Here is a 72089-nt window from a genome sequence, read left to right as displayed (position 1 = left end):
TAACAGTCTGGAATGTGTGAGGACTAGGACCTGAAGCTAACAGTCTGGTATGTGAGGACTAGGACCTGAAGCTAACAGTCTGTAATGTGAGGACTAGGACCTGTAGCTAACAGTCTGTTATGTGAGGACTAGGACCTGAAGCTAACAGTCTAGTATGTGTGAGGACTAGGACCTGTAGCTAACAGTCTGTTATGTGAGGACTAGGACCTGAAGCTAACAGTCTGGTATGTGTGAGGACTAGGACCTGTAGCTAACAGTCTGTTATGTGAGGACTAGGACCTGAAGCTAACAGTCTGGTATGTGTGAGGACTAGGACCTGTAGCTAACAGTCTGTTATGTGAGGACTAGGACCTGAAGCTAACAGTCTGTTATGTGAGGACTAGGACCTGAAGCTAACAGTCTGTTATGTGAGGATTAGGACCTGTAGCTAACAGTCTGTTATGTGAGGACTAGGACCTGAAGCTAGCAGTCTGGTGTGTGTGAGGACTAGGACCTGAAGCTAACAGTCTGGTATGTGAGGACTAGGACCTGAAGCTAACAGTCTGGTATGTGTGAGGACTAGGACCTGAAGCTAACAGTCTGGTATGTGTGAGGACTAGGACCTGTAGCTAACAGTCTGTTATGTGAGGACTAGGACCTGAAGCTAACAGTCTGGTATGTGAGGACTAGGACCTGAAGCTAACAGTCTGTTATGTGAGGACTAAGACCTGTAGCTAACAGTCTGTTATGTGAGGACTAGGACCTGAAGCTAACAGTCTGGTATGTGTGAGGACTAGGACCTGAAGCTAACAGTCTGGTATGTGAGGACTAGGACCTGAAGCTAACAGTCTGTTATGTGAGGACTAGGACCTGAAGCTAACAGTCTGGAATGTGTGAGGACTAGGACCTGTAGCTAACAGTCTGTTATGTGAGGACTAGGACCTGAAGCTAACAGTCTGGTATGTGTGAGGACTAGGACCTGTAGATAACAGTCTGTTATGTGTGAGGACTAGGACCTGAAGCTAACAGTCTGGTATGTGTGAGGACTAAGACCTGAAGCTAACAGTCTGTTATGTGAGGACTAGGACCTGTAGCTAACAGTCTGTTATGTGAGGACTAAGACCTGAAGCTAACGGTCTGGTATGTGAGGACTAGGACCTGAAGCTAACAGTCTGTTATGTGAGGACTAGGACCTGTAGCTAACAGTCTGGTATGTGAGGACTAGGACCTGAAGCTAACAGTCTGTTATGTGAGGACTAGGACCTGAAACTAACAGTCTGGTATGTGAGGACTAAGACCTGAAGCTAACAGTCTGTTATGTGTGAGGACTAGGACCTGAAGCTAACAGTCTGTTATGTGAGGACTAGGACCTGTAGCTAACAGTCTGTTATGTGAGGACTAAGACCTGAAGCTAACAGTCTGTTATGTGAGGACTAGGACCTGAAGCTAACAGTCTGGTATGTGTGAGGACTAGGACCTGAAGCTAACAGTCTGGTATGTGTGAGGAATAGGACCTGTAGCTAACAGTCTGTTATGTGAGGACTAAGACCTGAAGCTAACAGTCTGGTATGTGTGAGGAATAGGACCTGTAGCTAACAGTCTGGTATGTGTGAGGACTAAGACCTGAAGCTAACAGTCTGGTATGTGAGGACTAAGACCTGAAGCTAACAGTCTGTTATGTGAGGACTAGGACCTGAAGCTAACAGTCTGGTATGTGTGAGGACTAGGACCTGTAGCTAACAGTCTGGTATGTGAGGACTAGGACCTGAAGCTAACAGTCTGTTATGTGAGGACTAGGACCTGAAGCTAACAGTCTGGTATGTGTGAGGACTAGGACCTGAAGCTAACAGTCTGGTATGTGAGGACTAGGACCTGAAGCTAACAGTCTGGTATGTGAGGACTAGGACCTGAAGCTAACAGTCTGGTATGTGAGGACTAGGACCTGAAGCTAACAGTCTGGTATGTGAGGACTAGGACCTGAAGCTAACAGTCTGGTATGTGAGGACTAGGACCTGAAGCTAACAGTCTGGTATGTGTGAGGACTAGGACCTGAAGCTAACAGTCTGGTATGTGAGGACTAGGACCTGAAGCTAACAGTCTGGTATGTGAGGACTAGGACCTGAAGCTAACAGTCTGGTATGTGAGGACTAGGACCTGAAGCTAACAGTCTGGTATGTGAGGACTAGGACCTGAAGCTAACAGTCTGTTATGTGAGGACTAGGACCTGAAGCTAACAGTCTGGTATGTGAGGACTAGGACCTGAAGCTAACAGTCTGTTATGTGAGGACTAGGACCTGAAGCTAACAGTCTGGTATGTGTGAGGACTAGGACCTGAAGCTAACAGTCTGGTATGTGTGAGGACTAGGACCTGAAGCTAACAGTCTGGTATGTGTGAGGACTAGGACCTGAAGCTAACAGTCTGTTATGTGAGGACTAGGACCTGTAGCTAACAGTCTGGTATGTGTGAGGACTAGGACCTGAAGCTAACAGTCTGGTATGTGTGAGGACTAGGACCTGTAGCTAACAGTCTGGTATGTGAGGACTAGGACCTGAAGCTAACAGTCTGTTATGTGAGGACTAAGACCTGTAGCTAACAGTCTGGTATGTGTGAGGACTAGGACCTGAAGCTAACAGTCTGGTATGTGAGGACTAGGACCTGAAGCTAACAGTCTGGTATGTGTGAGGACTAGGACCTGAAGCTAACAGTCTGTTATGTGAGGACTAAGACCTGAAGCTAACAGTCTGGTATGTGAGGACTAGGACCTGAAGCTAACAGTCTGGTATGTGTGAGGACTAGGACCTGAAGCTAACAGTCTGGTATGTGAGGACTAGGACCTGAAGCTAACAGTCTGGTATGTGTGAGGACTAGGACCTGAAGCTAACAGTCTGGTATGTGAGGAGTAGGACCTGTAGCTAACAGTCTGTTATGTGAGGACTAGGACCTGAAGCTAACAGTCTGGTATGTGAGGACTAGGACCTGAAGCTAACAGTCTGTTATGTGAGGACTAAGACCTGTAGCTAACAGTCTGTTATGTGAGGACTAGGACCTGAAGCTAACAGTCTGGTATGTGTGAGGACTAGGACCTGTAGCTAACAGTCTGGTATGTGAGGACTAGGACCTGAAGCTAACAGTCTGTTATGTGAGGACTAGGACCTGAAGCTAACAGTCTGGTATGTGTGAGGACTAGGACCTGAAGCTAACAGTCTGGTATGTGTGAGGACTAGGACCTGAAGCTAACAGTCTGGTATGTGTGAGGACTAGGACCTGAAGCTAACAGTCTGTTATGTGAGGACTAGGACCTGTAGCTAACAGTCTGGTATGTGTGAGGACTAGGACCTGAAGCTAACAGTCTGGTATGTGTGAGGACTAGGACCTGTAGCTAACAGTCTGGTATGTGAGGACTAGGACCTGAAGCTAACAGTCTGTTATGTGAGGACTAGGACCTGAAGCTAACAATCTGTTATGTGAGGACTAAGACCTGAAGCTAACAGTCTGTTATGTGAGGACTAGGACCTGAAGCTAACAGTCTGTTATGTGAGGACTAGGACCTGAAGCTAACAGTCTGGTATGTGAGGACTAGGACCTGAAGCTAACAGTCTGTTATGTGAGGACTAAGACCTGTAGCTAACAGTCTGGTATGTGTGAGGACTAGGACCTGAAGCTAACAGTCTGGTATGTGAGGACTAGGACCTGAAGCTAACAGTCTGGTATGTGTGAGGACTAGGACCTGAAGCTAACAGTCTGTTATGTGAGGACTAAGACCTGAAGCTAACAGTCTGGTATGTGAGGACTAGGACCTGAAGCTAACAGTCTGGTATGTGTGAGGACTAGGACCTGAAGCTAACAGTCTGGTATGTGAGGACTAGGACCTGAAGCTAACAGTCTGGTATGTGTGAGGACTAGGACCTGAAGCTAACAGTCTGGTATGTGTGAGGACTAGGACCTGTAGCTAACAGTCTGTTATGTGAGGACTAGGACCTGAAGCTAACAGTCTGGTATGTGAGGACTAGGACCTGAAGCTAACAGTCTGTTATGTGAGGACTAAGACCTGTAGCTAACAGTCTGTTATGTGAGGACTAGGACCTGAAGCTAACAGTCTGGTATGTGTGAGGACTAGGACCTGAAGCTAACAGTCTGGTATGTGAGGACTAGGACCTGAAGCTAACAGTCTGGTATGTGTGAGGACTAGGACCTGAAGCTAACAGTCTGGTATGTGAGGACTAGGACCTGAAGCTAACAGTCTGTTATGTGAGGACTAGGACCTGAAGCTAACAGTCTGGAATGTGTGAGGACTAGGACCTGAAGCTAACAGTCTGGTATGTGAGGACTAGGACCTGAAGCTAACAGTCTGTAATGTGAGGACTAGGACCTGTAGCTAACAGTCTGTTATGTGAGGACTAGGACCTGAAGCTAACAGTCTAGTATGTGTGAGGACTAGGACCTGTAGCTAACAGTCTGTTATGTGAGGACTAGGACCTGAAGCTAACAGTCTGGTATGTGTGAGGACTAGGACCTGTAGCTAACAGTCTGTTATGTGAGGACTAGGACCTGAAGCTAACAGTCTGGTATGTGTGAGGACTAGGACCTGTAGCTAACAGTCTGTTATGTGAGGACTAGGACCTGAAGCTAACAGTCTGTTATGTGAGGACTAGGACCTGAAGCTAACAGTCTGTTATGTGAGGATTAGGACCTGTAGCTAACAGTCTGTTATGTGAGGACTAGGACCTGAAGCTAGCAGTCTGGTGTGTGTGAGGACTAGGACCTGAAGCTAACAGTCTGGTATGTGAGGACTAGGACCTGAAGCTAACAGTCTGGTATGTGTGAGGACTAGGACCTGAAGCTAACAGTCTGGTATGTGTGAGGACTAGGACCTGTAGCTAACAGTCTGTTATGTGAGGACTAGGACCTGAAGCTAACAGTCTGGTATGTGAGGACTAGGACCTGAAGCTAACAGTCTGTTATGTGAGGACTAAGACCTGTAGCTAACAGTCTGTTATGTGAGGACTAGGACCTGAAGCTAACAGTCTGGTATGTGTGAGGACTAGGACCTGAAGCTAACAGTCTGGTATGTGAGGACTAGGACCTGAAGCTAACAGTCTGTTATGTGAGGACTAGGACCTGAAGCTAACAGTCTGGAATGTGTGAGGACTAGGACCTGAAGCTAACAGTCTGGTATGTGAGGACTAGGACCTGAAGCTAACAGTCTGTAATGTGAGGACTAGGACCTGTAGCTAACAGTCTGTTATGTGAGGACTAGGACCTGAAGCTAACAGTCTAGTATGTGTGAGGACTAGGACCTGTAGCTAACAGTCTGTTATGTGAGGACTAGGACCTGAAGCTAACAGTCTGGTATGTGTGAGGACTAGGACCTGTAGCTAACAGTCTGTTATGTGAGGACTAGGACCTGAAGCTAACAGTCTGGTATGTGTGAGGACTAGGACCTGTAGCTAACAGTCTGTTATGTGAGGACTAGGACCTGAAGCTAACAGTCTGTTATGTGAGGACTAGGACCTGAAGCTAACAGTCTGTTATGTGAGGATTAGGACCTGTAGCTAACAGTCTGTTATGTGAGGACTAGGACCTGAAGCTAGCAGTCTGGTGTGTGTGAGGACTAGGACCTGAAGCTAACAGTCTGGTATGTGTGAGGACTAGTACCTGAAGCTAACAGTCTGTTATGTGAGGACTAGGACCTGTAGCTAACAGTCTGTTATGTGAGGACTAGGACCTGAAGCTAACAGTCTGTTATGTGAGGACTAGGACCTGAAGCTAACAGTCTGTTATGTGAGGATTAGGACCTGTAGCTAACAGTCTGTTATGTGAGGACTAGGACCTGAAGCTAGCAGTCTGGTGTGTGTGAGGACTAGGACCTGAAGCTAACAGTCTGGTATGTGTGAGGACTAGGACCTGTAGCTAACAGTCTGTTATGTGTGAGGACTAGGACCTGAAGCTAACAGTCTAGTATGTGTGAGGACTAGGACCTGAAGCTAAAAGTCTGGTATGTGTGAGGACTAGGACCTGAAGCTAACAGTCTGGTATGTGTGAGGACTAGGACCTGTAGCTAACAGTCTGTTATGTGAGGACTAGGACCTGTAGCTAACAGTCTGGTATGTGTGAGGACTAGGACCTGAAGCTAACAGTCTGGTATGTGTGAGGACTAGGACCTGAAGCTAACAGTCTGGTATGTGTGAGGACTAGGACCTGAAGCTAACAGTCTGGTATGTGTGAGGACTAGGACCTGTAGCTAACAGTCTGGTATGTGAGGACTAGGACCTGAAGCTAACAGTCTGTTATGTGAGGACTAGGACCTGAAGCTAACAGTCTGGTGTGTGTGAGGAATAGGACCTGAAGCTAACAGTCTGTTATGTGAGGACTAGGACCTGAAGCTAACAGTCTGGTATGTGAGGACTAGGACCTGAAGCTAACAGTCTGGTATGTGTGAGGACTAAGACCTGAAGCTAACAGTCTGGTATGTGAGGACTAGGACCTGAAGCTAACAGTCTGGTATGTGTGAGGACTAAGACCTGAAGCTAACAGTCTGTTATGTGAGGACTAGGACCTGAAGCTAACAGTCTGGTATGTGAGGACTAGGACCTGAAGCTAACAGTCTGGTATGTGTGAGGACTAGGACCTGAAGCTAACAGTCTGGTATGTGTGAGGACTAAGACCTGAAGCTAACAGTCTGGTATGTGAGGACTAGGACCTGAAGCTAACAGTCTGTTATGTGAGGACTAAGACCTGAAGCTAACAGTCTGTTATGTGTGAGGACTAGGACCTGAAGCTAACAGTCTGTTATGTGAGGACTAGGACCTGAAGCTAACAGTCTGGTATGTGAGGACTAGGACCTGAAGCTAACAGTCTGGTATGTGTGAGGACTAGGACCTGAAGCTAACAGTCTGGTATGTGTGAGGACTAGGACCTGTAGCTAACAGTCTGTTATGTGAGGACTAGGACCTGAAGCTAACAGTCTGGTATGTGTGAGGACTAGGACCAGAAGCTAACAGTCTGTTATGTGAGGACTAGGACCTGAAGCTAACAGTCTGGTATGTGTGAGGACTAGGACCTGAAGCTAACAGTCTGTTATGTGAGGACTAGGACCAGAAGCTAACAGTCTGTTATGTGAGGACTAGGACCTGAAGCTAACAATCTGTAATGTGAGGACTAGGACCTGAAGCTAACAGTCTGTTATGTGAGGACTAGGACCTGAAGCTAACAGTCTGGTATGTGAGGACTAGGACCTGAAGCTAACAGTCTGTTATGTGAGGACTAGGACCTGAAGCTAACAGTCTGTTATGTGAGGACTAGGACCTGAAGCTAACAGTCTGGTATGTGTGAGGACTAGGACCTGTAGCTAACAGTCTGTTATGTGAGGACTAGGACCTGAAGCTAACAGTCTGGTATGTGTGAGGACTAGGACCTGTAGCTAACAGTCTGGTATGTGTGAGGACTAGGACCTGTAGCTAACAGTCTGGTATGTGAGGACTAGGACCTGAAGCTAACAGTCTGTTATGTGAGGACTAGGACCTGAAGCTAACAATCTGTTATGTGAGGACTAAGACCTGAAGCTAACAGTCTGTTATGTGAGGACTAGGACCTGAAGCTAACAGTCTGTTATGTGAGGACTAGGACCTGAAGCTAACAGTCTGGTATGTGAGGACTAGGACCTGAAGCTAACAGTCTGTTATGTGAGGACTAAGACCTGTAGCTAACAGTCTGGTATGTGTGAGGACTAGGACCTGAAGCTAACAGTCTGGTATGTGAGGACTAGGACCTGAAGCTAACAGTCTGGTATGTGTGAGGACTAGGACCTGAAGCTAACAGTCTGTTATGTGAGGACTAAGACCTGAAGCTAACAGTCTGGTATGTGAGGACTAGGACCTGAAGCTAACAGTCTGGTATGTGTGAGGACTAGGACCTGAAGCTAACAGTCTGGTATGTGAGGACTAGGACCTGAAGCTAACAGTCTGGTATGTGTGAGGACTAGGACCTGAAGCTAACAGTCTGGTATGTGAGGAGTAGGACCTGTAGCTAACAGTCTGTTATGTGAGGACTAGGACCTGAAGCTAACAGTCTGGTATGTGAGGACTAGGACCTGAAGCTAACAGTCTGTTATGTGAGGACTAAGACCTGTAGCTAACAGTCTGTTATGTGAGGACTAGGACCTGAAGCTAACAGTCTGGTATGTGTGAGGACTAGGACCTGAAGCTAACAGTCTGGTATGTGAGGACTAGGACCTGAAGCTAACAGTCTGTTATGTGAGGACTAGGACCTGAAGCTAACAGTCTGGAATGTGTGAGGACTAGGACCTGAAGCTAACAGTCTGGTATGTGAGGACTAGGACCTGAAGCTAACAGTCTGTTATGTGAGGACTAGGACCTGTAGCTAACAGTCTGTTATGTGAGGACTAGGACCTGAAGCTAACAGTCTAGTATGTGTGAGGACTAGGACCTGTAGCTAACAGTCTGTTATGTGAGGACTAGGACCTGAAGCTAACAGTCTGGTATGTGTGAGGACTAGGACCTGTAGCTAACAGTCTGTTATGTGAGGACTAGGACCTGAAGCTAACAGTCTGGTATGTGTGAGGACTAGGACCTGTAGCTAACAGTCTGTTATGTGAGGACTAGGACCTGAAGCTAACAGTCTGGTATGTGTGAGGACTAGGACCTGAAGCTAACAGTCTGTTATGTGAGGACTAGGACCTGTAGCTAACAGTCTGTTATGTGAGGACTAGGACCTGAAGCTAACAGTCTGTTATGTGAGGACTAGGACCTGAAGCTAACAGTCTGTTATGTGAGGATTAGGACCTGTAGCTAACAGTCTGTTATGTGAGGACTAGGACCTGAAGCTAGCAGTCTGGTGTGTGTGAGGACTAGGACCTGAAGCTAACAGTCTGGTATGTGTGAGGACTAGGACCTGTAGCTAACAGTCTGTTATGTGTGAGGACTAGGACCTGAAGCTAACAGTCTGGTATGTGTGAGGACTAGGACCTGAAGCTAACAGTCTGGTATGTGTGAGGACTAGGACCTGAAGCTAACAGTCTGGTATGTGTGAGGACTAGGACCTGTAGCTAACAGTCTGTTATGTGAGGACTAGGACCTGTAGCTAACAGTCTGGTATGTGTGAGGACTAGGACCTGAAGCTAACAGTCTGGTATGTGTGAGGACTAGGACCTGAAGCTAACAGTCTGGTATGTGTGAGGACTAGGACCTGAAGCTAACAGTCTGGTATGTGTGAGGACTAGGACCTGTAGCTAACAGTCTGTTATGTGAGGACTAGGACCTGTAGCTAACAGTCTGGTGTGTGTGAGGAATAGGACCTGAAGCTAACAGTCTGTTATGTGAGGACTAGGACCTGAAGCTAACAGTCTGGTATGTGAGGACTAGGACCTGAAGCTAACAGTCTGGTATGTGTGAGGACTAAGACCTGAAGCTAACAGTCTGGTATGTGAGGACTAGGACCTGAAGCTAACAGTCTGGTATGTGTGAGGACTAAGACCTGAAGCTAACAGTCTGTTATGTGAGGACTAGGACCTGAAGCTAACAGTCTGGTATGTGAGGACTAGGACCTGAAGCTAACAGTCTGGTATGTGTGAGGACTAGGACCTGAAGCTAACAGTCTGGTATGTGTGAGGACTAAGACCTGAAGCTAACAGTCTGGTATGTGAGGACTAGGACCTGAAGCTAACAGTCTGTTATGTGAGGACTAAGACCTGAAGCTAACAGTCTGTTATGTGTGAGGACTAGGACCTGAAGCTAACAGTCTGTTATGTGAGGACTAAGACCTGAAGCTAACAGTCTGTTATGTGAGGACTAGGACCTGAAGCTAACAGTCTGGTATGTGAGGACTAGGACCTGAAGCTAACAGTCTGGTATGTGTGAGGACTAGGACCTGAAGCTAACAGTCTGGTATGTGTGAGGACTAGGACCTGTAGCTAACAGTCTGTTATGTGAGGACTAGGACCTGAAGCTAACAGTCTGGTATGTGTGAGGACTAGGACCAGAAGCTAACAGTCTGTTATGTGAGGACTAGGACCTGAAGCTAACAGTCTGGTATGTGTGAGGACTAGGACCTGAAGCTAACAGTCTGTTATGTGAGGACTAGGACCAGAAGCTAACAGTCTGTTATGTGAGGACTAGGACCTGAAGCTAACAATCTGTAATGTGAGGACTAGGACCTGAAGCTAACAGTCTGTTATGTGAGGACTAGGACCTGAAGCTAACAGTCTGGTATGTGTGAGGACTAGGACCTGTAGCTAACAGTCTGTTATGTGAGGACTAGGACCTGTAGCTAACAGTCTGTTATGTGAGGACTAGGACCTGAAGCTAACAGTCTGGTATGTGTGAGGACTAGGACCTGTAGCTAACAGTCTGTTATGTGAGGACTAGGACCTGAAGCTAACAGTCTGGTATGTGTGAGGACTGGGACCTGAAGCTAACAGTCTGTTATGTGAGGACTAGGACCTGAAGCTAACAGTCTGTTATGTGAGGACTAGGACCTGAAGCTAACAGTCTGTTATGTGAGGACTAGGACCTGAAGCTAGCAGTCTGGTATGTGTGAGGACTAAGACCTGAAGCTAACAGTCTGGTATGTGAGGACTAGGACCTGTAGCTAACAGTCTGGTATGTGAGGACTAGGACCTGAAGCTAACAGTCTGTTATGTGAGGACTAGGACCTGAAGCTAACAGTCTGTTATGTGAGGACTAGGACCTGAAGCTAACAGTCTGGTATGTGTGAGGACTAGGACCTGTAGCTAACAGTCTGTTATGTGAGGACTAGGACCTGAAGCTAACAGTCTGGTATGTGTGAGGACTAGGACCTGAAGCTAACAGTCTGTTATGTGAGGACTAGGACCTGAAGCTAACAGTCTGGTATGTGTGAGGACTAGGACCTGAAGCTAGCAGTCTGTTATGTGAGGACTAGGACCTGATGCTAACAGTCTGGTATGTGAGGACTAGGACCTGTAGCTAACAGTCTGGTATGTGTGAGGACTAGGACCTGAAGCTAACAGTCTGTTATGTGAGGACTAAGACCTGAAGCTAACAGTCTGGTATGTGTGAGGACTAGGACCTGAAGCTAACAGTCTGTTATGTGAGGACTAGGACCTGAAGCTAACAGTCTGGTATGTGAGGACTAGGACCTGAAGCTAACAGTCTGGTATGTGTGAGGACTAGGACCTGTAGCTAACAGTCTGGTATGTGTGAGGACTAGGACCTGAAGCTAACAGTCTGTTATGTGAGGACTAGGACCTGAAGCTAGCAGTCTGTTATGTGAGGACTAGGACCTGAAGCTAACAGTCTGGTATGTGAGGACTAGGACCTGAAGCTAACAATCTGGTATGTGTGAGGACTAGGACCTGAAGCTAACAGTCTGGTATGTGAGGACTAGGACCTGTAGCTAACAGTCTGGTGTGTGTGAGGACTAGGACCTGAAGCTAATAGTCTGGTATGTGTGAGGACTAGGACCTGAAGCTAACAGTCTGGTATGTGAGGACTAGGACCTGGAAGCTAACAGTCTGTTATGTGAGGACTAGGACCTGAAGCTAACAGTCTGTTATGTGTGAGGACTAGGACCTGGAAGCTAACAGTCTGTTATGTGAGGACTAGGACCTGAAGCTAACAGTCTGTTATGTGAGGACTAGGACCTGTAGCTAACAGTCTGGTATGTGTGAGGACTAGGACCTGAAGCTAACAGTCTGGTATGTGTGAGGACTAGGACCTGGAAGCTAACAGTCTGGTATGTGTGAGGACTAGGACCTGAAGCTAACAGTCTGTTATGTGAGGACTAGGACCTGAAGCTAACAGTCTGGTGTGTGTGAGGACTAGGACCTGTAGCTTACAGTCTGGTATGTGAGGACTAGGACCTGAAGCTAACAGTCTGGTATATGTGAGGACTAGGACCTGAAGCTAACAGTCTGGTATGTGTGAGGACTAGGACCTGAAGCTAACAGTCTGGTATGTGAGGACTAGGACCTGTAGATAACAGTCTGGTATGTGTGAGGACTAGGACATGAAGCTAACAGACTGTTATGTGAGGACTAAGACCTGAAGCTAACAGTCTGTTATTTGAGGACTAGGACCTGAAGCTAACAATCTGGTATGTGTGAGGACTAGGACCTGAAGCTAACAGTCTGGTATGTGAGGACCAGGACCTGTAGCTAACAGTCTGGTATGTGTGAGGACTAGGACCTGAAGCTAACAGTCTGGTATGTGTGAGGACTAAGACCTGAAGCTAACAGTCTGTTATGTGAGGACTAGGACCTGAAGCTAACAGTCTGTTATGTGTGAGGACTAGGACCTGTAGCTAACAGTCTGTTATGTGAGGACTAAGACCTGAAGCTAACAGTCTGTTATGTGAGGACTAGGACCTGAAGCTAACAGTCTGTTATGTGAGGACTAGGACCAGAAGCTAACAGTCTGTTATGTGAGGACTAGGACCTGAAGCTAACAGTCTGTTATGTGAGGACTAGGACCTGTAGCTAACAGTCTGGTATGTGTGAGGACTAGGACCTGTAGCTAACAGTCTGTTATGTGAGGACTAGGACCTGAAGCTAACAGTCTGGTATGTGAGGACTAAGACCTGAAGCTAACAGTCTGTTATGTGTGAGGACTAGGACCTGAAGCTAACAGTCTGGTATGTGAGGACTAGGACCTGAAGCTAACAGTCTGGTATGTGAGGACTAGGACCTGAAGCTAACAGTCTGGTATGTGTGAGGACTAGGACCTGTAGCTAACAGTCTGGTATGTGTGAGGACTAGGACCTGAAGCTAACAGTCTGGTATGTGTGAGGACTAGGACCTGTAGCTAACAGTCTGGTATGTGTGAGGACTAGGACCTGTAGCTAACAGTCTGTTATGTGTGAGGACTAGGACCTGAAGCTAACAGTCTGGTATGTGAGGACTAAGACCTGAAGCTAACAGTCTGGTATGTGTGAGGACTAGGACCTGTAGCTAACAGTCTGTTATGTGTGAGGACTAGGACCTGAAGCTAACAGTCTGGTATGTGAGGACTAAGACCTGAAGCTAACAGTCTGGTATGTGTGAGGAATAGGACCTGAAGCTAACAGTCTGGTATGTGTGAGGACTAAGACCTGAAGCTAACAGTCTGGTATGTGTGAGGACTAAGACCTGAAGCTAACAGTCTGTTATGTGAGGTCTAGGACCTGAAGCTAACAGTCTGGTATGTGTGAGGACTAGGACCTGAAGCTAACAGTCTGGTATGTGAGGACTAGGACCTGTAGCTAACAGTCTGTTATGTGAGGACTAGGACCTGTAGCTAACAGTCTGGTATGTGTGAGGACTAGGACCTGTAGCTAACAGTCTGGTATGTGTGAGGAATAGGACCTGTAGCTAACAGTCTGGTATGTGAGGACTAGGACCTGAAGCTAACAGTCTGGTATGTGAGGACTAGGACCTGAAGCTAACAGTCTGGTATGTGAGGACTAGGACCTGAAGCTAACAGTCTGGTATGTGAGGACTAGGACCTGAAGCTAACAGTCTGGTATGTGTGAGGACTAAGACCTGAAGCTAACAGTCTGGTATGTGAGGACTAGGACCTGAAGCTAACAGTCTGGTATGTGAGGACTAGGACCTGAAGCTAACAGTCTGGTATGTGTGAGGACTAAGACCTGAAGCTAACAGTCTGGTATGTGAGGACTAGGACCTGAAGCTAACAGTCTGGTATGTGAGGACTAGGACCTGAAGCTAACAGTCTGGTATGTGTGAGGACTAGGACCTGAAGCTAGCAGTCTGTTATGTGAGGACTAGGACCTGAAGCTAACAGTCTGGTATGTGAGGACTAGGACCTGAAGCTAACAGTCTGGTATGTGAGGACTAGGACCTGAAGCTAACAGTCTGGTACGTGTGAGGACTAGGACCTGAAGCTAACAGTCTGTTATGTGAGGACTAGGACCTGAAGCTAACAGTCTGGTATGTGTGAGGACTAGGACCTGTAGCTAACAGTCTGGTATGTGTGAGGACTAGGACCTGTAGCTAACTGTTAATCTCTCTCTTCCTCGATCTCTCTCTCTTCCTTACTCTCTCTCTCTCTACTTCGATCTCTCTCTCTCTCTCTTCCTCAATCTCTCTCTCTTCCTCGATCTCTCTCTCTTCCGCACTCTCTCTCTCTCTACTTCGATCTCTCTCTCTCTCTCTTCCTCAATCTCTCTCTCTCTTCCTCGATCTCTCTCTCTTCCTCGATCTCTCTCTCTTCCTCAATCTCTCTCTCTCTATCCCTCGATCTCTCTCCCTTCCTCGATCTCTCTCTCTTCCTCGATCTCTCTCTTCCTCGATCTCTCTCTCTCCCTCATTCTCTCTCTATCCCTCTCTCTCTCTCTCTGTCTTCCCCGAACTCTCTCTCTTCCTCGCTCTCTCTATCCCTCACTCTCTCTCCATCCCTCGATCTCTCTCTCTTCCTTGATCTCTTTCTCTTCCTCGCTCTCTCTCTCTTCCTCGCTCTCTCTCTATCCCTCGCTCTCTCTCTTCCTCGCTCTCTCTCATCCTCGCTCTCTCTCTCTTCCTCGATCTCTCTCTGTTCCTCGCTCTCTCTCTCTTCCTCGCTCTCTCTATCCCTCGCTCTCTCCTCTTCCTCCTCTCTCTCTAGCCTTCTCTTAATTCCTATTTTCTCTCTTTGTATCCCTGACACATCTCTATCCTTCTGTCTCTCTGTCCCCCTCTCTATCACTCTCTCAAGCTGTCTCTATCCTTCTGTCTCTCTCTGTCTCCCTCTCTATCACTCATTCTCCCTCCCTTCTTCCCTCTCTCCCTCGATCTGTCTCTCAATCTCTGTCTCTCTTCCTGTCCACCGCTCTCTCTCCCACGATCTGTAACTCTCTCTCTTTCTATCCCTCTCTCTCCCTCAATCTGTAACTCTCTCTCTCTCTGTCTCTGTCTCTTTCTATCCCTCTGTCTCTCTCTCTCTCCCTCCGTCTCATTTCAGAGAGCTTTATCGGCATGGGAAACATATGTTTACATTGCCAAAGCAGGTGAAATACATAATAAACAAAAGTGAAATAAACAATAAAAATGAACAGTGAACATTACACTTACAAGTTTGAAAGGAATAGTGTTTGTTCTTCACTGGTTGTGGCAACAGGTCACAAATCTTGCTGCTGTGATGGCACACTGTGGTATTGTATTTGTGGTTCTGGCAACTGGACCTTTTTTGGAACATTATTTTGGTCTTACTGAGATTTACTGTCCGGGCCCAGGTCTGACAGAATCTGTGCAGAATATCTAGGTGTTGCTGTAGGCCCTCCTTGGTTGGGGACAGAAGCACCAGATCAGCAAACAGTAGACATTTGACTTCAGATTCTAGTAGGGTGAGGCCGGGTGCTGCAGACTTTTCTAGTGTCGTTCATTGATATATACCGTGGGGCAAAAAGTATTTAGTCAGCCACCAATTGTGCAATTTCTCCCACTTAAAAAGATGAGAGAGGCCTGTACTTTTCATCATAGGTTCACTTCAACTATGACAGAACAAATGATGAAAAAAAATCCAGAAAATCACATTGTAGGATTTTTAAGGAATTTATTTGCAAATTATGGTGGAAAATAAGTATTTGGTCACCTACAAACAAGCAAGATTTCTGGCTCTCACAGACCTGTAACTTCGTCTTTAAGAGGGTCCTCTGTCCTCCACTCGTTACCTGTATTAATGGCACCTGTTTGAACTTGTTATCAGTATAAAAGACACCTGTCCACAACCTCAAACAGTCACACTCCAAACTCCACTATGGCCAAGACCAAATAGCTGTCAAAGGACACCAGAAACAAAATTGTAGACCTGCACCAGGCTGGGAAGACTGAATCTGCAATAGGTAAGCAGCTTGGTTTGAAGAAATCAACTGTGGGGCAATTATTAGGAAATGGAAGACATACAAGACCACTGATAATCTCCCTCGATCTGGGGCTCCACGCAAGATCTCACCCTGTGGGGTCAAAATGATCACAAGAACGGTGAGCAAAAATCCCAGAACCACACGGGGGGACCTAGTGATTGACCTGCAGAGAGCTGGGACCAAAGTAACAAAGCCTACCATCAGCAAGGGCATTGAAGATGAAACGTGGCTGGGTCTTTCAGCATGACAATGATCCCAAACACACTGCCCGGGCAACCAAGGAGTGGCTTCGTAAGAAGCATTTCAAGGTCCTGGAGTGGCCGAGCCAGTCTCCAGATCTCAACCCCATAGAAAATCTTTGGAGGGAGTTGAAAGTCCGTGTTGCCCAGCAACAGCCCCAAAACATCACTGCTCTAGAGGAGATCTGCATGGAGGAATGGGCCAATATACCAGCAACAGTGTGTGAAAACCTTGTGAAGACTTACAGAAAACGTTTGACCTCTGTCATTACCAACAAAGGGTATATAACAAAGTATTGAGATGAACTTTTGTTATTGATCAAATACTTATTTTCCACTATAATTTGCAAATAAATTCATTAAAAATCCTACAATGTGATTTTCTAGATGTTTTTTTTCTCATTTTGTCTGCCATAGTTGAAGTGCACCTATGATGAAAATTACAGGACTCTCTCGTCTTTTTAAGTGGGAGAACTTGCACAATTGGGGGCTGACTAAATACTTTTTTGCCCCACTGTATGTTGAAGAGGTTGGGCCTTAAGCTGCATTCCTGTCTCACCCCACGGCCCTGTGGAAAGAATTGTGTGTTTTTTTTTTGACAATTTCAACAGCACACTTGTTGTTTGTGTACATGGATTTTATAATCTGTTTTTCCCCCAGCATCACTTTCCATCAGTTTGTATAGCAGACCCTCGAGCCAAATTGAGTCAAAGCTTTTTGGAAATCAACAAAGCATGAGAAGACTTTGCCTTTGCTTTGGTTTGTTTGTTTGTCAATTAGGGTGTGCAGGGTGAATACATGGTCTGTCGTACTGTACTTTGGTAAAAAGCCAATTTGACATTTGCTCAGCACATTGTTTTCACTGAGAATGCACTAGTCTGTTAATGATAATGAAGAGTATTTTCACAAGGTTGCAGTTGACGCATATCAAATTTGTCTCCACTTTGGGGTGATCATTCATTGGTTCCAAATAAGAAGCTAAGGACGATGTTAAAGAGTTTAAGTATAGCCAGTTGGAATTTGTGGTCTGTATATTTGATCATTTCATTGAGGATACCATCAACACCACAGGCCTTTTTGGGTTGGAGGGTTTGTATTTTGTCCTGTAGTTCATTCAAGGTAATTGGAGAATCCAATGGGTTCTGGTAGTCTTCAATTGTTGATTCTAAGATTTGTATTTGATGATGTATATGTTTTTGCTTTTTCTTCTTTGTTATAGAGCCAAAAAGATTGGAGAAGTGGTTTACCCATATATCTCTGTTTTAGATAACGCTTCATGTTGATGTTTGTTTAGTGTTTTCCAATTTTCCCAGAAGTGGTTAGAGTCTATGGATTCTCTCTCTGTCTCTATCCCTCACTCTGTCTCTATCCCTCTCTCTGTCTATCCCCTTCTCTCTCTGTCCCTCTTTCTCTATCCCTCTCTCCGTCTCTATCCCCCTCTCTCTCCGTCTCTATCCCTCTCTCTACCTCCCCTCTCTCTATCCCTTTCTCTCTGTATCTATCCCTCCCTCTCTCTATCCTTTTCTCTCTGTCTATCCCCCTTTCTCTCTCTACCCCCCCCCTCTCTCTCTATCACTTTCTCTTTCTGTCTCTATCCTTCTCTCTCTATCCTTCTCTCTCTATCCCTTTCTCTCTCTCTCTATCCCCCTCTCTCTCTCTCTTTATCATCTCTCTCTGTCTCTATCCCCCCTCTCTCTCTTTCTCAGCAGCACATTATCATCATACATGCACCCAAAATAAGAGCAGAGTACACGTTAAAGAAAAAATAATTCAATATTTATTTTGCTGTATAAACATCTTGCGTTGTTTTCCATATAACTATACAATACATAGGTTTAACATCCTTCGACATCAGGAAGTATCAACTGCCCTGCTGACAGTTTAATGCACAGCGTCTTATATACAGCATGCATAGAAACAGCTATTGAGCGGGCAGGAAGCTGTTACAAGATGCAGAAGATGCATTGTCAAAAAAATCCCTGAAAATTCCCTCAGTGAGGTAAGATACAGAGTCTTCAGGAAGTATTCACACCCCTTGTCTTATTCCACATGTTGTTGTGTGACAGCCTGAATTCAAAAATGGATTTAATATATATATATATATATAATTCTCACCCATCGACACACAATTACCCATAATGATAAAGTGAAAACATTTTTTTTTAGAATTTTTTTGCAAATCTATTGAAAATGAAATATCTCATTTACATAAGTATTAGCACACCTGTGGCAGTGATTGCAGCTGTAAATCTTTCTGGATAAGTCTCTAAGAGATTTGTACACCTGGATTGTACAATATTTGCACATTTTTATTTTTGTAATTCTTCAAGCTTTGTCAAATTGGTTGTTGATCATTGCTGGACAGCCATTTTCGTGTCTTGTCATAGACTTTCAAGCAGATTTAAGTCAAAACTGCAACTCGGCCACTCAGGAACATTGAATGTTGTCTTGTGTAGATTTGACCTGAGGTTACTGTCCTGCTGAAAGGTGAATTCATCTCCCCGTGTCTGGTGGAAATTAGACTGAACCAGGTTTTCCTCTAGGATTTTGTCTGTGGTTAATTCTATTCTGTTTATTTTTTATCAAAAATTGTAAGAAAAAAAAATGTAAGTGCCAATGACAAGCATACCCATACATGATGCAGCCACCACCACCACTATATATGAAGCGTCTCAACGATGTGTTGGATTTGTCCCAGCACTTTTGTGTTCAGGGCAAAAAGTGAATTGCTTTGTCACATTTTTTTGCAGTATTACTTTAGTGCCTTGTTGCAAACAGGATTCATGTTTTGGAATATGTTTTATTCTGTACAGGCTTCCTTCTTTTCACTCTGTCATTTAGGTTAGTATTAGTATTATATAGTATATTATGTTCGTATTGTGGAGTAACTACAGTGTTATTTATCCATTTTCAGTTTTCTCCCATCACAGCTATTCAACTCTGTAACTGTTTCAAAGTCACCATTGGCCTCATGGTAAAATCCCTGAGCAGTTTCCTTCCTCTCCAGCAACTGAGTTAGGAAGGACACCTGTATCTTTGTAATGACTGGGTGTATTGATACACCATCCAATGTGTAATTAATAACTTCACCGCTCAAAGGGATATTCAATGTCTGCAGTAGGTGCCCTTCTCTCTGATTCCACTTTGACATTATTGTGGGTAGGCCAGTGACACGAAATCTTAATTTAATAATATGTTAAATTCAGGCCGCAACACAACAAAATGTGGAAAAAGTCAAGGGGTGTGAATACTTTGTGAAGGCTCATGTAAACATTCACTTCCGTTCTTCTCCTCTTTTCCCTGGCCTCTCTCTCCATCTCACGGATCCAACACACTCTTAGGTCTATGTCCCAAATTACACCCTATTCCCTATATAGTGCACTAATTTTGACCTGTTTGAAACTTGGTCTAAAGTAGTGCACTATATATAGGGAATAGGGTGCAATTTGGAACGCATGCTTAGTTAACAGGAAGAAGCTACAATAAAATGTCACAACAAAAAATACAAATATTCTTGTTTTGTCAAATATACAAACGTTTTTCTTTCATCATAAACACATGAAGCAGCTTGAAATCAAGGATTTTCTCTTAAAAAAAAAAAAAAAAACAACAACAAAAAAACTTCGGCACTGAAATACATTTCAACCCTAGGGTGTAACGTACCTCCTGTGTCCCAAATGGCACCCTATTCCCTACATAGTGCACTACTTTAGTCCAGAGCCCTATGGTGGCATCGTCAAGAAGTCGCGCACTATAAAGTGTGCGATTTGGGACGACGTATGATCGACTTGTCCACATTTCCTTATTGTTGTGACTGGGTTCAGACTCCAAACTGATAAAGTCCTGTCGAGCAAATGTAAAAAAACAAAAAACTCAATATCATCTGGAATAATGCTATATATTATATTTCGGAGAAACAACTTTGCATATCAGCTTTAAGATATAATATATTGAAAGGCCACAGGAATTAGACTGATAGGATAGAGCACATTATCAAAAACAAAACTAAAATGGTTGAAGAAGAAAAGACATTTGGATTTAATGAGCTGTGATAGATCCAGAATTACATGCAGGTTGTCTCCTGGCTCTGTAGCCTAGTCCCAGATATGTTCGTGTTATCGTTCCACTCCAATGGCTAAACATAGGACACAAGAGGATAAGGAGTGGAATGTTAGCACAAACAGACTGGCTCCCCGGGCTAGGTGTTGAGACGCAAACAAACTGCTGTTATTAAGAAGAGCTTATATCTGTCTTATTTCACATGTGTATTAATAGGCATGTGTGAATTTAATTTAAAAAACATTTGTTTGCATATCCCAACTCTCCCTGAGACAACCCCAGAGAGTGGGGTCACGGCCAGGGTCTGCCAATATTAACAGCGACGACCCTGGAGCCATTAGGAGTAATGTGCTCAAGGGCACATCAACAGATAGTTTAAACCCCTAAGCCGACAAGGTGAACCAACGACCTTTCGGTTACTGGCCCGACGCTCTTACTGCAAGGCTACCTACCACCATATTAGCCTGGGAGCCAGTCTGTTTTTTGCTTTGTAGGAAACAAATGTGTCTGGCTTGACAATGGAGTTGGTGTAACAGGTTTCCCTGTGCTTGCCTAACGCTATAGATTTCTTCCTCGCACGGCCTCAGCTGAAGAGTAACGTTTACGAGGCTCGCTCTGTGACATTGGCGAGATAACGCGCACAGATGTGGGACCCAGGCTAGCAAACCAAATGAAGCCCTGTACTTTGGACACCCCAGAGGAAGGAAAGGTAGCTTCAGTCCCAAAGCAGAGCGCTCCGTGGGTAACGTTTCCCCTAGGTACAGCTCTAGAATCAGCCGTCCCTACCCGAATCCTAACCTTAAACATTAGTGGAGAAAATGCTAAACTGACCCAAGATCAGCATTTAGGGGCAAATTCACCCAACAAAGAAAATACAAATCTAAGCAGTCAGTGATACAGCTGTATTCTGTATTTACGTGTCGAATTCTAATTCTAGAATTATTATTATTATTATGGTGAAAAACAGAGTAACACAAACAAATGTATAAAATACTGTTGATATAATATAACAGGGTAAAATAACCTCATCTGAAGACCCGTTAAAGACAAAGGCCGTGACCCAAAAAAGGCAACCTATTCCCTATAGAGTGCACTACTTTTGACCACAGTAGAGCACAAGAGGAGTGCACTTTATCGGGAATAGGGTGCTATTAGTTGTCCGTCATTACATGTATATTTTTGATTTATATTATCATTAAAAGGACAAAAGTTTATTTTTTATTTATATATACACACAACGATATTTCTAAAAGTGAGATACAAAGAGTATTGAACAGTCAATAATATAGAACGAGATGTATTATAAGGTTATAGAATAAGGCCAGCGGAAAGCAACCCTGCTCTTTGAGCCAGTCTCATGTAACAATGTCACAAGAAAAGGTTTCCAGTAACCTTTCTCCCAACATTCCCAGGTCCCCCCCTCCCCCAGAATTCCTGGGTGGAGATTCACGTAAATCAGGAAACACAGGAATCCTCTGACCAGGAAAACCTTGGAAAATTTACCGGAAATGTCCAACCCTAGTCATAAATCCTCCGAGCTACATACTGTGTGTCGCTGTATGTTATCAGCTACAGCTTATAACCCGTTATAAGAGCTTAAAACCTCGCTATACTTGACAGACAGCAGTAATTGTAGTTAAAAACAGTTCTCGGCGTTCCCGACTTCCAGCTGGTATAAAAACAACATCCAACAAACTACCAAATAGCCTGGGTACCAGTCTGTTTGTGCAATATCATTCCAGCTGTCATTCCCACTCGTCATGCCAAACAAGAGACAAGGAGTGAAATGATATTTGCACAAACAGACTGGCAGCCAGGCCCACCTCCACAACCTCTTCCTAGGGTAGTCACCTGCACACCACTGTTGGACAACACACAGTAGTTTGTTCATGTATAGAACATAACATAATATACCATTTACCTTATATTTTATTCATAAAGTCATAATTTAGTGTAATGTAATATAATATTCATAATATCGCCAAGGCTTGCGCGGGGGGGGGGGGGTGAATCGACCCAGGATTTAAAGGAAGTGAGGTTCTTTGCCGAGACAAACAGATCCATGACTTCGTCCCCAAAATGGCGCCCTATTCACTATGTAGTCCACTAGTTTTGACCAGAGCCTTATGGGTCCTAGTCAAAAGTAGTGCACGATATAGGGAATATGGTGCCATTTTGGATGCAGACCCATCTTTTCATATGCAGTTAAGGAACAATACGCTTCACCCAGCCAATCCCAGCCCACAACATGGCCAGACCAGCTGCAGGAGCTAGTCTCTGCCTAGGACTGCCTCTACACTACACCATCTCTGTGCTAGTCTCTCCCTCTCTCCTCTCTCTCTTTGAATCCATCTTTCTCTAGAGTACTAGTTTATGTGCCTAGAAGTGATATAGGCTTCACCACTGTGCAAACTGCATTAGATCATCGTTACATACATAGACAACAACGAAAAATACAAAAAACAACCAGAATATTATGAAAAGTACATTTCTCTTGGTCTGTTTTGTCTTTAGTTATAGAGTCTCCTTTCGATGTTCAAGTGCTTCTGTTTCTGGTTTTGGGAAGGTACGATTCTCGTAGTAGGAGTCATACAGTATGTCCATACCTATGTGTCTAAATGTATACAAATATACAAATGCATGTAGACATACATTAGTACTTGTACATGTTATATGCATCACTTGAACATACTTGTGTTTGTGTTAAAAATATCTTTGTTTTAAATAAAACATTTAAAAATCCAACCCTACATTCAGTAGGGTGAGATCACCTCCGTAAAGATGACCCCCAGACACTGCAACACATTGGCACCATCTTCGTCATTCAGTAGGGTGAGATCACCTCTGTAAAGGTGACCCCCCCCAGACACTGCAACACATTGGCACCATTATCATCAGGAGGTTGTTGACGAGGTCGTCTCCCAAAAGGACAACAATAAATGAATGACTGGAGCAGATACACAATTTGTTTTCTGTTTTTGTATGACAACACTCTGTGTTCTGTTCTTCTCTGTTCTGCTCTTCTCTGTTCTGTTCTTCTCTGTTCTGTTCTTCTATGTTCTGTTCTTCTCTGTTCTGTTCTTCTCTGTTCTGCTCTTCTATGTTCTGTTCTTCTATGTTATGTTCTACAGCGTAGCATGTCTCAGTCTACTCCGAGCACTTCCTCTTTCCTTAGACAACAAAGAAAACAGGCTGTTCCAAAGGCAAGATGACAAGCTTCCCAAACCACTGAGGAGAGGAGACAGGGCTTCTTCCTCTTCCTGTCAACCCTCTGAGAGACCAACAGAGCTCTACAAGCCAAGCAGACTTCCATTTGGCCTCTGATCTGTCCCTGTCCACACACCGTCAGTCCACCATCCCAGGCTATATGCTGTCAAAGCCAGCCAGCCAATCTCTGAAGAGAAGAGAAAAACATTCACATCCAAGATGGCTGCTCAAGTCCCGCCCCTCCCCCACCACCCCTTCATGTAGATTCCAGCGTGTCGAGCTGGAAGACGTTGTGATTGGTTGGCGTGGTGAAAAACAGTTGGTCATTGGTGGAGGAACGGTTGTCACACGGGCTATTGAGACCCAATGTTCTCTCAAAATCCAAGAGCTGACCCATGAAGTTGAAGTTGGGTGAGATGTTGGACTTCTTCTGTTTCACAAAGTCGTACGCATCGTTGAGCGACAGGTTGAGCTTCTGCATCAGGTAGGCCACGGTTACCGTTACCGAGCGACTGATCCCTGCCAGGCAGTGCACCAGGATACCACACTTTTTGGAACGAGCTTCGTCTGGAGGGGTTAGAGAAAAGATAGAGATACAGATTAGTTTTATGTGTTTGAGACACAACACCATTTAGAGTTACACCAACTCCACCTCTCTGGTTTCTGGAGTTTATAATGAGAGAACAGCTACACCAACTCCACCTCTCTGGTTTCAGGAGTTTATAATGAGAGAACAGCTCCAACAACTCCACCTCTCTGGTTTCAGGAGTTTATAATGAGAGAACAGCTCCAACAACTCCACCTCTCTGGTTTCAGGAGTTTATAATGAGAGAACAGCTCCAACAACTCCACCTCTCTGGTTTCAGGAGTTTATAATGAGGGAACAGCTCCAACAACTCCACCTCTCTGGTTTCTGGAGTTTATAATGAGGGAACAGCTACACCAACTCCACCTCTCTGGTTTCAGGAGTTTATAATGAGGGAACAGCTCCAACAACTCCACCTCTCTGGTTTCAGGAGTTTATAATGAGAGAACAGCTACACCAACTCCACCTCTCTGGTTTCTGGAGTTTATAATGAGGGAACAGCTACACAAACTCCACCTCTCTGGTTTCTGGAGTTTATAATGAGGGAACAGCTACACAAACTCCACCTCTCTGGTTTCTGGAGTTTATAATGAGGGAACAGCTACACAAACTCCACCTCTCTGGTTTCAGGAGTTTATAATGAGGGAATAGCTACACCAACTCCACCTCTCTGGTTTCTGGAGTTTATAATGAGAGAACAGCTACACCAACTCCACCTCTCTGGTTTCAGGAGTTTATAATGAGGGAATAGCTACACCAACTCCACCTCTCTGGTTTCTGGAGTTTATAATGAGGGAACAGCTCCAACAACTCCACCTCTCTGGTTTCAGGAGTTTATAATGAGGGAACAGCTCCAACAACTCCACCTCTCTGGTTTCTGGAGTTTATAATGAGGGAACAGCTCCAACAACTCCACCTCTCTGGTTTCTGGAGTTTATAATGAGGGAACAGCTCCAACAACTCCACCTCTCTGGTTTCAGGAGTTTATAATGAGGGAACAGCTCCAACAACTCCACCTCTCTGGTTTCAGGAGTTTATAATGAGGGAACAGCTCCAACAACTCCACCTCTCTGGTTTCAGGAGTTTATAATGAGAGAACAGCTACACCAACTCCACCAACAATTTCAAAGATGTTACTGAGTCATAGTTCATATAAGGAAACCAGTCAATTGAAATAAATTAATTGGGCCCTAATCAATGGATTTCACATGACTGGGCAGGGGAGCAGCCATGGGTGGGCCTGGGAGGGCATAGCCAGGATCATCCAATCAGAACGAGCTTTTCTCCACAAAAGGGCTTTAATACAGACATAAATACTCCTCCGTTTCATCAGCTGTCTGGGTGGCTGGTCTCAGACAGGTGAAGAAGCCAGGCGTGGAGGGTTGGCCTGGTTACACATGGTCTGTTGTAAGGCTGGTTGGACGTACTGCCAAATTCTCTAAAACGACATTGAGTCGGCTTATGGTAGAGAAATTAACATGACATTTTCTGGCAGCAGCTCTGCTGGACATTCCTGCAGTCAGCATGTCAATTGCACGCTCCCTCAAAACTTGAGACATCCGTGGCATAGAGTTGTGTGACAAAGCTGAACATTTTAGAGAGGCCTTTTATTGTCCCGAGCACAAGGTGCACCTGTGTAATGATGATGCTGTTTAATCAGCAAAGGTGAAATGATCACTAATTAGGATGTAAACAAATTGATGCACTAAATTTGAGAGAAATTAGCTTTATGTGCATCTGGAACATTTCAAGCTCATCTTTCATTTCAGCTCATGAAACAAGGGACCAATTATATTTTGTTCAGCATATATTGCGTTATTTTCTGGCTGGTTAAGACACCAACATAAGAGTGTCAGAACCCACATTTATTCAAATGTATTGTTTTCCCCTTGCCAAGATGTTTCCTTTCATTTGAAAGTCTGAATCACGCTTCACCAACTGGCAGTCCAACGGACAAATCTGGGTTTGGCAGATGCCAGGAGAACACTTCCTGCCCCAATGCACAGTGCCAACTGTAAAGTTTGGTGGATGATAAATAATTGTCTGAGGCTGTTTTTCATGATTCGGGCCCTTTAGTTCCAGTGAAGGGAAATATTAACACTAAAGTATAAATTGACATTCTAGACGATTCTGTGCTTCCAACTTAGTGGCAACAGTTTGGGGAAGGCCCTTTCCTGTTTCAGCATGACAATGCCCCAGTGCACAAAGCGAGGTCCATACGAAAATGGATTGTCGAGATCGGTGTGGAAGAACTTGACTGGCCAGCGCAGAGCCCTGACCTCAACCCCCATCAAACACCTTTGGGATGAAATGGAACGCTGACTGTGAGCCAGGCCTTATCGCCCAACATCAGTGCCCGACCTCACTAATGCTCTTGGACTGAATGGAAGCAAGTCCCCGCAGCAATGTTCCAACATCAAGTTGAAAGCCTTCCCAGAAGAGAAAAGGCTGTTATAGCATAAAGGGGTGGGGGGGGGGCAACTCCATATTAATGCCCATGATTTTGGAATGAGCTGTTGGATGAGCAGGTGTCCGCATACATTTGGTCATGTAGTGTATTTCCCTAAACGTTGAGGAACAAACCCCGCTACCACCATTCCGGAGATCGACCAAGACCTTTAAATACTTCCCGACTCTGACTCGATCATTTCACGTCATAGTGTATTTCTTAAATACGACACTTTCAAAACAAACAAGGCATCGGACATTCCAGAGCCAAACAAAAACTCCACATTCCCATGAGGCTGAAGAGGGGAAAACACTGGACCTTCCTTGGGAATGGGAGAAGGTACGTCTCGTAGACTGATGACTGAAATACTGAAACTAACGTCAAATCGTCTGGTCTGAAGTACAGAAACTATCGTCGAAATAGTCTGATGTGAAATACTGTTACTAAAAATAAATAGTCTGAGCTGTAATATTGAAAGTCTAATCTCAAATACTGAAACTAACAACTAATAATCTGATGTGAAATACTAAAATGTACTATGAAATTGCACATAACAACTCTAAGCAAAGCTCTCTGTTATTATCCCTTGTGTATAGTCGTGACTCAACTGTCGTGACAAACCAGTATTCCTACACTGTGTAGTGGGATTGAGTCAACAGTCAAGAAAATCTTCTTGGGTTTTCTATTGATACTTCGAATACGAGGTGAAAACGAGTCTATATTGGTAGACATTGTGTTGTGCCTCTGAGGAGTGAAGAGAAACTCAGAAAATAGGTCTGCATCTCAAATAGCACCCTATTCCCTACATAGTGCACTACTTTAGACCAGGGCCCTATTCCCTATATAGTGCACTACTTTAGACCAGGGCCCTATTCCCTATATAGTGCACTACTTTAGACCAGGGCCCTATATAGTGCACTACTTTAGACCAGGGCCATATATAGTGCACTACTTTAGACCAGAACCCTATATAGTGCACTACTTTAGACCAGGGCCCTATATAGTGCACTACTTTAGACCAGGACCCTATTCCCTATATAGTGCACTACTATAGACCAGGACCCTATTCCCTATATAGTGCACTACTTTAGGCCAGGACCCTATTCCCTACATAGAGCACTACTTTAGACCAGGGCCCTATTCCCTACATAGTGCACTACTTTAGACCAGGGCCCTATTCCCTACATAGTGCACTACTTTAGACCCGGGCCCTATTCCCTACATAGTGCACTACTTTAGACCAGAGCCCTACATAGTGCACTACTTTAGACCAGGGCCCTATTCCCTATATAGTGCACTACTTTAGACCAGGGCCCTATATAGTGCACTACTTTAGACCAGGGCCCTATATAGTGCACTACTTTAGACCAGGGTCCTATTCCCTATATAGTGCACTACTTCAGATCAGAGCCCTATTCCCTATATAGTGCACTACTATAGACCAGGACCCTATTCTCTATATAGTGCACTACTTTCGGCCAGGACCCTATTCCCTATATTGTGCACTACTATAGACCAGGACCCATAGGTAATAGGGTACCATTTGGGACTCATCCCAGGCGTGACCATGAATTGGGAAGGAGGATATTAATAAACCTTTCTTGAATGTGGAATAAGCTTCCAAAAGGCTTTTCTCTCCTGCCAAATATCACTGTGACTTCATTTCTTTTCACGTTGTGTTTCACTGTCATACAATAGAAGTGATTGTTCTTTTAACCCAGTGTTTCTTAATGAAGAGACATGGACCCTGAACAATAACAAGGAGACCCATAATGATCGTGTAGCTTTAAAAGGCTTCATAAACACTACATAACTGTGTTACAAATCATATATAACCGTTTGTTATGCTTTATAAAAGGGTTCATAAATGTGATATGACTTACTATGACAAACATGCTTTATAATGGGTGACAGAAGCATTGCTGAGTAAAGGCCTCGTGAACCATTAAATGGAGGCTTAACAAATCACTTATAACCCTGTCATGCATCTTGGTAGAGCATTGCGATGTCAGGATATTGAATTCAACTCGCGGGACCAACCATAAGTAGGATTGCACAACCTCTTTCCATTTTGGGTGCATAGTCAATATTGGACCTGACCTCAACTTCACCCACAATGCTGTGCTGCAGGGTGACACATACTCTAAAGTGCAGGAAAGGAAGGCCCAGAGTTCCCTCTGCTGCAGAGGATAAGTTCATTAGAGTTATCAGCCTCAGAAATTGCAGCTCCAAAAAAATGCTTCAGAGAGTTCAAGTAACAGACACATCTCAACATCAACTGTTCAGAGGAGACTGTGTGAATCAGGCCTATATGGTCGAAAAGAAACCACTACTAAAAGGACACCAATAATAAGAAGAGACTTGCTTGGGCCAAGAGACACGAGCAATGGATGTTAGACCGGTGGAAATCTGTCCTTTGGTCAAATGAGTCCAAATTTGAGATTTTTGGTTCCAACCGCCGTGTCTCTCTGAGACGCAGAGCTGGTGAACGGATGATCGCCGCATGTCTGGTTCCCACCGTGAAGCATGGAAGAGGAGGTGTGATGGTGCTTTTCTGGTGACACTGTCTATGATTTATTTAGAATTCATGGCACACTTAACCAGCATGGCTACCACAGCATTATGCAGCGATATGCCATCCCATCTGGTTTCACTTAGCGGGACTATCAATTGTTTTTCAACAGGACTATGACCCAACACACCTCCAGGCTGTGTAAGGGCTATTTGACCCCAAGAAAGAAAGTGATGGAGTGCTGCATCAGATGATCCGGGATGAGTTGGACCGCAGAGTGAAGGTAAAGCAGCCAACAAGTGCTCAGCATATGTGGGAACTCCTTAAAAACTGGCAAAGGACAAAGGGTGGCTACTTTGAAAAATCTCAAATATAAAATATATTTTGGATTTGTTTAACACTTTTTTGGTTACTACATGATTCCATATGTGTTATTTCATAGTTTTGATGTCTTCCCTATTATTCTACAATGTAGTAAAAATAAAGAAACACCTGGAATGAGTAGGTGTGTCCAAACTTTAGACTGGAACTGTATAAGTCTGGGACATCAACCACTCTAAACTAGCCTTTATGGGAGTGACCATAGAATTCTATAGGAGTGACCTCACTGAGTAAAGGATTTGTCATTGTCACTAATAACACAGTTAAAAAGTCATAATTATGGTTAAACCCTGCCCATTTCCAAAATGTATCTTCTTAAAATGTGATTTTAACCCCTAACCTAAAAGCCACACTTTTTCTCCCCAATTTCGTGATATCCAATCGGTAGTTACAGTCTTATCCCATCGCTGCAACTCCCATACGAACTCGGGAGAGGCGAAGGTCGAGAGCCATGCGTCCTCCAAGCCCCGCTGCTTCTTGACACACTGCTTCTCTTAACGCGGAAGCCAGCCGCACCAATGTGTTGGAGGAAACACCGTACACCTGGCTACCGTGTCAGCGTGTATGCTCAGGACCGGCCCGCCACAAGGTGTCGCTAGAGCGATGGGACAGGGACATCCCGGCCAGCCAAACCCTTCCATAACCTGGACGATGCTGGGCCAATTGTGCGCCGCCTGATCGGTCTCCCGGTCGCGGCCGGCTGCGACACAGCCTGGGATTGAACCCGTGTCTGTAGTGACGCCTCCTGCAATGCGATGCAGTGCCTTCGACCGCTGTGCCACTCGGGAGGCCTCATGAAGGCCAAGTTTGATGCATTGGTCCACCAGACCTTCATTTGGGTGAAAGTGTCTGGGAATGAGATTCGTTGTAATGTGACTAACATGACTTCACTTTAGAGCGTATTCCAATCCTTCACCACAACAGGTCACCCTTTATAAAGCATGTGTTTATATCATATTTGACATAGTGGGTTACCTACATTTGACCTTGGTGATTACGTCACAGTTCTGCCACATTTATGAACCCTTTATAAAACCACGACATACGGTTATAGATGCTTTGTAACACATTTATGTAGTGCTTATAAAGGCTTTATGAAGGCTTTATAACATGAATGTGATTTAAAGAGGGACCGAATTATACCAGTAATTCACATAACTAACAGGCTATTTTGGGAAATGATGTCTGTAATGTATGAGATTAGAGCCTTGATGAGATTATGTTCTGTACATTCAGCCTTCTTGAGTTTTTTATCTTCTGACTGAAGGCTCGTAGCCATGTCAGACAACCACATTACAGAAATGGAATAAGGTAACGGAATACGGTAACGAAAAAGGTAATGGAATAAGGTAACGGAATACGGTAACGGAAAATGTAATGGAATAAGGTAACGGAATACGGTAACGGAAAATGTAATGGAATAAGGTAACGGAATACGATAACGGAAAATGTAATGGAATAAGGTAACGGAAAATGTAACAGAATAAGGTAACGGAATACGGTAACGGAAAAGGTAATGGAATAAGGTAACAGAATAAGGTAACGGAAAAGGTAAACGGAATAAGGTAACGGTAAAAGGTCATGAAATAAGGTAATGGAATAGACGTGTAGACACTTAGACAACATTAGCACGAGGTCTTTGCCATCTCTGTGTTACAGTAGACGAAGAAGCTGGCATCAACCAAAACAACCCTAACGTCTAGGTGCAGTGGAGGATACCACCCATCATTATAAACTAAAGTCTTCACAATGGTTCTCAGGATGACCTGGCCTACTTCATTCATAGATTCCCTTCCGTAGTATAATGAGTGTGCTAGAAACCTGTAGGCCAACTTTTGATGAGTTAATTAAAAAGGTCCTCTCTGTGGTTTGATAATAATATAATCCCGCCAATGACTCAGATCAAGTCATGACTCTTTCATGGTGTGAAATGAGGTGTGTAGCAGGAAATACCACAAACCGCTCAGAATACATAAATCAACTCAGAGTTCAATATTGTTCATTGGAGGGTTAAAGCAAGGTTTTGTTTCTTGGAGGGTAAAGCAAGGTTTTGTTCCTTGGAGGGTTGAAGCAAGGTTTTGTTCCTTGGAGGGTAAAGCAAGGTTTTGTTTCTTGGAGGGTAAAGCAAGGTTTTGTTCCTAGGAGGGTAAAGCAATGTTTTGTTCCTTGGAGGGTAAAGCAAGGTTTTGTTCCTAGGAGGGTTGAAGCAAGGTTTTGTTTCTTGGAGGGTAAAGCAAGGTTTTGTTTCTTGGAGGGTAAAGCAAGGTTTTGTTCCTTGGAGGGTAAAGCAAGGTTTTGTTCCTAGGAGGGTTGAAGCAAAGTTTTGTTTCTTGGAGGGTTGAAGTAAGGTTTTGTTCCCTGGAGGGTTGAAGCAAGGTTTTGTTCCTTGGAGGGTAAAGCAAGGTTTTGTTTCTTGGAGGGTAAAGTAAGGTTTTGTTTCTTGGAGGGTAAAGCAAGGTTTTGTTCCTTGGAGGGTAAAGCAAGGTTTTGTTCCTTGGAGGGTTGAAGCAAGGTTTTGTTTCTTGGAGGGTTGAAGTAAGGTTTTGTTCCCTGGAGGGTTGAAGCAAGGTTTTGTTTCTTGGAGGGTAAAGCAAGGTTTTGTTTCTTGGAGGGTAAAGCAAGGTTTTGTTCCTTGGAGGGTAAAGCAAGGTTTTGTTTCTTGGAGGGTAAAGCAAGGTTTTGTTTCTTGGAGGGTAAAGCAAGGTTTTGTTCCTTGGAGGGTAAAGCAAGGTTTTGTTCCTTGGAGGGTAAAGCAAGGTTTTGTTCCTTGGAGGGTTGAAGCAAGGTTTTGTTTCTTGGAGGGTTGAAGTAAGGTTTTGTTCCTTGGAGGGTTGAAGCAAGGTTTTGTTCCTTGGAGGGTAAAGCAAGGTTTTGTTCCTTGGAGGGTAAAGCAAGGTTTTGTTCCTTGGAGGGTAAAGCAAGGTTTTGTTTCTTGGAGGGTAAAGCAAGGTTTTGTTCCTTGGAGGGTAAAGCAAGGTTTTGTTTCTTGGAGGGTTGAAGCAAGGTTTTGTTCCTTGGAGGGTAAAGCAAGGTTTTGTTCCTTGGAGGGTTGAAGTAAGGTTTTGTTTCTTGGAGGGTAAAGTAAGGTTTTGTTTCTTGGAGGGTAAAGCAAGGTTTTGTTTCTTGGAGGGTAAAGCAAGGTTTTGTTTCTTGGAGGGTAAAGCAAGGTTTTGTTCCTTGGAGGGTAAAGCAAGGTTTTGTTTCTTGGAGGGTAAAGCAAGGTTTTGTTTCTTGGAGGGTAAAGCAAGGTTTTGTTTCTTGGAGGGTAAAGCAAGGTTTTGTTCCTTGGAGGGTAAAGCAAGGTTTTGTTCCTTGGAGGGTAAAGCAAGGTTTTGTTTCTTGGAGGGTAAAGCAAGGTTTTGTTTCTTGGAGGGTAAAGCAAGGTTTTGTTCCTTGGAGGGTAAAGCAAGGTTTTGTTTCTTGGAGGGTAAAGCAAGGTTTTGTTCCTTGGATGGTAAAGCAAGGTTTTGTTCCTTGGAGGGTAAAGCAATGTTTTGTTCCTAGGAGGGTAAAGCAATGTTTTGTTCCTTGGAGGGTTGAAGCAAGGTTTTGTTCCTTGGAGGGTAAAGCAAGGTTTTGTTCCTTGGAGGGTAAAGCAAGGTTTTGTTCCTTGGAGGGTAAAGCAATGTTTTGTTCCTAGGAGGGTAAAGCAATGTTTTGTTCCTTGGAGGGTTGAAGCAAGGTTTTGTTTCTTGGAGGGTAAAGCAAGTTTTTGTTCCTTGGAGGGTAAAGCAAGGTTTTGTTCCTTGGAGGGTAAAGCAAGGTTTTGTTCCTAGGAGGGTAAAGCAATGTTTTGTTCCTTGGAGGGTTGAAGCAAGGTTTTGTTCCTTGGAGGGTAAAGCAATGTTTTGTTCCTTGGAGGGTTGAAGCAAGGTTTTGTTTCTTGGAGGGTTGAAGTAAGGTTTTGTTCCTTGGAGGGTAAAGCAAGGTTTTGTTTCTTGGAGGGTTGAAGCAAGGTTTTGTTTCTTGGAGGGTAAAGCAAGGTTTTGTTTCTTGGAGGGTAAAGCAAGGTTTTGTTTCTTGGAGGGTTGAAGCAAGGTTTTGTTTCTTGGAGGGTAAAGCAAGGTTTTGTTTCTTGGAGGGTAAAGCAAGGTTTTGTTTCTTGGAGGGTAAAGCAAGGTTTTGTTTCTTGGAGGGTAAAGCAAGGTTTTGTTCCTTGGAGGGTAAAGCAAGGTTTTGTTTCTTGGAGGGTAAAGTAAGGTTTTGTTTCTTGGAGGGTTGAAGCAAGGTTTTGTTTCTTGGAGGGTTGAAGCAAAGTTTTGTTGCATCTGAGATAGGGCTAGTTAGCTTAAGTTGCTGACTAATAAATCTATATTATATGATTTGAGTATTTAATTATCAATCTATATGTTTTAAACAATAAGATTTATACTATATGTTTAAGACAATAACACCTGTTATTTTACTTGTTATTGTACGGGCGGCAGGAAGCCCAGCGAAAAGGTTTCTAGTTCGAATCCCAAAGCTGACTAGGTGAGAAATCAGTCATTTAATCCTAATTGCTCTTGTGTAAATTCCTCTGGATAAGAGCGTCTGTTAAATGACTAAGATTTTTTTAAATATATATAATAATAAATTATAAATCCAAATGTTTTAAGCTAAAATATGTTATATTGTACTTATAAATCCAATAAGTAACAATACAACTTGTTTGGCTCATCCCTCAATAGATATGAGGCACAATAAACGTTTGATTAATCTATTGATGCCTAATTCAGTGTTAAATGAATAGTTATATAACCTGAATGTTGGTGAAATGACAGCAAGGATACACAGGCCCTGTCTACACTTGACAGTTCATGCAGCTTTAGCATTCTGATCGTAGAGTTCTGATCCTGGCATTCTGAACACGCCGTGCGTCTACACCTACATTAGATGTGTCTACCGTGTCCACAGTGTGTCCTGATTCCCTTTTCCAGCGCTATATTCAAATGCCAGTGTCTACTCCACAAACGGTGGAATAGGCTAAATAGGATAATAACACCACAACTGATGACAGTAGCTAACTAGCCAGCTAACTACAGTAGCTAACTAGACAGCTAACAACTGTAACTAACTAGCCAGCTAACTACTGTAACTAACTAGCCAGCTAACTACTGCAACTAACTAGCCAGCTAACTACTGTAACTAACTCGCCAGCTAACTAATGTAACTAACTAACCAGCTAACTACTGTAGCTAACTAGCCAGCTAACTACTGTAACTAACTAGCCAGCTAACTAATGTAACTAACTAACCAGCTAACTAATGCAGCTAACTAGCCAGCTAACTACTGTAACTAACTAGCCAGCTAACTACTGTAACTAACTAGCCAGCTAACTACTGCAACTAACTAGCCAGCTAACTACTGTAACTAACTAGCCAGCAAACTACTGCAACTAACTTGCCAGCTAACTACTGTAACTAACTAGCCAGCAAACTACTGCAACTAACTCGCCAGCTAACTACTTAAACTAACTAGCCAGCTAACTACTGCAACTAACTAGCCAGCTAACTACTGTAGTTAACTAGCGAGCAAGCAATTCTAAAGGGATTGGAAAAAATTGTTAGCATAACCAAACAAAACATATTTTTATAAATGTTATCCAACTGGCTAGCATTTATGAGGCCAGCAAACACATCCAGACTGAGGAGTAATCCACACACAACACATTCCTGACCACCTGTTGAAGTGGTCAGACAGATCTGAAAACAATCGGACCACAAAGTAACTTTTGTGCATCTAGACCCGTATTTTCAATGCATTTTTTTGTATTTTGATAGCAGAAGTCACATGTAAGTGTCAAGTTTAGACACGACCATGGTTCTCTGATGAATCACATATGAGATGGGTTCATGAGATGTTACAAAAATGAACATCCCAAAACAAGACTTTAAAATACTGTAAACTCACATCTGATCTGTAAAAGACTGTAAACTCCAAATGATCTGTAAAAGATTCTCGTTGGCTGGCCCTCGCTTCATATTCGTAGCCAAACCCACTGGCTCCAGGTCATCTATAAGTCTTTGCTAGGGAAAGCCCCGCCTTATCTCAGCTCACTGGTCACCATAGCAGCACCCACACATAGCACGCGCTCCAGCAGGTATATCTCACTGGTCATCCCCAAAGCCAACTCCTCCTTTGGCCACCTTTTCTTCCAGTTATCTAATGCCAATGACTGGAACGAATTGCAAAAATCACTCAAGCTGGAGACTATATCTCCCTCACTAACTTTAAGCATCAGCTGTCAGAGCAGTTTACCGATCACTGCACCCATACACAGCCCATCTGTAAATAGCCCACCCAACTACCTCATCCCCATATTGTTTTTTTGCTCCTTTGCACCCCAGTATCTCTACTTGCACATTCATCTTCTGCACATCTATCACGCCAGTGTTAAATTGCTGAATTGCAATTATTTCGCCACTATGGCCTATTTATTGCCTTACCTCCCTAATCTTACTTCATTTGCACACACTGTATATAGATTTGTATATTGTGTTATTGACTGTAAGTTTGTTTATCAAATGTGTAACTCTGTGTTGTTTGTGTCGCACTGCTTTGCTTTATCTTGGCCAGGTCGCAGTTGTAAATGAGAACATGTTCTTAACTAGCCTACCTGGTTAAATAAAGGTGAAATAAAAAAATTAAGGTGAAATTAAAATAAATAAAAAAATAAGACAGGAAACTCCAACGGATTTGTAAAAGACTGTAAACTCCAAATGATCTGCAAAAGCACCCAAATGAGGCCGCTTATACTCACCAATGAAAGAAATGGCCTCTGGGAAAAACTGCGAGAGATTTTGGCTCCAGTGATCGGAGATGGGGATCTGTTTGTACTTGAAGTCTCCGTCGTGTTCAAACATGTTGGGCAGGTTGGGCGTGACGTTCAGGATGTACTTGATGTTGTACTTCCCCAGGATGTCCAGGTTGGTGGAGTCTTTGGCACAGCCCAGGTAGAGGTACGGTAAGATCTGGACCGGGAAGGCAGGCTGGTTGTTGGGGAGAGGGCTGCCCTCGGACTCGGTGGCGCTGACCGGTTCCCTGTCCGATGACTCCCCATCAGAACAGTCAGAGCTGATCCTCAGCCCGCCCAGACCCAGGACGGAGGCCGGCGGGGAGCTGCTGGGGCAGGAACAGTCCAGGTTGGTCTCACAGTGCTCAGGGTACTCGGTCTGGAACTTGTTGAAGCCACCTGGAAACAACAACAGAGACTAATTAGAATAAAATAGAATATAGTAGAGTAAGATACAATATAACTATTGTCCTGGAAACAACAACAGAGACTAATTAGAATAAAATAGAATATAGTAGAGTAAAATACAATATAACTATTGTCCTGGAAACAACAACAACACATAGATGGATCAGAATCCAAATATAAGAATATAATAGAGTAGAATATAGTAGAGTATAAGTGAATAGAGTAGAGTAGAATATAAGAAAGGAGAATATAATATAAGAGAGTAGAATATAGTAGAGCAGAATATAATAAAGTAGAATATAATAGAGTAGAATATAATATAGTAGAATAGAGTAGAACAGAATAGAACGGAGTAGAATAGAATAGAGTATAATAGAATGGAGTAGATAGAGTAGAATAGAATACAGTAGAATCTAATATAAAATAATACAATAGAGTAGAATAGAATACAGTAGAATATAATATAATACAATAGAGTAGAATAGAATACAGTAGAATTGACTATAATATAATAGAGTAGAATACAGTAGAATATAATATAATAGTGGAATAGAATACAGTAGAATATAATATAATAGAGTAGAATACAGTAGAATATAATATAATAGAGTAGAATACAGTAGAATATAATATAATAGAGTGGAATAGAATACAGTAGAATATAATATAATAGAGTAGAATACAGTAGAATATAATAGAGTAGAATACAGTAGAATATAATATAATAGAGTAGAATATAATATAATAGAGTAGAATAGAATACAGTAGAATATAATATAATAGAGTGGAATAGAATACAGTAGAATATAATATAATAGAGTAGAATACAGTAGAATATAATAGAGTAGAATACAGTAGAATATAATATAATAGAGTGGAATAGAATACAGTAGAATATAATATAATAGAGTAGAATATAATATAATAGAGTAGAATACAGTAGAATATAATATAATAGAGTGGAATAGAATACAGTAGAATATAATATAATAGAGTAGAATACAGTAGAATATAATATAATAGAGTAGAATACAGTAGAATATAATATAATAGAGTGGAATAGAATACAGTAGAATATAATAGAGTAGAATATAATATAATAGAGTAGAATACAGTAGAATATAATATAATAGAGTGGAATAGAATACAGTAGAATATAATATAATAGAGTAGAATACAGTAGAATATAATATAATAGAGTGGAATAGAATACAGTAGAATATAATATAATAGAGTAGAAACAAATAGAACCCCTGAGAACATAGCTACTAATCACAATATGAGGAAGATTGTGCTACATGTTGTCATTTCACTTGTTCAAAAAGTCCAATACAGAGAAATTAAATTGTGAGCATAGAATACAACTTTATTGTCCAATGTGAAAGTCATCTCTGAGCGATGAAAGGTTGCGTAAACTTTTCATTTCATCTACTCTTAGCAGTACTGAGATTTGAGATGTTCTTGTCATGTTGTGTTGCTACCATGCTGTGTTGTCATGTGTTGCTGCCCTGCTATGTTGTTGTCTTAGGCCTCTCTTTATGTCGTGTTGTGTTGTCTCTCTTGTTGTGATGTGTGTTTTTTCCTATATTTATATTGGATTTATTTGTATTTTTTTCACCCCAAACCCTTGTCCCAGCAGGAGGCCTTTTGCCTTTTGGTAGGCCGTCATTGTAAATAAGAATTTGTTCTTAACTGACTTGCCTAGTTAAATAAAGGTTAAATAAAAAATAAATACAAATTGTGTGTGTGTGTGTGTGTGTGTGTGTGTGTGTGTGTGTGTGTGTGTGTGTGTGTACACAGCATTTACCTATTCATAGAGGTGAAATAAAAATACACTGTACCAATTCAAAAAACCTGATATGATGTACATGTGCCAGACAGGAAAAGGATATGGACCTACTTCCTATTTTACTTGGTAAAAATAAATAAATAAATACTTATTTTCCACCATAATTTGCAAATAAATTCATTAAAAATCCTACAATGTGATTTTCTGGATTTTTTCCCCTCATTTTGTCTGTCACAGTTGAAGTTGTACCTATGATGAAAATTACAGGCCTCTCTCATCTTTTTTAAGTGGGAGAACTTGCACCATTGGTGGCTGACTAAATACTTTTTTGCCCCACTGTATGTGTACCAGACAGGAAAAGGATATGGACCTACTTCCTATTTTACTTGGTAAAAATACATGTATACTGATATATTATCACATTACATCCTATAACACAATAATAAACCCATCTCATACACGGATGTTTCCACTCCTTCAATAAAAACGCTGAACATTTTGCTGTTGTTGTTGTTGCTCGTGCTACGGACAGCTGTAAGATCCGCTAATATTGGACTCGTACAGGCCTAGTGCATTACTTGGGTGAAAAACTTCCTGCAGCTCGTAGCTTACCGCTGATCTGATCTAAGGAGACATTAAAAGTGCCATAAAGTGTTATGTGTGGACTTTTTTTGTGAATGACAGATGACAGTGAGCCTATATCCATATCAATAATATCATATCAATAAGGTGTTATGCCATCGGTCATGCTTGCAGATAGGGGGAGATCGTGAACGTCAATTCTTCTTTCTTCCTAGGTTTTGGCCTTTCTAGGGAGTTTTTCCTAGCCACCGTGCTTCTACACCTGCATTGCTTCACTGTGTACATGTCCTTAATGAATTGATCTCATTAACACTTTGTTCTAGCTAGCTATTTGTGTAGGTAGCTATCAAGTAAACACAATATATGTGTGTATATACCTGTTAGATATTGGGGGACATCCTGGGATGTGCTTTTGGATGTTTTTCCTGTAATTGTCAAATTAGCTCCCTGCTAACTCAGTTATTATGCATGCTCTAATTGTAAATGTCAAATTAGCTCCCTGCTAACTGAGTTATTTCCATACTAACGGAAGAAACACAAATTTACAGCCATCAACATACTGGTGCCCTGCTAATGTACTTCCTTGTGTCTATCGTCAGGTACTTAGGTAAAGGATGTGAAACGGCTAGCTAGTTAGCTGTGGTGCGCTAAATAGAGTTTCAATCGGTGACGTCACTTGCTCTGAGACCTTGAAGTAGTGGTTCCCCTTAACCTGCAAGGGCCACGGCTTTAATTTATTTTTTCACCTTTATTTAACCAGGTAGGCTAGTTGAGAACATGTTCTCATTTGCAACTGCGACCTGGCCAAGATAAAGCGTAGCAATTTGACACATACAACAACACAGAGTTTCGTGGGAAGATGGGTAACGATGCTTCGTGGGCGACTGTTGTTAATGTGTGCAGATGGTCCCTGGTTCGCGCCCGGGTATGGGCGAGGGGGCGGTCTAAAGTTATATTATTTTTTGTCATTGTTGTGATGTTTAATTACAAAATATCTAGTCTGATATTGACATGCAAGCGACGAATCCAGAGTCTACAGCCATCAACATAGTGTTGTCCAGCACATCTAATCATAATCATAGGTCTACAGCATCTAATGTGCCTCCTTATGTTTATCGTCAGAATAAACACCAATCAACTGGGGCCGCTGACTGGAGAGTCCTTTCTTTCAAATCAACATCGCAAGAGAGTTCTATAAAGTACATTCACATCTGTTATGCTGATGCTGAGACATGTGTTACATTAGTAGCTAGTCTCTTCTGCCCTGAAGAAGTGGTTCCTGAATATCAGACAAGTGAATCTGAAACATGTTTGGAATATTTTCCTCAAACACTATTATTTTCCTACACACATGAGATAGGACATGAATAGGCCTATGACAAGAACGGTGTTGATTGTGTGGTATAAATAATAGGGTTTTTATATAGCCTAGACTAGTTTCAGACAGCACACAGAGAAGAAATAGTTTCTGTTCTGTTCATTCATGAAATGCACGTATTTTCCTGAAGAAGCACTTGACAACATGGCGGAGCCATTTTAGAACATTAATTGAAAACATATTTGTTTTGGCCAACATTCTTTCAAAGTCAAAACCCTCAAATAATGAATATAACATATGTACTCTATTAGATTAACAATCGAAAATCCGGTTGAAACACTATGATTCTTACTACTGTCACGGTGTGGGAATATAAGCGAATATTTGACAATATAATAAGTTATTTTCACGACTGCTTATTATTTATAGGCTTTCGTGAAGGAGAAGGGAAGGGAAATTAAACATCGAGATAAATATTATTCGTTTCATTATCTTGAAGCACTTCAGGAAAATATAAGCCGTTATTTGATTTTTTTTTTTTTTTTACACATTATTACATAGGAACCGTGGCTGCCTTCCGTTGACTTTTCATTTAGACAAGAAATATTTGACAACTTTAATATGATAAAGAATACATAGTCGATAATAACATTACAGCGAGAGGGAAACGAACGGATCCATAGTTGCATTCCGCTGCCTTGAATGAGCTACAATGTAACTTTGCGCTAAAGTCCATTTGTGTAACTGTTTCATTAGACTAGACGAGGAGTCTAGCTAGTCTCCAAACTCGGTCACGTTGGAATAGAATATAAATTGTGCTTTAAATCGATTTGTTGTTGTTGACAAGTAGCCTAGTCTTTAGACGTTGAAAATGTACCAGGAAACAGAAAATAAAATAATACGAGAACATAAAAACAAAAACAAATCTAAAAGATCGAAGAAGTTCATTCTCACCTTCCAGGTAGAAAGCCTTACAACCTTCATCTCGGAGCTTTTGCAACAGCAAGCCGAGAACAGAGCTCGCCACCCCGGTCTCCTGCCAGTCCGTAGTGGCCTCGTCATAGAGAAGAACCATGTCTGTCTTGCACCGCTTCACGAATTTCTCCTTATCCTCGTTGTTGGGGATGATGGACCGGATCGGTAGATTCCCCTTCTTCAGTCTCCGCAGCATCAAACCGGGAATCGTCAGGTTGATGGCCGACTCAATGTGCGACGATTCGTAAAGCTCGTGAGATCGGCAGTCCAACAGCAGTAGTGAGCTCACCCCGAGCCCGGACTCCAGTTCTTCTTGAAGCCATTCCACACTTTTACTCGACATAATCTCTGTCACGTCCCGGGAACCGTTCCAAAGATTAATTTTCATTAGGGAAATGTGGAGATGGCTCTTTGCAGTAACATGAGGAGGGAAATACAAATCACGGCGCTAAACTTCTACTGCTGTGGATAAGGACAGAACCGAGTCCGCTCTGATCACTTTCGTCCACCGATACAGCAGCACCGCTGCTCGCCAAGGCTGGGAGACGGAATGAACACACCACCAGGCTTGAACACATTAAAGATATTTTATTTCAGTCCGTTGGCTAGAAATTATGCTGGGTTCATTCAGATGCCGTCGACGTCCATTTGACACTGCGGTCTTTTAAGCAGTCCTTTATGAATGAAAATGACCTATATCGCGTTATTATATAAATCTGATGAAAATGTGGATTCCGGATGAATCGTAGCTATAGCACATGTTTTTAACATGTTTGCCATTCGACCGCCTCCCGTGTGTCATTTCCAGTAACCGCTGTGACAAGCAGGCTGAACTAAAAGGATTTTGCAGAGAGTAGACATGTCACTGTGGAAGGAGGAGCTGGGCAACAGTTAAAGACGTAGCATACAGCATGGGAAAGGTTTTTCAACTTTCAGACATCATATCCCTCTCACCAATTTGGACGGCAACAAATGGCCTAAAATATTACACTGATAATTAATTCAACCTTGTCGGATTCCTAGGGGGGGTGGAGAAACCTAGTCTATTATAATCTCCAAATGCATAATTGCGTCTAGACACCTTTTGGCACATAGGATATATGACAATGCCAATTCATAGGAGTAAAGCCATTGGCCCATAACAACACCCCTTCTAAACGTCCACATAGATGCATTCGTTATGAATGGACCGCCCCTCGATTGAAAAAAAAATCTCTCGGGTTGATCAAATCTGACTGAAATTAACCTGTAGTTGATCACAAGCAGACATGGTCTGCTCTATTCTATTTCATTCTATGATATTATAATCTAATCTATTACATTATATTCCATCCTGTGGTATTATAATCTAATCTATTACATTATATTCCATCCTGTGGTATTATAATCTAATCTATTACATTATATTCCATCCTGTGGTATTATAATCTAATAGATTACATTATATTAAATTATGTTCTATTCTATTTCATTCTATTCTATTCCATTATATTCTATTTCATTCTATTCTAATATATTACATTATATTGTATTCCATCCTATTCTACTTCATTCTATGGTATTCTATTATAATCTATTACATTATATTCCATCCTATTCTATTTCATTCTATGGTATTCTATTCTAATCTATTACATTATATTAAATTAGACTTGCCTGGTTAAATAAATGGAATACCATAGAATTTCCATAATTGACAAGTACAGTTTTACTGACCTACTCCTTTGGACAGCTAAGTAGCATATTTGTACAGTTGGGAGCCTACATCCACTGGTGGAGAGAGAAACTGTAGGTTTTTACACACACCACACACACACACACGTACACACACACACACACACAGCTGCAGGACAGAAGGCGTAGAGACCCACTGACAGCAGACAATGGCTCTTTATCCCTCAGTCCCAATGACTTACAGTTACTTCAGACTCTCTGACAGCAAGCTCTTGTGTTTCCATCCCTCTCATCACAACCCCCCCCTCCCCCATCCCCCCATGAACAATAAGTTACAGACTTGCCCACTGAGCGCTAACGCTACAAGCTACAGTTAGCCTCTCACAATAAGATACAAACTTGCACACGGAGCGCTAACGCTACAAGCTACAGTTAGCCTCTCAACAATAAGATACAGACCTGCCCACGGAGCGCTAACGCTACAAGCTACAGTTAGCCTCTCACAATAAGATACAGACTTGCCCACTGAGCGCTAACGCTACAAGCTACAGTTAGCCTCTCAGCAATAAGATACAGACCTGCCCACTGAGCGCTAACGACAAATCAAAATCAAATCAAATTTTATTTGTCACATACACGTGGCTAGCAGATGTAAATGTGAGTGTAGCGAAATGCTTGTGCTTCTAGTTCCGACCGTGTAGTAATATCTAGCAAATATTCTAACAATTCCCCAACAACTACCTAATACACATTAGGCTAACTGTAGCTAGGCTAACTGTAGCCTAGTAGCATTAGTACTCATTGGGCAGGTCTGCAACTTATTGTTGAGAGGCTAACAGTTAGCAACTAAGCTAGCTACTGTTAGCCTCTCAACAATAAGATACAGATCTGCCCACTGAGTGCTAATGCTTTTAGGCGAGCTACTGTACCACAGTGAGCTGTGGCTGTTAGCCTTGCAAAACTGGGCCCTGGCTAAATGTCCACACCAAGAAGAATTATATAAAACCTTGTCAACTACGTCAGGTAGCCTAGTGGTTACAGCGTTGTGCCAGTAATTGAAAGGTTGCTGGATTGAATGCCCGAGCTGACAAGGTAAAAAATTGGCATTCTGCCCCTGAACAAGGCAGTTAACCCACTGTTGCCCATAAGGCTGTCTTTGTAAATAAGAATTTGTTCTTAACGTACTTGCCTAGTTAAAATTAAGTGGCGATCCTAACTGACCTAAAACAGGGAATTTTTACTAGGATTAAATGTCAGGAATTGTTAAAAACTGAGTTTAAATGTATTTGGCTAAGGTGTATATACACACACTGTATATATAAACACACATACATACATACATACATACATACATACTGTATATATACATACAAACACAGTGTATATATACACACACATACATACTGTATATATACATACAAACACACCGTATATATACGCATGCTTGCATGCATGCATGCATGCATGCATGCATACATGCATACATACATACACTGTAAATATACACATACATACAGTTGAAGTTGGAAGTTTACATACACTTAGGCTGGAGTCATTAAAACTTGTTTTTCAACCACGCCACAAATTTCTTGTTAACAAACTATAGTTTTGGCAAGTCGGTTAGGACATCTACTTTGTGCAGGACACAAGTCATTTTTCCAACAATTGTTTACAGACAGATTATTCCATTTATAATTCACTGTATCACAATTCCAGTGGGTCAGAAGTTTACATACACTAAATTGACTGTGCCTTTAAAAAGCTTGGAAAATTCCAGAAAATTATGTCATGGCTTTAGAAGATTCTGATAGACATTACACTATCTGTGAACGTCTATCTGTCCGCCTTTGCCGACCACCGCAAATGCACCGGCCCCACCTTCAGCAGTGATGTAATGGGTGCTGCTACCTGGCCAAAACCCGAGATAATCCTCCGGTAGTAATTGGCAAACCCTAAGAAACGCTGCACCTCCACCTTGGTTGGAGTCGGCCAATTACGCACGGCCTTAATGCGGTCACACTCCATCACCACCCCTGAGGTGGAAATGCGATAACCCAGGAAGGAGACGGCTCGTTTGGAGAACACACACTTCTCAGCCTTGACGTATAGGTCATGCTCCAGCAGTCTACCAAGCACCTTGTGCACCAGAGACACATGCGCAGCGCGGGTGGCGGAAGCGATCAGAATATCATCGATATAGACAACCACGCCCTGCCCGTGCAGGTCCCTGAGAATCTCCTCTACAAAGGATTGAAAGACGGCTGGAGCATTCTTTAACCCATACGGCATGACGAGGTACTCATAATGACCCAATGAGGTACTAAACACGGTTTTCCACTCGTCTCCATCTAGAATACGCACCAGATTATACACGCTCCTGAGGTCCAATTTTGTGAAAAACCGTGCTCCGTGAAATGATTCCACCACCGTAGAGATGAGAGGTAGACTGAACCCCACCGTGATGGCATTCAGACCTCTATAATCAATGAACGGACGCAGACCTCCCTCCTTTACCTTCACAAAAAAGAAACTCGAGGAGACGGGTGAAATGGAGGGCCGAATGTACCCCTGTCCCAGAACTTCCGTGATGTATGTCTCCATAGCCAACGTCTCCTCCTGCGACAATGGGTACACGTGACTCTTGGGAAGCGCAGCGTTTACCTGTCGATGAGGTGGTAATTTAGTCGCCCTCTTCTTACAGAAAGCGATAGCCAAATCGGCATACTCAGAGGGAATGCGCACAGTGGAAACCTGGTCTGGAGTCTCCACCGACGTGGCACCGATGGAAACTCCCATACACCTCCCTGAACACTCCTCTGACCACCCCTGGAGAATCCCCTGTCTCCACGAAATCCTGGGATTGTGACTAGCCAGCCAGGGAACCCCCAGCACCACTGGAAATGCAGGTGAATCGATAAGGAAGAGACAAATCCGCTCCCTATGATTCCCCTGCTTCACCATGTCCAGTGGAACCGTGGCCTCCCTGACCAACCCTGGCCCTAATGGCCGGCTATCTAGGGAGTGCAAGGGAAGGGGAAGAGGGGAATCTATCGGCACTAGCGGAATACCCAGCTTGATGGCGAGTCCGCGATCCATAAAGTTCCCAGCTGCGCCTGAGTTGACTAGCGCCCTATGCTGGGAAGAGGGAGAAAAGTCAAGAAACAAAATCAATACAAACATGTGACCAACAGGGGGTTCTGGGTGAGTTTGGTGCTGACCTGGGATGACCGAGAAGCCTGCCCTCTCAACTCCAAGACGGGCTCCCCGAGCACCGATCGGCCGTGTGTCCTCTCCAACCACAGCTGGTGCAGGAGGAGCCTCCTCCTCCGGTATCTCTCGGCACGCCCCCCCCCTAACTCCATCGGAATGGGAGCGGGAGTGCTAGGTTGAGGAACAGACAGAATCGTCTCCGAACGCCCGTGGACAGCCAGCAGATTGTCGAGCCGGATAGACATGTCTATTAGTTCGTCGAGGGAGAGAGCGGTGTCCCGACACGCTAGCTCCCTGCGGACGTCCTCCCAGAGACTACACCAGTAGTGGTCTATCAGGGCCCTGTTGTTTCACCCAGACCCAGCAGCCAAGGTCCGGAACTCCAACACGAAATCCTGCGCGCTCCTCTTCTCCTGCCTAAGGTGGAACAGTCGCTCACCCTCTGGAGGGTGGGCAAATACGGCACGAAAGCGGCGGGTGAATTCTGGGTAGTCCTCCTTCGCCGAGTCTGGGCCATTCCAGACCGCATTGGCCCACTCCAGAGCATGACCCGTCAGACAGGAGACGAGGACACTCACACTCTCCTCCCCCGAGGGAGTCGGCCTCACGGTAGCCAGGTACAGTTCAAGTTGGAGCAAAAACCCCTGGCACCCATCCGCCGCTCCATCCCTTGGGAGCGCAAGATGGAGAGCGCCGGAGCCGGATGCGGAGGGAGGAGAAGGTGGATCCATCGATGGAAGAACCGGAGGTGAAGAGAGGAGACACCTCCTCTCCCATTGTTCCATTCTCTCCATCCTCTGATCCATCGCCGATCCTATCTGATGGAGGACGGTGGTATGGTGGAGGACGGTGGTATGGTGGAGGACGGTGGTATGGTGGAGGACGGTGGTATGGTGGAGGACGGTGGTATGGTGGAGGACGGTGGTATGGTGGAGGACGGTGGTATGGTGGTATGGTGGAGGACGGTGGTATGGTGGAGGACGGTGGTATGATGGAGGACGGTGGTATGGTGGAGGACGGTGGTATGGTGGAGGACGGTGGTATGGTGGAGGACGGTGGTATGGTGGAGGACGGTGGTATGATGGAGGACGGTGGTATGGTGGAGGACGGTGGTATGGTGGAGGACGGTGGTATGGTGGAGGACGGTGGTATGGTGGAGGACGGTGGTATGGTGGAGGACGGTGGTATGATGGAGGACAGTGGTATGGTGGTATGGTGGAGGACGGTGGTATGGTGGAGGACGGTGGTATGGTGGAGGACGGTGGTATGGTGGAGGACGGTGGTATGCTGGAGGACGGTGGTATGGTGGAGGACGGTGGTATGGTGGAGGACGGTGGTATGGTGGAGGACGGTGGTATGGTGGAGGTCGGTGGTATGGTGGAGGACGGTGGTATGGTTGATGACGGTGGTATGGTGGAGGACGGTTGTATGGTGGAGGACGGTGGTATGGTGGAGGACGGTGGTATGGTGGAGGACGGTGGTATGGTGGAGGACGGTGGTATGGTGGAGGACGGTGGTATGGTGGAGGACGGTGGTATGGTGGAGGACGGTGGTATGGTGGAGGACGGTGGTATGGTGGAGGTCGGTGGTATGGTGGAGGACGGTGGTATGGTTGATGAGCGGTGGTATGGTGGAGGACGGTGGTATGGTGGAGGGCGGTGGTAAGGGTGGAGGGCGGTGGTATGGTGGAGGGCGGTGGTATGGTGGAGGACGCGGTGGTATGGTGGAGGACGGTGGTATGATGGAGGACGGTGGTATGGTGGAGGACGGTGGTATGGTGGAGGACGGTTGTATGGTGGAGGACGGTTGTATGGTGGAGGACGGTGGTATGGTGGAGGACGGTGGTATGGTGGAGGACGGTGGTAAGGGTGGAGGACGGTGGTATGGTGGAGGACGGTGGTATGGTGGAGGACGGTGGTATGGTGGAGGACGGTGGTATGATGGAGGACGGTGGTATGATGGAGGACGGTGGTATGGTGGAGGACGGTGGTATGGTGGAGGACGGTGGTATGGTGGAGGACGGTGGTATGGTGGAGGACGGTGGTATGGTGGAGGACGGTGGTATGGTGGAGGACGGTGGTATGCTGGAGGACGGTGGTATGGTGGTATGATGGAGGACGGTGGTATGGTGGAGGGCGGTGGTATGGTGGAGGACGGTGGTATGGTGGAGGGCGGTGGTATGGTGGAGGACGGTGGTATGGTGGAGGGCGGTGGTATGGTGGAGGGCGGTGGTATGGTGGAGGGCGGTGGTATGGTGGAGGTCGGTGGTATGGTGGAGGACGGTGGTATGGTTGATGACGGTGGTATGGTGGAGGGCGGTTGTATGGTGGAGGGCGGTGGTATGGTGGAGGACGGTGGTATGGTGGAGGACGGTGGTATGCTGGAGGGCGGTGGTATGGTGGAGGACGGTGGTATGGTGGAGGACGGTGGTATGGTGGAGGACGGTGGTATGGTGGAGGACGGTGGTATGGTGGAGGACGGTGGTATGGTTGATGACGGTGGTATGGTGGAGGCGGTTGTATGGTGGAGGACGGTGGTATGGTGGAGGGCGGTGGTATGGTGGAGGACGGTGGTATGGTGGAGGACGGTGGTATGGTGGAGGGCGGTGGTATGGTGGAGGACGGTGGTATGGTGGAGGACGGTGGTATGGTTGATGACGGTGGTATGGTGGAGGACGGTTGTATGGTGGAGGACGGTGGTATGGTGGAGGGACGGTGGTATGGTGGAGGACGGTGGTATGGTGGAGGACGGTGGTATGGTGGAGGCGGTGGTATGGTGGAGGACGGTGGTATGGTGGAGGACGGTGGTATGGTGGAGGACGGTGGTATGGTGGAGGACGGTGGTATGGTGGAGGACGGTGGTATGGTGGAGGACGGTGGTATGGTGGAGGACGGTGGTATGGTGGAGGACGGTGGCATGGTGGAGGACGGTGGTATGGTGGAGGACGGTGGTATGGTGGAGGACGGTGGTATGGTGGAGGACGGTGGTATGGTGGAGGACGGTGGTATGGTGGAGGACGGTGGTATGGTGGAGGACGGTGGTATGGTGGAGGACACTTTCCTCCATGGATGCGAGGGGTCGGCAGCTGCTCCTGCTGACTCCATAAAGGGTGCGGGATTCTGTAACGTTCTGGGTGTAGTGGGTGAGAAGTCAGGCGCAGGAAGCAGAGTTCAGGGTAGTGCTACTTTAATGCACAAAATGGCAAAAATGGCCATAGTGGAGTTTGGAGTGTGACTGTTTGAGGTTGTGGACAGGTGTCTTTTATACTGATAACAAGTTCAAACAGGTGCCATTAATACAGGTAACGAGTGGAGGACAGAGGAGCCTCTTAAAGAAGAAGTTACAGGTCTGTGAGAGCCAGAAATCTTGCTTGTTTGTAGGTGACCAAATACTTATTTTCCACCATAATTTGCAAAGAAATTCCTTAAAAATCCTACAATATGATTTTTTAAATTTTTTTTAAAATTTTGTCTGTCATAGTTGAAGTGTACCTATGATGAAAATTACAGGCCTCTCTCATCTTTTTAAGTGGGAGAACTTGCACAATTGGTGGCTGACAAAATACTTTTTTGCCCCACTGTATGTACATACATAACATAACATACATACATACATACATACATACACACTACAAGGAATCAGAGTTTTCCCTGGTCAGGCGCCATTAGTTCCACTGTCTGCATTTGTCCTGGCTAGGGTAGCAAAAATACGTTGTACCTTTTCAATACCTTCACTAATCCCCAAATCCCTTTTTGAGGATTTACAGAATCAAGAGGGAATTTTTTAAAAAGCAGAATTTCAGGAAAACCATGGTTTATTTCAACGTTCCCTGGAATTTCGCCACCCTAGTCCTGGATCAGTAGACTTTATGACCTGTACTACCTTTCACAGATATACAACCATGCCTTTATGACCTGTACTACCTTTCACAGATATACAACCATGCCTTTATGACCTGTACTACCTTTCACAGATATACAACCATGACTTTATGACCTATACTACCTTTCACAGATATACAACCATGACTTTATGACCTGTACTACCTTTCACAGATATACAACCATGACTTTATGACCTGTACTACCTTTCACAGATATACAACCATGACTTTATGACCTGTACTACCTATCACAGATATACAACCATGACTTTATGACCTATACTACCTTTCACAGATATACAACCATGCCTTTATGACCTGTACTACCTTTCACAGATATACAACCATGACTTTATGACCTATACTACCTTTCACAGATATACAACCATGACTTTATGACCTATACTACCTTTCACAGATATACAACCATGACTTTATGACCTGTACTACCTTTCACAGACTTTATGACCTGTACTACCTTTCACAGATATACAACCATGACTTTATGACCTATACTACCTTTCACAGATATACAACCATGACTTTATGACCTGTACTACCTTTCACAGATATACAACCATGACTTTATGACCTGTACTACCTTTCACAGATATACAACCATGACTTTATGACCTGTACTACCTTTCACAGATATACAACCATGCCTTTATGACCTATACTACCTTTCACAGATATACAACCATGCCTTTATGACCTGTACTACCTTTCACAGATATACAACCATGACTTTATGACCTGTACTACCTTTCACAGATATACAACCATGCCTTTATGACCTGTACTACCTTTCACAGATATACAACCATGCCTTTATGACCTGTACTACCTTTCACAGATATACAACCATGACTTTATGACCTGTACAACCTTTCACAGATATACAACCATGACTTTATGTCCTATACTACCGTTCACAGACATTGTTTCACAGACACAACCGTGTTTATGAAGTATACTACAACTAAAAAACTATCTTTCACACATACAGTACCAGTCAAAAGTTCAGACAAACCTACTCATTCAAGGGTTTTTCTTTATTTGACTATTTTCTACTTTGTAGAATAATAGTGAAGACATCAACACTATGAAATAACACATATGGAATCATGTAGTAACCAAAAAAGTGTTAGACAATATACATATACGTTTATATTTGCTATTCTTCAAAGTAGCCACCGTTTGCCTTGATGACAGCTTTGCACACTCTTGGCATTCTCTCAACCAGCTTCATGAGGTAGTCACCTGGAATGCATTTAATTTAAACAGGTGTGCCTTCTTAAAAGTTAATTTGTGGAAATTCTTTCCTTCTTAATGCATTTGAGCCAATCAGTTGCGTTGTGACAAGGTAGGGGTGGTCCATCATTTCTTTAAGACATGAAGGTCAGTCAGTCCTGAAAATGCAAAAGCCATGAAGCAAAAACCATGAAGCATTATGATGAAACTGGCTCTCATGAGGACCACCACAGGAAAGAAAGACCCAGAGTTACCTCTGCTGCAGAGGATAAGTTCATTAGAGTTACCGGCCTCAGATGGCAGCCCAAATAAATGCTTCAGAGTTCAAGTAACAGACACATCTCAACATCAACTTTTCAGAGGAGACTGCATGAATCAGGCCTTCGTGGTCAAATTGCTGCAAAGGAACCACTACTAAAGGACATCAATAATAAGAAGAGACTTGCTTGGGCCAAGAAACACGAGCAATGGACATGAGACTGGTGGAAATCTGTCATTTGGTCTGATGAGTCCAAATTTGAGATTTTTGGTTTCAACCGCTGTGTCTTTGTGAGACGCAGAGTAGGTGAACGGATGATCTCCGCATGTGTGGTTCCCATCGTGGAGCACTGAGGAGGATGAGGTGTGGTGGTGCTTTGCTGGTGATACTGTCAGTGATTTATTTAGAATTCAAGGCACACTTAACCAGCAGGGCTACCACAGCATTCTGCAGCGATAGGCCATCCCTTCTGGTTTGTGCTTAGTGGGACTATCATTTGTTTTTCAACAGGACAATGACCCAACACACCACCAGGCTGTGTAAGGGCTATTTGACCAAGAAGGAGAGTGATGGAGTGCTGCGTCAGATGACCTGGTCGCCACAATGACCCGACCTCAACCCAATTGAGATGGTTTGGGATGAGTTGGACAGCAGAGTGAAGGAAAAGCAGCCAACAAGTGCTCAGCATATGTGGGAACTCCTTCAAGACTGTTGGAAAAAGCATTCCAGGTGAAGCTGGTTGAGAGAATGACAAGTGTTTAAAGCTGTCATCAAGGCTACTTTGAAGAATCTAAAATATATAGAGATTTTTTAAAACCATTTTTTGTTTACCACATGATTCCATATGTGTTATTTCATAGTTTTGATGTCTTCACCAATGAAGAAAATAGTCAAAATAAAGAAAACCCTTGAATGAGTAGGTGTGTCCAAACCTTTGACTGGGACACTCCATGAATATGAACTACTGCACTAGTTTAAGAGACACAGATACGCCAATTCCCCTACAGTCCATTAGACAGGCTGGTTATGTTATCTGTGAAGGTGAGAGAGTGAGAGCTAAATGAACCCCACTGGGATGAAGTGAGGGCTAAATGAACACCGCTGGGATGAAGTGAGAGCTAAATGAACACCGCTGGGATGAAGTGAGGGCTAAATGAACACCGCTGGGATGAAATGAGGGCTAAATGAACACCGCTGGGATGAAGTGAGAGCTAAATGAACACCGCTGGGATGAAGTGAGGGCTAAATTAACACCGCTGGGATGAAGTGAGGGCTAAATGAACACCGCTGGGATGAAGTGAGGGCTAAATGAACACCGCTGGGATGAAGTGAGGGCTAAATGAACACCGCTGGGATGAAGTGAGAGCTAAATGAACACCGCTGGGATGAAGTGAGGGCTAAATGAACACCGCTGGGATGAAGTGAGAGCTAAATGAACACCGCTGGGATGAAGTGAGGGCTAAATGAACACCGCTGGGATGAAGTGAGGGCTAAATGAACACCGCTGGGATGAAGTGAGGGCTAAATGAACACCGCTGGGATGAAGTGAGAGCTAAATGAACACCGCTGGGATGAAGTGAGGGCTAAATGAACACCGCTGGGATGAAGTGAGGGCTAAATGAACACCGCTGGGATGAAGTGAGAGCAAAATTAACACCGCTGGGATGAAGTGAGAGCTAAATGAACACCGCTGGGATGAAGTGAGGGCTAAATGAACACCGCTGGGATGAAGTGAGGGCTAAATGAACACCGCTGGGATGAAGTGAGAGCTAAATGAACACCGCTGGGATGAAGTGAGGGCTAAATGAACACCGCTGGGATGAAGTGAGGGCTAAATTAACACAGCTGGGATGAAGTGAGAGCTAAATGAACACCGCTGGGATGAAGTGAGAGCTAAATGAACACCGCTGGGATGAAGTGAGGGCTAAATGAACACCGCTGGGATGAAGTGAGAGCTAAATGAACACCGCTGGGATGAAGTGAGGGCTAAATGAACACCGCTGGGATGAAGTGAGGGCTAAATGAACACCGCTGGGATGAAGTGAGGGCTAAATGAACACCGCTGGGATGAAGTGAGAGCTAAATTAACACCGCTGGGATGAAGTGAGGGCTAAATGAACACCGCTGGGATGAAGTGAGGGCTAAATGAACACCGCTGGGATGAAGTGAGGGCTAAATGAACACCGCTGGGATGAAGTGAGAGCTAAATGAACACCGCTGGGATGAAGTGCTGTTTCTTAATTCAGCCAATGACAAAGTGCTGTAGTCTGACGGTAGTTTTTTTTTTTCAGAGCAGCCCAGTCCCGTCCTGATCCTTCCCAGTCTTGAGTGTTTCAAATGGCACCCTATTCCCTATATAGTGCACTACTTTAGAACAGGACCCTATTCCCTATATAGTGCACTAGATAATAGGATACCATTTGGGATGCATGCACAGACTCCCACGCATTTCCTCTGCAGGGACTTAGACTGGCCAGCCCATAGAACACCAACGTCCACAACTCATACAGTTCTGTACGGCTGTTGCATGGAAAACCTATTCATTTGAGTTCACTCTCTCTCTCTCTCGCTCAGTCTGTCTGCCTGCCTTTCGGTTTGCCTGTCAGTCTGCCTGCTTTTCTGTCTGCCTGTCGGTTTGCCTGTCAGTCTGCCTGCTTTTCTGTCTGCCTGTCTGTCTGCCTTTCAGTGTGCCTGCTTGTCTGTCTGCCTGTCTGTCGGCCTTTCAGTCTGCCTGCTTTTCTGTTTGCCTGTCAGTCTGTCTGCCTGTCGGTTTGCCTGTCGGTTTGCCTGTCAGTCTGCCTGCCTGCCTGTCTGCCTGTCGGTTTGCCTGTCGGTTTGCCTGTCAGTCTGCCTGCCTGCCTGTCTGTCTGTAGGCCTGTCTCTCGCTCCACTTTGGCTCCCGGTGCCTTTTTAAAAAGAGAACAGTCTTTTCATTCCACACGGTGGATGAGCCATACATTCACACCGTAGACTGTATATATATATATATATATATATATATATATTTTTTAAATATTTAAATATGTATATATATATATTTTTTTTTAAGTATTCCCACCCATTGTGAAGTATCAGATTGAGATCTAAGTGCTTCTGGAAGTGAACACGAGATGATCTCTGTGTATAAAGGCCCAATGAATCAGTACCTCCGATACGGTTAAACAGGACACAGATAACCATAACAGATAACCATAACAGATAACCGTAACCATAACAGATAACAGATAACCATAACAGATAACCATAACAGATAACCATAACAGATAACAGATAACCATAACAGATACCCATAACAGATAACCATAACAGATAACAGATAACCATAACAGATAACAGATAAACATAACAGATAACAGATAACCATAACAGATAACAGATAACAATAACTGATAACAGATAACCATAACAGATAACAGATAACCATAACAGATAACAGATAACCATAACAGGACACAGATAACCATAACAGGACACAGATAACCATAACAGGACACAGATAACCATAACAGGACACAGATAACCATAACAGGACACAGATAACCATAACAGATAACCATAACAGATAACCGTAACCATAACAGATAACAGATAACCATAACAGATAACCATAACAGATAACCATAACAGATAACAGATAACCATAACAGATACCCATAACAGATAACCATAACAGATAACAGATAACCATAACAGATAACAGATAAACATAACAGATAACAGATAACCATAACTGATAACAGATAACCATAACTGATAACAGATAACCATAACAGATAACAGATAACCATAACAGATAACAGATAACAATAACTGATAACAAATAACCATAACAGATAACAGATAACCATAACAGATAACTGATAACAGATAACCATAACAGATAACTGATAACAGATAACCATAACAGATAACCATAACTGATAACAGATAACCATAACAGATAACAGATAACCATAACTGATAACAGATAACCATAACTGATAACCATAACAGATAACCATAACAGATAACCATAACAGGACACAGATAACCATAACAGATAACAGATAACCATAACAGATAACCATAACCATAACAGATAACCATAACAGATAACCATAACTGATAACATATAACCATAACAGATAACCATAACTGATAACCATAACAGATAACCATAACAGATAACCATAACAGGACACAGATAACCATAACTGATAACCATAACAGATAACCATAACCATAACAGGACACAGATAACCATAACTGCAGTATCATCATAACCCAGCGGAACCTTCATGTTTACTCTGTGATGATGATGGACAGGAGTCGGGTTACCATGGAGACCTGGATGACTCCTAATCATGACTACACACACTTATTCTACACTAAGTAATACATGAAGTCTGTGTGTGTGTATTTACGTGGGTGTGGGTGTGTGTGCATGTGGATGTGTGTGTGTGTGTGTATGTGGGTGTGTGTGTGTATGTTGGTGTGTGTGTGTGTGTGTGTTTGTGTATGTTGGTGTGTGTATGTGAGGGTATGTGGGTGTGTGTGGGTGTGTATGTGGGTATATGTGGGTGTGTGTGCATGTGGGTGTGTGTGTTTGGGTATGTGTGCGTGTGTGTGTTTGGGTATGTGTGTGCGTGTGTATGTGGGTGTGTGTGGGTATGTGTGTGTTTGGGTATGTGGGTGTGTGTGCATGTGGGCGTGTGTGCATGTGGGGGTGTGTGTATGTGGGTGTATGTTGGTGTGTGTGTATGTTGGTGTGTTTGTGGGTATATGTGGGTGTGTGTGTGTGGGTGTGTGTGTATGTGTGCATGTGGGTGTGTGTGCATGCGGGCGTGTGGGTATGTGTGTGTATGTGGGTGTGTGTGTTTGGGTATGTGTGGGTGTGTGTGTTTGGGTATGTGTGGGTGTGTGCGTTTGGGTATGTGTGGGTGTGTGTGTGTATGTGGGTGTGTGTGAGTGTGTGTGTTTGGCTATGTGTGTGTGTGTGTTTGGGTATGTGGGTGTGTTTGGGTATGTGTGTGTATGTGGGTGTGGGTGTGTGTGTGTGGGTGTGTGTGTTTGGGTATGTGTATGTGGGTGTGTGTGTTTAGGTATGTGTGTATGTGGGTGTGTGTAGGTATATGTGGGTGTGTGTGGGTGTTTGGGTATGTGTGGGTGGGTGTGTGTATGTGGGTGTGTGTGAGTGTGTGTGTGTGTGTTTGGGTATGTGTGTGTGTGTGTGTGTGTGTGTGGGAGGGAGGCAGTGTGTATAATACATGAGTAGTAGAATAGCTACCACCAGGTGATAAAGTTTCAGGCAGTATCCAAAATGGCACCCTACATAGTGCACTACTTTAAACCAGAGCCCTATGGCACCCTATTCCCTACATAGTGCACAACTTTAGACCAGAGCCCTATGGGCCAATGTCAAAAGTAGTGCACTGTGTAGGGAATAGGGTGCCATTTGGGACACATTTTCAGTGTCTTTGCAATTTGAGCCATAGCTAATGGTACACTATTATTGAGAGGATTTATGTAGCTAGAGCTGTAGGGAAATTAGGTCAAGCACATTTCAAGAACATTCAGTTTGGTTTCTGAGGGTAAATGGAGGGTTGATGACGAGTTTGGTTTCTGAGGTAAATGGAGGGTTGATGACGAGTTTGGTTTCTGAGGTAAATGGAGGGTTGATGATTAGAGTCCAGGGTTTCTGAGGTAAATGAGGGTTGATGACTAGTTTGGTTTCTGAGGGTAAATGAGGATTGACGACTAGTTTGGTTTCTGAGGTAAATGAGGGTTGACGACTAGTTTGGTTTCTGAGGGTAAATGAGGGTTGACGACTAGTTTGGTTCTGAGGGTAAATGAGGGTTGATGACTAGTTTGGTTTCTGAGGGTAAATGAGGGTTGACGACTAGTTTGGTTTCTGAGGGTAAATGAGGGTTGATGACTAGTTTGGTTTCTGAGGTAAATGAGGGTTGATGACTAGTTTGGTTTCTGAGGTAAATGAGGGTTGATGACTAGTTTGGTTTCTGAGGTAAATGATGGTTGACGACTAGTTTGGTTTCTGAGGTAAATGAGGGTTGATGACTAGTTTGGTTTCTGGGGTAAATGATGGTTGACGACTAGTTTGGTTTCTGAGGTAAATGGAGGGTTGATGATTAGAGTCCAGGGTTTCTGAGGTAAATGAGGGTTGATGACTAGTTTGGTTTCTGAGGGTAAATGAGGATTGACGACTAGTTTGGTTTCTGAGGTAAATGAGGGTTGACGACTAGTTTGGTTTCTGAGGGTAAATGAGGGTTGACGACTAGTTTGGTTCTGAGGGTAAATGAGGGTTGATGACTAGTTTGGTTTCTGAGGGTAAATGAGGGTTGACGACTAGTTTGGTTTCTGAGGGTAAATGAGGGTTGATGACTAGTTTGGTTTCTGAGGTAAATGAGGGTTGATGACTAGTTTGGTTTCTGAGGTAAATGAGGGTTGATGACTAGTTTGGTTTCTGAGGTAAATGATGGTTGACGACTAGTTTGGTTTCTGAGGTAAATGAGGGTTGATGACTAGTTTGGTTTCTGGGGTAAATGATGGTTGACGACTAGTTTGGTTTCTGAGGTAAATGGAGGGTTGATGATTAGAGTCCAGGGTTTCTGAGGTAAATGAGGGTTGATGACTAGTTTGGTTTCTGAGGTAAATGAGGGTTGATGACTAGTTTGGTGCCTGAGGGTAAATGAGGGTTGATGACTAGTTTGGTTTCTGGGGTAAATGAGGGTTGATGACTAGTTTGGTTTCTGAGGTAAATGAGGGTTGATGACTAGTTTGGTTTCTGGGGTAAATGAGGGTTGATGACTACCCCCCTATCCACATCGATGGAACAGTAGTGGAAAGAGTAGCAAGTTTTAAGTTCCTCGGCATACACATCACAGACAAACTGAATTGGTCCACTCACACAGACAGCATTGTGAAGAAGGCGCAGCAGCGCCTCTTCAACCTCAGGAGGCTGAAGAAATTCGGCTTGTCACCAAAAGCACTCACAAACTTCTACAGAGGCACAATCGAGAGCATCCTGGCGGGCTGTATCACCGCCTGGTACGGCAACTGCTCCGCCCTCAACCGTAAGGCTCTCCAGAGGGTAGTGAGGTCTGCACAACGCATCATCGGGGGCAAACTACCTGCCCTCCAGGACACCTACACCACCCAATGTTACAGGAAGGCCATAAAGATCATCAAGGACATTACCACCCGAGCCACTGCCTGTTCACCCCGCTATCATCCAGAAGGCGAGGTCAGTACAGGTGCATCAAAGCTGGGACCGAGAGACTGAAAAACAGCTTCTATCTCAAGGCCATCAGACTGTTAAACAGCCACCACTAACATTGAGTGGCTGCTGCCTACACACTGACACTGACTCAACTCCAGCCACTTTAATAATGGGAATTGATGTGAAATGATGTAAATATATCACTAGCCACTTTAAACAATGCTACCTTATATAATGTTACTTACCCTACATTATTCATCTCATATGCATACCTATATACTGTACTCTATATCATCGACTGCATCCTTATGTAATACATGTATCACTAGCCACTTTAACTATGCCACTTTGTTTACATACTCATCTCACATGTATATACTGTACTCGATACCATCTACTGTATCTTGCCTATGCTGCTCTGTACCATCACTCACTCATATATCCTTATGTACATATTCTTTATCCCCTTACACTGTGTATAAGACAGTAGATTAGGAATTGTTGGTTAGATTACTTGTTGGTTATTACTGCATTGTTGGAACTAGAAGCACAAGCATTTCGCTACACTCGCATTAACATCTGCTAACCATGTGTATGTGACAAATGTAAATAAAATTTGATTTGATTTGATTAGTTTGGTTTCTGAGGCAAATGAGGGTTGATGACTAGTTTGGTTTCTGAGGTAAATGAGAATTGATGACTAGTTTGGTTTCTGAGGGTAAATGAGGGTTGACGACTAGTTTGGTTTCTGAGGCAAATGAGGGTTGATGACTAGTTTGGTTTCTGGGGTAAATGAGAATTGATGACTAGTTTGGTTTCTGAGGGTAAATGAGAATTGATGACTAGTTTGGTTTCTGAGGGTAAATGAGGTTTGACGACTAGTTTGGTTTCTGAGGTAAATGAGGGTTGATGACTAGTTTGGTTTCTGAGGTAAATGAGGTTTGACGACTAGTTTGGTTTCTGAGGTAAATGAGGGTTGATGACTAGTTTGGTTTCTGAGGGTAAATGAGGGTTGATGACTAGTTTGGTTTCTGAGGGTAAATGAGGGTTGATGACTAGTTTGGTTTCTGAGGGTAAATGAGGGTTGATGACTAGTTTGGTTTCTGAGGTAAATGAGGGTTGACGATAAGTTCCGTCACACCCTATATTCACTCCTTGTGATCTGTACTGTAACACTGAGAACAGGGTTGTTCACCGTGTGTGTCACTGTGTGTGCGCATTAATACTATACCCATAAAACACTGGTCTGTGTCACGCTGTGTCAACACACTATATCTCTGTGATAAGCTCATGTGAATAATACAGCCAAGGCAAAAGGTAGTGAATAAAAATATCAGATAACATAGTTCTACCTTCCTCATCTGGGGGGAGGGGGGGGTTGAGCTGTCTAGTCCTGTAGTGTGTAAAGGGGGTGGGGGTGGGGTGAGCTGTCTAGTCCAGTAGTGTGTAAAGGGGGGGGGGGTGAGCTGTCTAGTCCAGTAGTGTGTAAAGACGGGGGGGGGGGGGGCTGTCTAGTCCAGTAGTGTGTAAAGGAGGGGGGTGGGGTGAGCTGTCTAGTCCAGTAGTGTGTAAAGGGGGTGGGGGTGGGGTGAGCTGTCTAGTCCAGTAGTGTGTAAAGGAGGGGGTGGGGTGAGCTGTCTAGTCCAGTAGTGTGTAAAGGGGGGGGGGGGGTGAGCTGTCTAGTCCAGTAGTGTGTAAAGACGGGGGGGGGGGGGGCTGCCTAGTCCGGTAGTGTAAAGGAAAGGTGAGCTGTCTAGTCCAGTAGTGTGTAAAGGGGGGTGAGCTGTCTAGTCCGGTAGTGTGTAAAGGGGGGTGAGCTGTCTAGTCCAGTAGTGTGTAAAGGGGGGGTTAGCTGTCTAGTCCAGTAGTGTGTAAAGGGGGGGGGGGGGGTGAGCTGTCTAGTCCAGTAGTGTGTAAAGGGAGGTGAGCTGTCTAGTCCAGTAGTGTGTAAAGGGGGGGTGAGCTGTCTAGTCAAGTAGTGTGTAAAGGGAGGTGAGCTGTCTAGTCCAGTAGTGTATAAAGGGAGGTGAGCTGTCTAGTCCAGTAGTGTGTAAAGGTAGGTGAGCTGTCTAGTCCAGTAGTGTGTAAAGGGGGGGTGAGCTGTCTAGTCCAGTAGTGTGTAAAGGGGGGTTGAGCTGTCTAGTCCAGTAGTGTGTAAAGGGGGTGAGCTGTCTAGTCCAGTAGTGTGTAAAGGGGAGAGCTGTCTAGTCCAGTAGTGTGTAATGGGGGGGAGGTTAGCTGTCTAGTCCAGTAGTGTGTAAAGGGGGGTGAGCTGTCTAGTCCAGTAGTGTGTAAAGGGGGGTGAGCTGTCTAGTCCAGTAGTGTGTAAAGGGGGGGGGGGGTGAGCTGTCTAGTCCAGTAGTGTGTAAAGGGGGTGAGCTATCTAGTCCAGTAGAGTGTAAAGGGGGGGGGTGAGCTGTCTAGTCCAGTAGTGTGTAAAGGGGGGTGAGCTGTCTAGTCCAGTAGTGTGTAAAGGGGGCGAGCTGTCTAGTCCAGTAGTGTGTAAAGGGGGGTGAGCTGTCTAGTCCAGTAGTGTGTAAAGGGGTGAGCTGTCTAGTCCAGTAGTGTGTAAAGGGGCGTGAGCTGTCTAGTCCAGTAGTGTGTAAAGGGGGGTGAGCTGTCTAGTCCAGTAGTGTGTAAAGGGGGGAGAGCTGTCTAGTCCAGTAGTGTGTAAAGGGGGGAGGTTAGCTGTCTAGTCCAGTAGTGTGTAAAGGGGGTGAGCTGTCTAGTCCAGTAGTGTGTAAAGGGGGGTGAGCTGTCTAGTCCAGTAGTGTGTAAAGGGGGGGTGAGCTGTCTAGTCCAGTAGTGTGTAAAGGGGGTGAGCTATCTAGTCCAGTAGAGTGTAAAGGGGGGTGAGCTGTCTAGTCCAGTAGTGTGTAAAGGGGGTGAGCTGTCTAGTCCAGTAGTGTGTAAAGGGGGCGAGCTGTCTAGTCCAGTAGTGTGTAAAGAGGGGGGGGGTGAGCTCTCTAGTCCAGTAGTGTAAATGGAGGGTGAGCTGTCTAGTCCAGTAGTGTGTAAAGGGGGGGGGGGGGTGTCTAGTCCAGTAGTGTGTAAAGGGGGGTGAGCTGTCTAGTCCAGTAGTGTGTAAAGGGGGTGAGCTGTGTAGTCCAGTAGTGTGTAAAGGGGGGTGAGCTGTCTAGTCCAGTAGTGTGTAAAGGGGGTGAGCTGTCTAGTCCAGTAGTGTGTAAAGGGGGGTGAGCTGTCTAGTCCAGTAGTGTAAATGGAGGGTGAGCTGTCTAGTCCAGTAGTGTGTAAAGGGGGGTGAGCTGTCTAGTCCAGTAGTGTGTAAAGGGGGGGGGGGGGTGTCTAGTCCAGTAGTGTAAATGGAGGGTGAGCTGTCTAGTCCAGTAGTGTGTAAAGGGGAGTGAGCTGTCTAGTCCAGTAGTGTGTAAAGGGGGGTGAGCTGTCTAGTCCAGTAGTGTGTAAAGCTGTCTAGTCCAGTAGTGTGTAAAGGGAGGGTGATGCTGCTCATGCAGTACAGGCAGTGTAAGGTCATTATGTAGTTCAATATGTTTGTCTAAAGCCTAGTGACGGCCGTTGTTTGTTGACCTGTGTGTAAGTTCACCAATCAGATTGTGACAGGAACTAGCCGTTTCATAATGCGTGAGAAGGGCCAGCGTGTATCTGACGTAGTTAAAGACCTTCATTAAAGTACAAAGGCCTCCTTCAGGTATACCGTCAGTTCTACCACAGCATTACATCAGTGACTACCAAATGGTTCAGATGGAGAAGGGTGACCGTCCTACGAGTTGGTTGTTGATCATTTTCAAGCTGATTGAAGTCAAAACTGTATCTCGACCATTCCGGAACATTCAATGTCACCTTGGTACGTAGCTCCAGTATAGATTTGACCTTGTGATTTATGTCACTGTCCTGCTGAAAGGTGAATGAATCTCCTAGTGTCTGTTATTAAACTCTAGAACGAGCAGTATGGCTGGTGGCTTTGTCATGCTGGAGGGTCATGTCAGGATAGGCCTGCAGGACGGGTACCACATTAGGGAGGAGGATGTCTTCCCTGTAACGCACAGCGTTGAGATGGCCTGCGATGACAACAAGCTCAGTCTGATGATGCTGTGACACACCGCCCCAGACCATGACGGACCCTCCACCTCCAAATCGATCCCACTCCAGAGTACAGGAATCGGTGTAACGCTCACTCCTTCGACAATAAATGGAAATCCGACCATCACCCCTGGTGAGACAAAACCGCAACTCGTCAGTGAAAAGCACTTTTTGCCAGTCCTGTCTGGTCCAGCAACGGTGGGTTTGAGCCCATAGATGACGTTGTTGCCGGTGATGTCTGGTGAGGCCCTGCCTTACAACAGGCTTACAAGCCCTCAGTCCAGCCTTTCTCAGCCTATTGCGGACAGTCTGAGCACTGATAGAGGGATTGTGTGTTCCTGGTGTAACTCAGGCAGTTGTTGTTGCCACCCTGTACTTGACCCTCAGGTGTGATGTTCAGATGTACCGATCCTGTGCAGGCGTTGTTACACGTGGTCTGCCACTGCAAAGACGATCAGCTGTCCATCCCATCTCCCTGTAGCTCTGTCTTAGGCATCTCACAATACGGACATTGCAATTTATTGCCCTGGCCACATCTGCAGTCCTCATGCCTCCTTGCAGCATGCCTAAGGCACGTTCACGCAGATGAACAGGGACCCTGTTTTTCAGAGTCAGTAGAAAGGCCTCTTTAGTGTCCTAAGTTTTCATAACTGTGACCTTAATTACCTACCGTCTGTAAGCTGTTAGTGTCTTAACGACCGTTTCACAAGTGCATGTTCATTAATTGTTCATGGTTCATTGAACAAGCATGGGAAACAGTGTTTAAACTCTTTAAAATGAAGATCTGTGAAGTTATTTGGATTCTTTAGGAATTATCTTTCAAAGACAGGGTCCTGAAAAAGGGACGTTTCTTGTTTTGCTGAGTTTATATACCACTACAAAGCATACAAAAATATCTGACCAAATTCAAAGTGAAAATGTGCAATAATGCAGAACATCAGACAGGGGGCAGCACTGTAGGTGCCCTTCTTTACAAGGTATTGGAAAACCTCCCTGGTCTTTGTGAGGCAACTTTATTACGTGATTTGTTTAGCACAATTTTACTCGTGAACGTATTTAGGCTTGCTTTAACAAAGGGGTTGAATACTTATTGACTCAAGACATTTCTACAGCAGACTGATCTACAACAGACTGATCTACATCAGACGGATCTACAGCAGATTGATCTACATCAGACGGATCTACAGCAGACTGATCTACATCAGACGGATCTACAGCAGACTGATCTACAGCAGACTGATCTACATCAGACGGATCTACAGCAGACTGATCTACAACAGACTGATCTACATCAGACGGATCTACAGCAGACTGATCTACAGCAGACTGATCTACAGCAGACGGATCTACAGCAGACGGATCTACAGCAGACGGATCTACAGCAGACGGATCTACAGCAGACTGAAATACAGCAGACTGATCTACAGCAGACTGATCTACAGCAGACGTATCTACAGCAGACTGATCTACAGCAGACGTATCTACAGCAGACGGATCTACAGCAGACTGATCTACAGCAGACTGATCTACAGCAGACTGATCTACAGCAGACTGAAATACAGCAGACGGATCTATAGCAGACGGATCTACAGCAGACGGATCTACAGCAGACTGATCTACAGCAGACTGATCTACAGCAGACTGAAATACAGCAGACAGATCTACAGCAGACGGATCTACAGCAGACGGATCTACAGCAGACTGATCTACAGCAGACTGATCTACAGCAGACTGAAATACAGCAGACAGATCTATAGCAGACGGATCTACAGCAGACGGATCTATAGCAGACGGATCTACAGCAGACTGATCTACAGCAGACTGAAATACAGCAGACAGATCTACAGCAGACGGATCTACAGCAGACTGAATTACAGCATCCCCACCCATCCGAGACGAGTGACCTATTCGACTTAACTCTTTACCTGTATCACGTTGTTGTAGTTCATTCCTTGGTGTCATGTGAGCGAGCAGTGGACAAAAGGACCGAAAATATACACCGTTGGAACAGCAACTGTTGTTACAAAGTAAAATCGATATAGTTCAACGTTGAACACAATAAACCACATATACATCAAGCTTCTCTCAAACTGCTGAAGACAACTGACTGGTAACTGTTGAAACTGGACTTGTGTTCCCCGGGGGGAAAAAGGCTTTAAAATGCTCTTTTGTAAGTTTTTGTTTTAAGATATCTGGTCAGTAATCATATTGAGAAAGGGAATTTATAAATAAACACAAAAACAACAATGTATAACGAACAAGCATGAAAAAAACTTTTACTTTAAAAATATTTTCCCAACTTTAAATAAAATGGGGATAAACCCATATTATAAATATATGGTTTGCAGCACAACTGTACTTAAAATAGGACAAAAATCACACAGCATATGAGTTAAAGTAGGACCACAGGGAAAGACATCTGACTGGAACTAAAACAAACCAGTGTGAACAACATCTGTCTGTTTAACATAGGGCTCTGGTCTAAAGTAGTGCTCTATATAGGGCTCTGGTCTAAAGTAGTGCTCTACATAGGGCTCTGGTCTAAAGTAGTGCACTATATAGGGCTCTGGTCTAAAGTAGTGCTCTACATAGGGCGCTGGTCTAAAGTAGTGCACTATATAGGGCTCTGGTCTAAAGTAGTGCACTATATAGGGCCCTGGTCTAAAGTAGTGCACTATATAGGGCTCTGGTCTAAAGTAGTGCTCTATATAGGGCTCTGGTCTAAAGTAGTGCTCTATATAGGGCTCTGGTCTAAAGTAGTGCTCTACATAGGGCGCTGGTCTAAAGTAGTGCACTATATAGGGCCCTGGTCTAAAGTAGTGCACTATATAGGGCTCTGGTCTAAAGTAGTGCTCTATATAGGGCTCTGGTCTAAAGTAGTGCTCTATATAGGGCTCTGGTCTAAAGTAGTGCTCTATATAGGGCTCTGGTCTAAAGTAGTGCTCTATATAGGGCTCTGGTCTAAAGTAGTGCTCTATATAGGGCTCTGGTCTAAAGTAGTGCTCTATATAGGGCCCTGGTCTAAAGTAGTGCACTATATAGGGCCCTGGTCTAAAGTAGTGCACTATATAGGGCTCTGGTCTAAAGTAGTGCACTATATAGGGCTCTGGTCTAAAGTAGTGCACTATATAGGGCTCTGGTCTAAAGTAGTGCTCTATATAGGGAATAGGGCTCTGGTCTAAAGTAGTGCACTATATAGGGCCCTGGTCTAAAGTAGTGCACTATATAGGGCTCTGGTCTAAAGTAGTGCACTATATAGGGCTCTGGTCTAAAGTAGTGCACTATATAGGGCTCTGGTCTAAAGTAGTGCACTATATAGGGAATAGGGCTCTGGTCTAAAGTAGTGCACTATATAGGGCCCTGGTCTAAAGTAGTGCACTATATAGGGCTCTGGTCTAAAGTAGTGCACTATATAGGGCTCTGGTCTAAAGTAGTGCACTATATAGGAAATAGGGCTCTGGTCTAAAGTAGTGCACTATATAGGGAATAGGGCTCTGGTCTAAAGTAGTGCACTATATAGGGCTCTGGTCTAAAGTTGTGTACTATATAGGGCTCTGGTCTAAAGTAGTGCTCTATATAGGGCTCTGGTCGAAAGTAGTGCACTATATAGGGCTCTGGTCTAAAGTAGTGCTCTATATAGGGCTCTGGTCTAAAGTAGTGCTCTATATAGGGCTCTGGTCTAAAGTAGTGCTCTATATAGGGCCCTGGTCTAAAGTAGTGCTCTATATAGGGCTCTGGACTAAAGTAGTGCTCTATATATGGCTCTGGTCTAAAGTGGTGCTCTATATAGGGCTCTGGTCTAAAGTAGTGCACTATATAGGGAATAGTGCTCTGGTCTAAAGTAGTGCACTATATAGGGAATAGGGCTCTGGTCTAAAGTAGTGTACTATATAGGGAATAGTGTTCTGGTCTAAAGTAGTGCACTATATAGGGAATAGGGTTCTGGTCTAAAGTAGTGTACTATATAGGGAATAGGGCTCTGGTCTAAAGTAGTGTACTATATAGGGAATAGGGCTCTGGTCTAAAGTAGTGCACTATATAGGGAATAGGGCTCTGGTCTAAAGTAGTGTACTATATAGGGAATAGGGCTCTGGTCTAAAGCAGTGCACTATGTAGGGAATAGGGCTCTGGTCTAAAGTAGTGTACTATATAGGGAATAGGGCTCTGGTCTAAAGCAGTGCACTATATAGGGAGTAGGGCTCTGGTCTAAAGTAGTGCACTATATAGGGAATAGGTCTCTGGTCTAAAGTAGTGCACTATATAGGGAATAGGGTGCCATAGAGCTCTGGTCTAAAGTAGTGCACTATATAGGGAATAGGGTGCTATTTGGGAAGCATATCAATTGTTTATAGAGAGATTTTGACACGGTCCGAGGCTGGAATGCAATTGATGTACTTGCTGCTAGGATAGGCTAGGTCTATGTGATGTAATTTCTGCTAGGATAGGCTAGGTCTATGTGATGTAATAGCTGCTAGGATAGGCTAGGTCTATGTGATGTACTTGCTGCTAGGATAGGCTAGGTCTATGTGATGTAATGGCTGCTAGGATAGGCTAGGTCTATGTGATGTAATGGCTGCTAGGATAGGCTAGGTCTATGTGATGTACTGGCTGCTAGGATAGGCTAGGTCTATGTGATGTAATGGCTGCTAGGATAGGCTAGGTCTATGTGATGTAATGGCTGCTAGGATAGGCTAGGTCTATGTGATGTACTGGCTGCTAGGATAGGCTAGGTCTATGTGATGTAATTGCTGCTAGGATAGGCTAGGTCTATGTGATGTAATGGCTGCTAGGATAGACTAGGTCTATGTGATGTAATGGCTGCTAGGATAGACTAGGTCTATGTGATGTAATGGCTGCTAGGATAGGCTAGGTCTATGTGATGTAATGGCTGCTAGGATAGGCTAGGTCTATGTGATGTAATGGCTGCTAGGATAGGCTAGGTCTATGTGATGTACTTGCTGCTAGGATAGGTCTTGGTGATGTAATGGCTGCTAGGATAGGCTAGGTCTATGGGATGTACTTACTGCTAGGATAGGCTAGGTCTATGTGATGTAATGGCTGCTAGGATAGACTAGGTCTATGTGATGTAATGGCTGCTAGGATAGACTAGGTCTATGTGATGTAATGGCTGCTAGGATAGGCTAGGTCTATGTGATGTAATGGCTGCTAGGATAGGCTAGGTCTATGTGATGTAATGGCTGCTAGGATAGGCTAGGTCTATGGGATGTAATTTCTGCTAGGATAGGCTAGGTCTATGTGATGTAATGGCTGCTAGGATAGGCTAGGTCTATGGGATGTAATTTCTGCTAGGATAGGCTAGGTCTATGGGATGTAATTTCTGCTAGGATAGGCTAGGTCTATGTGATGTAATGGCTGCTAGGATAGGCTAGGTCTATGGGATGTAATGGCTGCTAGGATAGGCTAGGTCTATGTGATGTACTGGCTGCTAGGATAGGCTAGGTCTATGTGATGTAATGGCTGCTAGGATAGGCTAGGTCTATGTGATGTAATGGCTGCTAGGATAGGCTAGGTCTATGTGATGTAATGGCTGCTAGGATAGGCTAGGTCTATGTGATGTAATGGCTGCTAGGATAGGCTAGGTCTATGTGATGTAATGGCTGCTAGGATAGGCTAGGTCTATGTGATGTAATGGCTGCTAGGATAGGCTAGGTCTATGTGATGTAATGGCTGCTAGGATAGGCTAGGTCTATGTGATGTACTTGCTGCTAGGATAGGTCTTGGTGATGTAATGGCTGCTAGGATAGGCTAGGTCTATGGGATGTAATGGCTGCTAGGATAGACTAGGTCTATGTGATGTAATGGCTGCTAGGATAGACTAGGTCTATGTGATGTAATGGCTGCTAGGATAGGCTAGGTCTATGTGATGTAATGGCTGCTAGGATAGGCTAGGTCTATGTGATGTAATGGCTGCTAGGATAGGCTAGGTCTATGTGATGTACTTGCTGCTAGGATAGGTCTTGGTGATGTAATGGCTGCTAGGATAGGCTAGGTCTATGGGATGTACTTACTGCTAGGATAGGCTAGGTCTATGTGATGTAATGGCTGCTAGGATAGACTAGGTCTATGTGATGTAATGGCTGCTAGGATAGACTAGGTCTATGTGATGTAATGGCTGCTAGGATAGGCTAGGTCTATGTGATGTAATGGCTGCTAGGATAGGCTAGGTCTATGTGATGTAATGGCTGCTAGGATAGGCTAGGTCTATGGGATGTAATTTCTGCTAGGATAGGCTAGGTCTATGTGATGTAATGGCTGCTAGGATAGGCTAGGTCTATGGGATGTAATTTCTGCTAGGATAGGCTAGGTCTATGGGATGTAATTTCTGCTAGGATAGGCTAGGTCTATGTGATGTAATGGCTGCTAGGATAGGCTAGGTCTATGGGATGTAATGGCTGCTAGGATAGGCTAGGTCTATGTGATGTTCTTCCTGCTAGGATAGGCTAGGTCTATGGGATGTAATGGCTGCTAGGATAGGCTAGGTCTATGGGATGTACTTACTGCTAGGATAGGCTAGGTCTATGTTGCAATACCATTGTTGTCTTCACTCTTATTTTGCTCTCCAAAAAGCAACTCGTACTCAGTACCAAACACTCCACTCTGACTTGCCTAGTTAAATGAAGGTTAAAACACTTTTCTACTGGCTGCACTATTCTGTTCTCACGCGGTTTCAACTTTCCATGCCAAACCCCCAGTAGCAAACCCCCTTACACACTAGCCATCAGTAGAAAAACCCCATACACTGGCTAGGTCTATGGGATGTACTGGCTGCTAGGATAGGCTAGGTCTATGTGATGTAATTGCTGCTAGGATAGGCTAGGTCTATGTGATGTACTGGCTGCTAGGATAGGCTAGGTCTATGTGATGTAATGGCTGCTAGGATAGGCTAGGTCTATGTGATGTACTGGCTGCTAGGATAGGCTAGGTCTATGTGATGTAATGGCTGCTAGGATAGGCTAGGTCTATGTGATGTAATGGCTGCTAGGATAGACTAGGTCTATGGGATGTAATGGCTGCTAGGATAGGCTAGGTCTATGTGATGTAATTGCTGCTAGGATAGGCTAGGTCTATGGGATGTAATGGCTGCTAGGATAGACTAGGTCTATGGGATGTAATGGCTGCTAGGATAGGCTAGGTCTATGTGATGTAATTGCTGCTAGGATAGGCTAGGTCTATGTGATGTACTGGCTGCTAGGATAGGCTAGGTCTATGTGATGTAATGGCTGCTAGGATAGGCTAGGTCTATGTGATGTACTGGCTGCTAGGATAGGCTAGGTCTATGGGATGTAATGGCTGCTAGGATAGACTAGGTCTATGTGATGTAATGGCTGCTAGGATAGGCTAGGTCTATGTGATGTAATGGCTGCTAGGATAGGCTAGGTCTATGTGATGTAATGGCTGCTAGGATAGGCTAGGTCTATGTGATGTAATGGCTGCTAGGATAGACTAGGTCTATGTGATGTAATGGCTGCTAGGATAGGCTAGGTCTATGTGATGTAATGGCTGCTAGGATAGGCTAGGTCTATGTGATGTAATGGCTGCTAGGATAGGCTAGGTCTATGGGATGTAATGGCTGCTAGGATAGGCTAGGTCTATGTGATGTACTGGCTGCTAGGATAGGCTAGGTCTATGTGATGTACTGGCTGCTAGGATAGGCTAGGTCTATGTGATGTAATGGCTGCTAGGATAGGCTAGGTCTATGTGATGTACTGGCTGCTAGGATAGGCTAGGTCTATGTGATGTACTGGCTGCTAGGATAGGCTAGGTCTATGTGATGTACTGGCTGCTAGGATAGGCTAGGTCTATGTGATGTAATGGCTGCTAGGATAGGCTAGGTCTATGTGATGTAATGGCTGCTAGGATAGGCTAGGTCTATGTGATGTAATGGCTGCTAGGATAGGCTAGGTCTATGTGATGTAATTGCTGCTAGGATAGTATGGGGATCAGTTTTTTAACCTTTAATTAAGTAGGCAAGTCAGTTAAGAACAAATTTCTTATTTTCAATGACGGCCTAGGAACAGTGGGTTAATTGCCTGTTCAGGGGCAGAACGACAGATTTGTACTTTGTCAGCTCGGGGATTTGAACTTGCAACCTTCCGGTTACTAGTCCAATGCACTCAGGATTGACGTCAGACCAGCCCTAACATGGAATATGGATGCCCTTCCTCAAACAATACCAGCCAGCCGTATTATTTACAACTTCATGTAAAACAATGAGTGAAACCAGCATTATTGTTTCAGAGGGAGGGAGGGAGAGATGGTATCTCTTGAAGCTAGGGGTCACTATTTGTATTTTTTGGGAAAAATAACGTTCCCAAAGTAAACGGGCTATTTCTCAGGACCAGATGCTAGAATATGCATATAATTGACCACTTAGGATAGAAAACACTTTAACTGGGAGTCTCGTGAGTGAAAACATCCGAATTCTCATCAAAGGTAAACGATTAATTTGATTGCTTTTCTGATTTTCGTGACCAAGTTACCTGCCGCTAGGTGTACATAATGTTTTGCAAGTATATCGATAAACTTACACAGACGCTTGTATTGTTTTCGCCGTAAAGCATAATTTCAAAATCGGAGACGTCAGGGTGATTAAAAAAAAAGGCTAAGCTGTGTTTCGCTATATTTCACTTGTGATTTCATGAATATGAATATTTTCTAGTAAGATGATTTGATCGTTGCGCTATGCTAATTAGCGTAGTTGATGACAATGATCCCGGATCCGGGATGGGTCCAATTAACAGCAGCCTTTTGAGTTTGAGAAGACAATACTTATGTAAATGTGATATTTCAGTTTTTTTTATTTTATTAAATACATTTTAATGCAAAAAATGTCTAAAGTCCTGTATCCGCATTGCCATTATGGGGTATTGTGTGTAGATCGACGAGGGGGAAAAAATCAAGGGGTCTGAATACTTTCCGAATGCACTCTCTCTTCCTCCCCCTCTATGGAGGAGTCAGTGGTCTGGGTGCCACCTGGGCTTTTCCCCTGACTAGGGGAGTCGGGGCTAGGATTAGTCTCTGGTGTCAGTCCCTGGCCTGGAGGTCTTGTCTGGTGGTGTGGAGGTCTGGAGGTCTGGTGGTGTGGAGATCTGGTGGTGTGGAGGTCTGGTGGTGGGGAGGTCTGGTGGTCTGGGGGTCTTGTCTGGTGGTGTGGAGATCTGGTGGTGTGGAGGTCTGGAGGTGTGGAGGTCTGGTGGTCTTGTCTGGTGGTGTGGAGATCTGGTGGTGTGGAGGTCTGGAGGTCTTGTCTGGTGGTGTGGAGGTCTGGGCGTGTGGAGGTCTGGAGGTGTGGAGGTCTGGTGGTCTTGTCTGGTGGTGTGGAGATCTGGTGGTGTGGAGATCTGGTGGTGTGGAGGTCTGGAGGTGTGGAGGTCTTGTCTGGTGGTGTGGAGATCTGGTGGTGTGGAGGTCTGGAGGTC

The 72089-nt window shown here is 44.2% G+C and overlaps 2 protein-coding genes across 2 annotated transcripts in view; both read right to left on the bottom strand.

Annotated features, from left to right (window-relative positions):
* Positions 1–17804: 17804 nt before the first annotated feature.
* On the bottom strand, positions 17805–41978 carry dusp7 (dual specificity phosphatase 7). Its single transcript, XM_064967432.1, has 3 exons — positions 41071–41978; positions 35987–36418; positions 17805–23883 (listed from the first exon to the last, which is right to left on the bottom strand). Exons 1-3 carry the CDS (start codon positions 41477–41479, stop codon positions 23573–23575), a joined length of 1152 nt encoding a protein of 383 aa, XP_064823504.1. The 5' UTR covers positions 41480–41978; the 3' UTR covers positions 17805–23572.
* A 29478-nt stretch (positions 41979–71456) lies between these two features.
* Positions 71457–72089, bottom strand: part of poc1a (POC1 centriolar protein A) — a 98086-nt gene continuing 97453 nt past the window's right edge. Inside the window, exon 11 of the mRNA XM_064967431.1 lies at positions 71457–72089. This exon is cut by the window's right edge and continues 136 nt beyond it. The gene's annotated coding sequence lies outside the window, so the exon portion shown is untranslated.

This window comes from Oncorhynchus masou, chromosome 6 (genome assembly GCF_036934945.1).
Source record: "Oncorhynchus masou masou isolate Uvic2021 chromosome 6, UVic_Omas_1.1, whole genome shotgun sequence".
NCBI lineage: Eukaryota > Metazoa > Chordata > Actinopteri > Salmoniformes > Salmonidae > Oncorhynchus > Oncorhynchus masou.
Note: the sequence above shows the minus strand (reverse complement) of the source record. Positions and strands in the feature narration are given on the sequence as shown.

Coding starts and splice junctions, on each gene's coding strand:
- dusp7 (XM_064967432.1), bottom strand. CDS start 41,479: ATGAAAATTAATCTTTGGAACGGTTCCCGGGACGTGACAGAGATTATG. Junction 36,419..41,070: donor TAAGGCTTTCTACCTGGAAG/GTGAGAATGAAC, acceptor TGTTGTTTCCAG/GTGGCTTCAACAAGTTCCAG. Junction 23,884..35,986: donor AGAGGCCATTTCTTTCATTG/GTGAGTATAAGC, acceptor TAACCCCTCCAG/ACGAAGCTCGTTCCAAAAAG.